This window comes from Mustela lutreola, chromosome 2 (genome assembly GCF_030435805.1).
Source record: "Mustela lutreola isolate mMusLut2 chromosome 2, mMusLut2.pri, whole genome shotgun sequence".
NCBI lineage: Eukaryota > Metazoa > Chordata > Mammalia > Carnivora > Mustelidae > Mustela > Mustela lutreola.
Window position 1 is genome coordinate 209935635 of NC_081291.1, and position 72089 is coordinate 210007723.

At 40.7% G+C, this 72089-nt stretch overlaps 1 protein-coding gene across 2 annotated transcripts; it reads left to right on the forward strand.

Annotated features, from left to right (window-relative positions):
* Positions 1 to 487: 487 nt before the first annotated feature.
* MAP3K7CL (MAP3K7 C-terminal like) lies at positions 488 to 38986 on the forward strand. Of its 2 annotated transcripts, XM_059164557.1 has the most exons (6): positions 488 to 806; positions 1319 to 1372; positions 2864 to 2972; positions 15832 to 15893; positions 27273 to 27388; positions 37826 to 38986. In XM_059164557.1, the coding sequence occupies exons 2-6, from the start codon at positions 1337 to 1339 to the stop codon at positions 38004 to 38006; spliced, it is 504 nt and encodes a 167-aa protein (XP_059020540.1). In that variant the 5' UTR covers positions 488 to 806; positions 1319 to 1336; the 3' UTR covers positions 38007 to 38986. The 2 variants fall into 2 exon arrangements, with proteins under 2 accessions (XP_059020540.1, XP_059020541.1); XM_059164558.1 differs by lacking the exon at positions 1319 to 1372 and having other exon boundaries at positions 508 to 806.
* The last annotated feature ends 33103 nt before the right edge of the window (positions 38987 to 72089 follow it).

The following is a 72089-nucleotide window of genomic DNA, read 5'->3' on the forward strand; positions in this document are numbered from 1 at the left end:
GTCTACGGCTTGTACTTGCTTATCTTTAATTATTCACCCTCACTCAACATCATGATCCAACTCTTAAACTAAAGCACCGGCAGGTTTATAGCTATTAAAGAGGATGAACAAGTGAAATGCTCCATTCCTTTTCACCATGGACTGGTTTTGCAGTCGGGAGTGTTTGTAGATGAGATGAAGTCATCGAGCCCATCCGCGTCCATCTCAAGCCCCACGTTCTTAGCCAGGATCCTTGCTGCTAGCATCTGAGAGTCAGCCTGCGGCTTGTCCGAGTTGGCCGGGTCTTGCTGAGCCGATTGGAGCTGCCGACATTTTTGCTGACTGGAGTCATGCTATCTTTGCCAGTTTGCTGGAATAGACACAGACACCGATTGGGTCACGCTGAAGACATTCCTGTCTTGTGAAGCAAGTCTGTTTGTATTTTAGGTTTGCCAGGACTAATGAATTAAAACATTTGGACTCTCCACAACTTGCTGTTTATCAATGCCTCTGACAGGAGGAGGGTTTTCTTTTGCACTTGCTTTTTCTAGAAGCATGACCACATCCTGGCTGGTGGCGAGGCAAGGAAAGGAGAGAGGGGTTGCGGAGGGAAGCGGAACAGGGAGGCCCGTGGGACGCGGGGTCTGGGGGAGAGCAGGTAGCAGTGACGTGCCCTGACAGCTGTCCTTGCTCCTCAGACTGCCCGTGACTGCTATGCAGCAGGTGCAGCCTGCTCTCTTACTAGGTCTTCACTCCACAAAGGCAACGACTGGCCAAGGCAGTGGCTGGCCCTGGATGACACAAGTGCAGACACTCAACTAAGTGAGGTAAGGCAACAGGTGTGGAAACCGAACTAAACGCTCGGGGCACCAGCAACTTAACCGAAGCCCTGGTACAGCCTAGAGGAGGAATCAGTGGTCCATTTCCCCAGGCGGTGTGATGAAAAGGCAAGTTGGTTGAGGGGCTCTCCTGGCTGACACCGTGAGGAACTCAAAATCCACCCCACTTGGCCGCTGTCATCCTTTGCAAGGCAGACAGATGTTCTCGGTTGTGTGGAGGGGAGGGGCTCTCACGAGCTGTGTTTATCAGTTTCATTTCCCCGCGCTGGAAACCTTGAGGCAAATTCCCACCTCTCGTGCTTTATTTCTTGGTGCAGGAAAGCATTGGGAGATTGAGCCAAAAGAGCAGAGCTTTTCATCCTTAGATGTTAGGATATGATGGGTTGGTGATGGTACAGTGTATAACAGTCAGACTTTTTCTCTTAGCTACAACTTTAAGGTTTTTTTTTTTTTTTATTGTTTGTTTTGTTAAATTTGAGACAGTCTGTTCTATTCCCTAGGAACAGGTGGCTAACAAGATGGTTGATTCTAAGCAGAGGAGACTACACAGAAATGTATGTCAGAGCTAAGATAAAACAAATCCAGAGTCAAGTAACAGCAATTTTATATTACCCTTTTCTTAAGTTGAATGTTTCATGTTATTATTTTTTTTTTCTAACTTAGAAGGACATGACTCGGAGTGCTTTATGGTTCATTGCTGTTTGTGGTTTTAAATGAATGGGCCAAATACGATTCTAACTGGGTGATAAACAGCTGCTGGTTTTTCTCCAAAGCTCTACTAGGTGTTTAGTATAAGCCTGTTCTCTTTCCATATACTGGGTAGGATGATTCCATATCTATGTATGTCTAAATATATGTGTGTATGTGTGTGTGTGTATGTATATATATGCATTTGAGTTTGCTCTATAAATATGTGTAAAAACAAATTCAGTGTTCTAGACACTATTTTTAGATACAAAAAAGTTATGGGAAAGAGTCGGAAACCTTGCTCTGAGAAAATGTCCTGCTAAACAGTTCCCAGAATCTTGCTGGGGATGGTTAAAGAGATGATTTATATTTTGCCATTTTTAGAGACGTTTTCCTAAAAATATTACTCAGAGCTTTTGCTTTATGGTCTACATGAGAAGGAAAGTAGAGAGTTTAGGGGAAGCAGGATTAAAAATAGAAAAGTTGCATATGTGTATTTAAATAATGAAGATATCATGTATTCATAACAATTTCTTTTCCTTAGTCCCACTGAACCAAAATTATCAAATATCTTGGTTAAAATGTATTTGGGCTAAATTCTATTATTATAACAAGGAAATATGCATGTATTTGTGCCCATCCCAACTCATCTGTAGGATGTTTTTCTATTCATTCGATCTGAGTTTATTAATGATAGTTTAGCAGGTACAGTGAAACATCTGTAGGATGTTTTTAAGTCCTTTTTTTTTTGCTTGCACAATGCATTGTTAAGATGTGCAACCTGATAAAAATTTGATAGATTTATAAGTAGTTAACTAGATATTTAAAGCACATAATATTCATATTACAACTGCAGGATATTTTAAAATGTCTTTGGATTTCTTGAAGTGGTCCTTGATATTCATTCTTTATCACTCAATAATTCAGATCAATAATTCAGGTCCAATTTAGGCTTTTGAGTGTGAGAAGCTAATTTAATATGAAGCCATCTGATGCCCTACTAGGACTTCTTTATCCTCCTCAATTAAAAATAAAACACTATATAAGAACTTGAAGGCCAGGGTTAGATCAGTCAGTGTGAAGAGATACTAAAAAAGTGAGGTGGGTGGAGATTTTGCTCTATGTTGTATATTTTATTCTAGATATCTATTTCCAAAACAATTTTTTTTATAAGCCAGAAAAAGAATTTTAAAAGGGGCAGGTGAATACTTTCCATGTAGGGAAAGAGAGCTAGGAACTGAGAGTATCTTCAAAATATGAATGCAGTGCTTACTAACTTTCCCTCCAATTCCCAAGATCCTCTGAGTATTTGAGGGATGACTTGGGTAAGTGACAACGGCTCTCCCTTGTCCTTACAGCTGGAAGACCCAGGGGAAGGCCAAGGCTCAGGTGCCCACATGATCAGCACAGCCAGGGTACCTGCGGATAAGCCAGTACGCATTGCTTTCAGCCTCGATAATGCCTCAGGTAAGCTCTGTTCCCCGGGGAGGGGGCCATCTCCCTGCCTGTCACTGCTTTGTGGTCATCCTTTCCTGCTCCACAGAGGATGTTTAAAAAATGCATGCCTGCCATGACCTAATGATGGGGTGTGTGATTTTTCATCAAGCATTATTGGAGCGTGGCTTCCAGAAATGCCTCTGGGGGTGCTTCCCCCACCCCCACCCCCATCCCCCGCCTCTGATGTCTGGTTGTTTTAGCACAACCAGAGGAGTTGTTTAGCACTTTTTGCTTTCCCTATTTAACTTTCTTTTAGCATAAAATTCCCAGAGCTATAACAATTTCTAACAATTCCACTGTGTGTCATCATTGAAACTGTGTGAGGAGACGTTTATTAAAGCTCTGGCAGTTGGTTAGGTGATGTAAAAATAATCCCTGTCCCAATTCCAGCAGCATTTCCTGGAGCCCGAGTTCCAAATGCTGGTTTCTCACTGCTGCTCCCACACTTCCGGCTGAGCAAACAGACTTCAGCCAAGAGTGATGAATGGGACAGGTGAGGCAGACCCTCTTGAAATAGTAAGGTCTGAGGTGAGGCTGCCACACTTAGAGCCCTTCAGTGACCTCTTAACACACATATTGGATTACACCACCTATGATGGGGACCTCAGGTGGTGTGAGGTCACAGACGCAAGGAAGGGAACGCTTGGATCTCTTTCGCTGGCATCAGCCTTGGCTGTCAGTCTGTCATCTGATAAAATCCATATCACACACTCAAACATTTCTCTTTCAACCTTGGGACTTTGGAGGACTGAGTCTATTTACCTATCTATCCGTCGATCAGTCATCTATTTTTCTTTGTATGCTGCCCCTCGATGGGTAATATTTTAAGAAGTAATAATTGAGAAGAAGCAAGTTTATCCCCCAAATAATGCAGAGTAAGGATCTGGGCTCTGTGAAGTCCGACATTACCCAGCCAATTCAGGTTTCACTAATACCAAGTGATTATGGTGACGGTACATCTGCCTCCATTTTCCTGGACCGTGCAGCCCCCCGCAGAGGATTTGTTCTAGAGAAAGAAGAGGTGAAGCCTTGACTCTCCGTCACCTGTTCTTTCAACCCTCTTCCCAATGGCCTGCTGTTGTCCTATATCTCTGCTCAGGGGTTGCCTTGAAATGCAGTGGTAACGGGAAATCCTCCCAAAAGGCAAACCACCCAACCCAACAAGGAAAGGATGACTAACATTAATTGCATTTCGCATTTCTCTTTTGTATTAGGCATTCATATGTATTATTTTAAATCTTCAAAATAACCATGCAATGTAGGGGCATGGGCCCTGGCTGGGTCAGTTGGTAGAACATGTGACTCTTGATCTCAGGGTCCTGAGTTCAAGCCTCACACTGGGTAGAGAGATTACTTAAATAAATAAGTAAATATTAACAAAAATAACCATGTAATATAGACATTAGTATTGCCAATTTGCAGACACAGAGCTTGAGGTCCAGAGACTACGCTGTTAGTAGGTAATAAAATTATGATTTAAGTGCAGGTCTCTAGACTTATGAATCTGAACTCTATTATTCTATATCACTTCTCTAAAAAGAAAAAGAGGAACCCCTCCTGCTTTCATGCATTTCATAAATGTAAGATTTTGAGGAATAGTTCATGCTTGAGTGGTTCGCTTTCAAGACAGATACATGTGAGCCCCCAAATCTAGGGACAGAGAAGTATAATTTACTTCCTTGTGATTATGTGCCATGTGAGCAGAACAAGTCTGGTCACAATCAGCAGTCTTACAAAGACAATTTCAGTACATAAAGGTTAGTTATTCCAAGCAGTGTTATTATATCATAATTTTGCGTGAGACAAATACGTATACTTTTTCTTCTTTGTTGTATTTATTTATTTATTAAGATTTTGTTTGTTTGTTTATTTATTTATTTGAGAGAGAGAGAGAGAGAGAGAGAGAGAAGGCGTATGAGCAGGGGGGAGGAACAGAGGGAGAAGCAGACTCCCCACTGAGCAGGGAGCCTGATGCGGGATTCGATTCCAGGACCCTGGGATCATGACTTGAGCCAAAGGCAGATGCTTAGCTGTATGAGCTACCCAGGCGCCCTCCTCATCTTTATATTAACATAATTTAGTTCATGTACAGAAAAGAGCCATGGAGAGGTGGATCTTGATCTTTGAGCTGCATAGACTTTTCCTTGAAATACAAGATACACAACTTGTCATTAATTTGCCACCATCCTTTGAATGGTATCAGCCCCTGACTAGGAGCTCTTGCATTTTTTTTTTTTTTTAATCAGTTAGTTTAGATTGATTCTTCCCAGTCTTTCAAACGTCCCAAGAATGCCCACTTTCAAAATTCATGTTTATTGATACGGGAGCTTCCAAAAGGGGTTGTTGTTTAAGTAATCCCTAATCTCTAGCTCCACAAAAAGATGCATGGGAAGATGTATAAATATACGGTTACAATTAAAAAAAATTTTTTTTCCCTGTGATCTGTGTGTCCTCACATCTCTAAAAAGGCATCTAACTTGAGAATCCAAGGCAGGAGTAGGTTTCTGTGTTTCTCAGCCTTTCTTAAAATAATGACCTGAGAGTACCCACCAAAAATACATGTTCCAAGGCCCCACTCTTGTATATTCTGGGACAGTAGGGACAGAAGGAGGCCCAGCAATCTGTATTTCTGTATGCATGTGAAGTCGTGAGTGCACAGAAAGATGCTTCGCAGATATTTGGAGACACTCCCTCTGAATTCTTGAGTAAGGAGCCTGGGCAGTGTCACACTGAGCGACACTTGCAGTCACGCACCCTGTGCATGCCTTTTGAATTCCAGCGCATTCTAGAGCACACATTTAGAGGGAAAACAAAGGCAAACATCCTAGATTCCCATGGTAAATAGGGAAACTAGATGGAATTTTGGGAAGTAATTCCATATTTATGGACTGATCATTGAGGGGTATGCAGAGTCCATGAGAAAAGAGAACTCTGCTTGTTAATATTAAATTTATTCATTTCTTATGAGTCTAATACAGTGCTCATTCCTTTAGTTATTTTAGAATTCTTTTTGCCTATTTTTCTGACATGATTTGGTGTAGAGGTTAAGGACATAGGGCTTTGGAATCCCCGAGACATGGTTTCTAGACCCATCTCTATCTATCACGATGTGTGTGATCTTGGGCAAGTCACTCAATTTTGCTGAACCTCAGTTTCCCACAAGATGTATATAGTGATAAGTCATGCAGTGGTTATAACAATTAAATATCGCTATATAGGGAAAGCATTTAGCATAGTGCTTGACACAGATTCAGGACTCAAATGGTCCTTGTACCTATGATAATCGGTTCTGGAGTATTAAGGAAAATATAGATGTCTTAAGCAGTTTTATGTCTCATCTACATCTTCCACATCCACTTAATGTCACGATGGAGATTATAGTACAACTGGCCTGAGATTATGTAGAGAGTGGTTATGCGATTGGTGGATTTTGGGTACCCCCGTCTTTCCTCTTATCAATGGGCTGAACTTAGTTTCTATGCTCTTGCACTCTGCCACAGGTGAGTGAGATGTGCAAATGCAAAGTATGCCATGATCCCTCCCATAGGTTTCATAAAGAGAGTTGGGGGAAAAATATCTGTGGCTTGAACAACTTCTTGGGAGATGTGATATTCAACCTGCTCTTGAAGAAGTGTGGGGTATTAAAAGGCAGTGTAGGAAAGGACCCATCTCTGGGTACCAGGTAAAAAAAAAGGGGGCTATATAACATTTATTTATTTATTTATTTATTTATTTATTTGACAGACAGAGATCACAAGTAGGCAGAGAGGCAGGCACAGAGAGAGGAGGAAACAGGCTCCCCTCGAGCAGAGAGCCCAATGAGGGGCTCGATCCCAGGACCCTGAGGTCATGACCCGAGCTGGAGGTAGCAGCTTTTACCCACTGAGCCACCCAGGAACCCCATGGGCTATATAACTTTTAAAAATTCTTCCTTTTCCTTCCAAACAGAAAGGCTGAGCAAAACCTAAAGGTCAGGAAGAGCATGATATATTCATGAGATAGTAAAATTCTCATCAGCTGGAGCAGAGGTCTGGGGGGTAGAAGAGTGGCGTATCATTTAATGAACCTGCTTTGAGTTTTACCTGGAATATCTGTGTATATAGCCATTGGCTAGGGTTAATAATATAATCCTAAAAGTTCAACAACAGGGTTTGGATTTGATCCGAAAAAATCGAGTGTCTACAGTTCTTGCGCAAGGGAGTGATAGGATGAAAATGGTAAATATTGGATTGGTTGAATAGTCTGGAATGGATAGAGAGGAGAGAATGGAAGAGGCTTTTTTTTTTTTTTTTTAATATTATTTATTTATTTGAGAGAGAGAGAGAAAGAGAGAGAGAATGAAAGTGAGCCCAAGCAGGTAGAAAAGCAGAAGGAGAGGGAGAAGCAGGCTTCCCGGTGAGAAGGGAGCCTGACTTGGGGCTCGATCCCAGGACACTGGGATCATGACCCCAGCCGAAGGCAGACGCTCAACCGACAGAGCCACCCAAGCGTTGCGGAAGAGGCTTTTTGTAATGGTACAGAGACCAAGTACTGAGTGCCTAGATCAGACGATGGAATGGGATGACTGAATTCAGAGTGCATTATGAAGGGAGGGTTGAAAGGACTTGTTGACAGCCTGGCTCTGGATGGGGCGTTGATCATAGTCTATTGATAGCAGAATGTGCCACAAACTCCAGATAGACTGTGGACCTCCAGGGGCTTAAATACAGGAAACAAGTTTTTAGCGGGGGAAGTGGGGTGGTGGTGGTGGTGTAGAAAAAGCTCTTTAAAATACAATCACCACTTCTAGCCCATCATCAGAACCTTTCATTAAGTAACACTTAGCTAACCACAGTTCCTGAAGGCATCAATGACTCTTTTTAATAAACTAATGATATGATTGGCATTACTTCTAACCTGAGAATTCCAAAGAGTTAACTTTCTAAATTAGGATATTTCTGGAGTTAGTTTTCCCAATAGAAAATATGCAGAATAGAAACATGAATCCCATCTCTTGGGTTATTAGAGAATCACTGGCTCTTCTCCAGTTGGAGAGAATTTGGAGTTGGATAGACATGAGGATTTCGTGTTCATTACTTGAGAGTTTCCTTTATTTCAGTCAAGCTATTAAATCTGCTACACTCATGTGTAAATTTAGACCTTGGCTTTGGGGCTCTTTTTGTTGTTGTTGTTAAGTTTTTAGGGTTGTTTATTATTATTATTATTATTATTATTATTATTATTATTTTAGGAGGAGTCAAGGATACTAGTATCAGCCCAAACCGGTAGCTTTCAACATTTTTGTTTTTATTGTATTTTGTTTTATTTTATTTTTAAACAGATTTTATTTATTTATTTGACAGACAGAGATCACAAGTAGTCAGAGGAGCAGGCAGAGAGAGAGAGAGAGAGAGAGAGAGAGAGGAAGGGAAGCAGGCCCCCTGCTGAGCAGAGAGCCCGATGTGGGGCTCGATCCCAGGACCCTCGGACCATGACCTGAGCGGAAGGCAGAACCCACTGAGCCACCCAGGTGCCCCTCAACATTTTGTTTTTTAAAAAATTCTTTCAGACAATTAGAATTTTTCATATCTGGCCATGAATTAATCATATGACACTTAGTTAAAAAAAAAAATCCAAGACCCATTCGGTCAATATCTCTTTGAAGTACTACTATTCTCCTCACATATCAGGGAGTTTGTGTGGCAGCGGGAATTGTGTCGAGCAGCTGAAGTAGTGAACGTTGAATCTAATTTCACTGGCCGTTGTGTGAATGTCGAGTGTGCACGTGCACAACTGGTTCTCAGCAGAATCGTGACGGCGCTGAAAGGTCTCTTGTCATCATTGTTTTCCTTCGACTTTTTCTACCTTTGGTAGCTTTGGCAATTATTTCCCTCTCCCTCCTCAGGACCCTAATGCTTTCTGTCTTCTTTGGCTCCATGGTCTCAATCCTTGTATCTCTGGAAAGACTGGAAAGCCTCATTCACACTAAGCATTAAGTGAATGAATATTGAGGTTTACTTTAAAAACAAACAAACAAACTCTCGGGGTATTTTCTCTCTCTCTCTCTCTCTCTCTCTCTATATATATATATATATATATTATTTTTTTCTTTATTTTTTAAATACCCACAGGGGAATTGGTAGGAAGTCAAGGTTTAAAGCTCCCCCTGGAATTTTACCAGCCAATGAAGGGTCAGGATGGTGTTTAGAAGAATAGGGGCTCAGGGAGCCGTTTGGGGCTCTTTCAAGTGACCTTTCCTAACTCTGACCCTGCCTCCAGAGCTATTTTAGCACTCTGTAACAACAAGCAGTCAAAAGCCCTCATATGTCCATCTGGGGGGAGTTGAGGGGGCAGGGATCTCCTATATTTACATCTTTTACAAAGCATGGAGTTGAGAACTGTAGTAGAAACATAATCGTCAAATACCATAAAATCAATAATATAATATCTGTAACCACTTTGAGTTTGTTATTCTGATATGGATGAAGTTTCTTTGAGATACAGCCAGATTTATGCATTTGTATCTGTTGCTTAAGGCCACAAAGGCTGGAAGGGAAGTCATTATTTGGGTACCGAGATGCTTTTACTCATATCATCTCATCCGTTTAGACTGGCAGCAGCTCTGTGGGAGGATGTCATTATACCCATTTCACAGATGCAGACCGTTGGCTAAGGGAGGTTAAGGAACTTACCTCAAATCAAGCTGTTAATAAGTAGTAGGAAGGGGTTCAAAGCTGGGCCCTTGGGGCTGATTTTGCTTGATTACCTGTTTGAAGGTTGGGACCGTGTAATTGAGAGAGAAGCATGATTGTTTCTGATAGCAAACAGCTTTCTCAGTAGTCATGGGAAGTGGTAGAGAAAGGTTAGTTGTGTTATATTTTTATAGAGCAGGAAAGAGGAAATGTAGAGATAAGTTTTATTTGGTGGTGTGCTGTGAAATAAATAGATCTCCAACTGGCTCTTTTCGAAGCAAATGTTTCTGGGAAAATATGTTGTAAGCTAAATAAGTAAAAATATTCTTACAAAAGAATAAACTGGTAAGATTCACAAACTCATAGCTACAATAATAGTGGCTAGATGAATGTTTTTAAGAAACATAAAACCTGTCTTTAAACTGAATCAGGTCTCTCTGTGTGGAGAAATTCAGTCTGTTTGATGTATGATCTTTTTTTTTTTTTTTTTAAAGATTTTATTTATTTATTTGTTAGAGAGAGAGTGTGCACAAGCGGGGGGGGGGTGGCAGGGAGAGGGGGAAGGAGTCTCCCTGCTGAGCAAGGTGCCTGATGAGGGTCTCAGTGGTAGGGTCCTAAGATCATAACCTGAGCTGGAAGCAGATGCTTAACTGACTGAGCCACCCAGGAATCCCTTAATGTATGATTTTATTTGTAGGTTACTGGCTGAGATGATATGATGATTACTATTAATTATAAAGAACTGGCATTCTGCTAGGTGTCATATGAAACTGATACCTGTATCCGTATCCATGTCTATACTTTTAATTTGATGGGCCCTGAAAATCCAGTGTGTATTGAAGGGTTCACATGTCCAATGTTTCACAGGCGGGAAGCAAAATTTCAAAAAGCTTTTGATGATGTGTTTCAAAATGACGTGATGTTCTAACAAGAACCAAGGTATACAGAGGTATACAGACATTTTTAAAAAGTTTTTTTTTTTGATATATTAGTATATGTGCTGCCGAAGTAAGCACTTTTTTCTGATATATTGGTAATGTGAGTTGAGAACCTTAGATCACTTATTTCTAAAAATAAAATATGAATCTTGATTTAGATTTAAAATGAAAGTTCTCAAAGACCTTTCATGTATAAATTAGAAGTTTTTAAAATAGTATTTCATACAGAAAGTGTTTGCTTTAATAAGGAAGTTAAAGGGAAACCCTTCCTAAATTCAGATTTAAATGAAGAGAAAACCCACGAGACCTGAGGTTGGGGCTGCACCAGGGAACTCTCTCTTAACCAGCATGGGGAGAGCTAAGCAGTCAGAAACAATGATTCTCATCCTGTCTCCTGTCTGTATTAATCAGGCGAGGAATAATACTTTCACCCCCAACCATCATACACACACTCTCATGTGCACACCTCCACACGCAGGTCCCTTGCCCCCCATTACCCCTTTGGTTGGGTTTATGCTGAAAAGGAATGGAAAGTGAGCTCAGTTATATTAAACATTCATTATTGTTCTAGATTATTTCCTAGGTATCAGGCTTTAGGCTGAATGAATTGACATGCATTCCTTTACTAATAAGTTTTTGAGAAAGGGGAGGAGAAACTAGGTCTCGAAGAGATTATGTTGCTTGTCCGCATTAAAAAGTGCCTGACCTGAGTCCTATAGAATGTGGATTGATCCACTGGGTCTCGAGTGGTTAGGAGTCTTCACAGTTCCAAGAACGTTTTTGCATGAGTCTTGGCACTGTAGCCATTGTCTAAACCATCTGCCTTCTAAGTGTGAGTCTGTCCCTGGTGCCTTGAAGGATGATCTCCAGGACACTAACTGGCAGGATAGCTACATAATTTGTGGAGGCACAGTACAAAAACCACCGGGCTACTCTCTAAGAATTTCAAGTCCTCTTGTTAGATCATTGTTAGAGCATTACACCAGGAGCAGGGCCCAGCTGGGGGAAGGTCTCTGTGAGTCTTCGTAGACACAGGCTCATGGGGCCAGGTCTGACTACAGAAAATGCAGTCAAATGGAGTGCATTCCGGGCAGGGCTGCCTCTTGAGTTTCTGGGTAGAGATTGGGATGGGGCATGTCCTCTGAGCATGGCTTGTCTCTGTTCTGAGGTCTACTCTGTGTGGAAACCAAAACTCTTCCTGCCAAGGATTTGCCCACAGTTAATGCCCAGGTTGGAGAGCCCAGTGGAAGGGGGAGATAATGGATCCCAAAGTCCAGTCAAGATGTTGCCCAGAACAGTGGTTCTCAACTGCTGCTTTGCAGACCTGGTCTGGCTTTGATGAAGTTTTCACTTCTTCGATGTACAACAGAAGAAACAAGAGCATGGCAGGGAGGTTTCCTTGGTGTGTGTTTGCTTTCGTCTCTAAATTTAAATTTATCCATTTATAATGGACACTCTTCTTTGATTACCTTTGTCTTAAGATTTGGGGGCTAAAATGTTCTTTCTGTCGTAAAGAGATCCTAACGACACATGGTAGGTGTTTTGAGTCATCTTCACCTGCTGAATAAAAAGTTGGACACTCTAAGGCATGATTCCCAATGTTTTGAGGAAAATGCACTGTCGTGAAATATAAAAAAGTCTGGAGCCAATGGACCAGAAAGTGAAGGAGAGTGGAGTCGTATAGTGGAGACCCTGGGCAAGGAGATACCCCTTCATCTTATGAGACTCTTTTTCTTCGTTGGGGCGCTTGTCCTTTGCTCTTCACTGACTCCTGGACCGGATGATGGCTTAGCCCTGTCCAGCTGCAGCATTCTCTGAAAACTCTAACCACATAGCTCTCATTGCTAAATAACATCGAGGGTTTGGATTACAGCCCCAGCGGTTCCCACTTATCTGATTCATGGAGAAACACAGAGAAGACAATTTAAAGAAATCTGAAACAGAATAACCACAAAAGTAACTCAACAGCTGCTCCATAGATGCTGGGACAAGCCCATCATAAAATGTACTATGGCATGTCTTAATGGTTGGGATACCAGTAAGAAAGTTCTATCTTAAGTACCATTGACTTAGTCATGTTGTGTTTTGCAAAACAGCAAATATCTGCTTATCCAAAAACAAACAAACAAACAAACAAACAACAACAAAAAACCCCAACAAAACAAAACAAAAAACCCCCCACAAAAAACCCCCAAAATCTTTAAATTATTTCCTTTATATTCTAATATTCAAAAATTCTGTAGGATACACTTTGCTTGGTCCATTAAAGCCCACAGGGGCATTTTGAATAATGAAGCTGATGAATCACTTTAAAAAATAATAATATATTAAAAAACATGATAAAGTGATTTGCCAATTTAGCAAGAGCCCGACTACTTGCCTGGTACGTCATAGGCATTCAATGACTATTTGGTAAATAAATATATTTCAATAAAAATGTACTTGCATTCTGATTTTGTCATATTATAACTGCTCTCCTTTAAAAAAAAAAAAAGCCAAATTTGCCCAAGAGAGGGTCTCTTGCATACCTACTGTACAATCCACTTTGTGCCTCTGAATTTTCAAAACAAATCTAACTGCTGTCAGGAACTCCGATCCAATGTCACTGTCAAAATGTTTTACAACGATTTGGCCAAATGTTGGTAGAACAGCTGTGCTCCTAGTCTGCTTGAATCATTTTCCTTCTTTCCTTTTGGCCCAATCCTATGATTCATCATTCTGCTTTTAGAATACTTGCCTATTTTTAAAACCAGTCAAAGAAGGCAGCCACTGTTTAAAAGTAAACATACCGCGCATCCACTCAGACCAGCTTTGTAAGCGGCTTCACAAGCCCTGAAATTTCTGGCGGTCAGGGGCGCCTGCTGAACCAGATGGCCTCGGGCAGTGAAGGCAGCCCTGGCTTCCAGACTCGGTCGTCTCCTTACATCTGTCTTTGGTTTTCTTATTTCCGCTGCCGTTTCCCGCTTGGATTAATCCAACGTGAACCATTCTTTAACCAAAGTCTTATCTTTATTTTGCTCAACATTATTACAACATCTGTTACATGTTTCTATGTCAGTGAGTTAGACTTTTTTTTTAAACTCAAGAAATCCAGTCTTAAGCCATGTCAAAATTATCAGCATACTTACATATAAGTGCCACGGTTTGATTAGATTTCTATAATGCACTGTATTAATTCCAGGTCATATCAGAATAGGCTACTTACTTTACTATAATAAAGCAATTGAATAACTTTCTTCGTTTTTATAACTAAGCAGGAAGGTATATGACTTCATAGACAGCAAGGTAGATTAAATCCCAGGAAGCCCTGAGCTCCCTTCCTGGCTGACTTTTAGGATTCTGGAAGGCATTATCTATTCTGGTACTTTACAGAAGTGGTTTCTCCTTCTAACGAGTGCCTGCTCATCTACGATTATTAGGGTTGGCGTGCCAACGTATAAGATGTTCCCATTGACCTGTGCCAAGTTGTTCTGGCCTTGAAGTCAATGAATTGACAAAATCATGATGTCAGGCTTATTGATATTTTATTGAAGTACATTTAAATCTGCCTTAGACCCAAGTTATTTTTACAAATGATAGGTTTCATCGCGACGGCTCAGTAGCAGCAAGTGAATATCTCTGCTTTCTGTCCAGCTCTTTGCCGATGAAGGGATGCACTTGAAAACCACAGTATGTGGCGGACGTTGTCGTTCCGAGTAGGAAGTGAGCACTCACAGGGCCCGGGGCTCAGATCTCCTTGGGTCCTCTTGATGCAGTCCTCCAGCCCGCAGCAAGGATCCTGGGGAGATTTCTCCATTTCTCCATGCTCTGTGAAGCAGAACAGTGTTAGTGAACCTGCGGGCATCTCTCGTCTGGCATAGGTACAGGGAAAAGGAGATTCAAATGTGGTGATGCATTATCATTGTCGTAGCCACTTTTAAACGGAAGTATTCTTATACGACTCTTGACTAAAATATACCAGAGGCTATTAACTGCGGTGACCCGTGCGGTGCTTGGCAGAGGCAAATACTGTTCTCCTCTGAATTCTCTTTCTGGTAATTATCTTTGATGCCTTCAAAGAATCTTACTGCCTTAGAAGCCAGGAGCTCCTTGCATGCTGTGTTTTATTCTGGACTCTGCTTTCAGCGAGTAGGGAGAGGAGACTTGTTTCTTCATTGGGTACGGCCCATAGTCGTGCTCTTGTTCAAATAGAACAGCACAGTTTTATAAACAGATTGGGTTATGAGAGTGAGAACATAAAAGCCACGAACTTTCTTTTCTTTTGTTACAATGTAAAAGGGATTCGGTTTTTAGACGATTCTTTAGCTTGTCTTTTGTCTTATTCTCAGAGTTGTCTGTCTCGGGGTAGGTGTTGCCAACACGGAGGGGACAGGAATGGATGGCCCGGGAGAGCCAGAGTCTACCTGGACATAGGAGGTTCTGCTGACAAGGGGCTGTCCTCTTGTAGCGCAGCTGGGTCCCAGTTTGTTCTTGAAGACATTTGGGGGTGATTTGAATATTTTAGGCCAAACTCCTCTCGGGTTTCCTTGGAGGCCTCTGAGAACGTCTTTGGATCCAGTAACACCTGCCCGTTGCCAGTCATCAGTGAGGGCGGTTGAGGTCAGAGTGCCCTCAACGCTCTTGGCTCTCCACATCAAGGCAGTGCATGGGGCCTCAGGTGGGGACTGCTGCCTCCTGCGCAGGGAAGAACCTCTCTGACTGGGTTGCTGCCTGGTGGTGGTGGTTTGTGGTAAGGACATCAAAGCTTGCCAACTTCGGAGTCACTCAGAGTCGAACTTCTATTTTTCACTAACACATTCTTCTGTCCCATTGAGGTTGCTCTGGTCACCTCATTAGCGCCTTGTTAAAGCACTTTCTTGCATACCAGGGAATCTGGTTTTGGCTACTGTGAGAATTTTGAAGGACAAGCAGTGCTTCTCAATTGTAGAGCCACCAGACTGAACTGTGGAGGATTCTGGTATTTGTTTGCAGAATTTTGGCTGGGTCATCTATGCTCTCCAGGCTTCTGTTTCTATCAAAAATGAACAAGATTTCTTTCTTTTTCTTTTTTTTTGTATTCTCTGTGGCCTCGCCTGAAGTGATGAGAATAATTAAAGCAGTATATATTGATGATTTAATTGTGTAAGTCCAAAGATGGTGAGAACGGGACCCCCCACCACCCCCCACCTCAAGAGAGAAAGAGCTCTATAGTGAAGAATCCTTTTATTTTTCTTATTTTAGATGATACACCTTCTGAAGACGCCATTCCTCTGGTCTTTCCAGAATTAGACCAGCAGCTACAGGTAAGGATATATTGAGAGTCTTTCCTTTTTCCTCCTTAGCTTCACGGATGTAGTGAATGGACACGTGGCCTCATTGAGAAAGGACGGACTTGGAAACAGAGCGGGGAGCTTCCAAGTCAAGTCATCCAGGCTTCTACTTTTAGAACTCCAAAGTCATGCAACTCGCATTTAACCTCCCTGTCTGGGTATCTGGCTATAGCACCAGAATATCAAGAATTTATAGTGTAAGCAAGCACCTACTTTTAAAAAAATTTCTTTTCAGTGTTCCAGAATTCATTGTTTATGCACCACACCCAGTGCTCCATGCAATACATGCCCTCCCTAATACCCACCACCAGGCTCACCCAACCCCCCACCTCTCTTCCCTCCAAAACCCTCAGATTGCTTCTCAGAGTCCACAGTCTTTTTTGGTTTGTCTCCCCCTCCAGTTTCCCCCAACTCACTTCTCTCCATCTCCCCATGTCCTCCATGCTATTTGTTATGCTCCACTAGTAAGTGAAACCATATGATAATTGACTCTCTCTGCTTGACTTATTTCACTCAGCATAATCTCTTCCAGTCCCATCCATGTTGCCACAAAAGTTGGGTATTCGTCCTTTCTGATGGAGGCATAATACTCCACAGTGAATATGGACCATATCTTCCTCATCCATTTGTCCGTTGAAGGGCATTTTGGTTCTTTCCAGTTTGGCGACTGTGGCCATTGCTGCTATGAACATGGGGGTACAGATGCCCCTTCTGTTCACTACATCTGTATATTTGAGGTAGATACCCAATAGGCAAGCACCTACTTTTAAGGAGTTCTGGAGCCTGGGAACAGGGCTGGTCCCTGCCTTCTTTCACTGAGAATGTCTCTGTACCATGGCACTGGTTGCCCATTTTGAATTAGTGACTAGGGGCAAACTGTATGGAGGTGACTTGTCATGGATGGGGGTAGGGGATGGATAGGAGCTTCAGAATAATCTTTCCCTCCTCCGCCTGCAGCCCCTCCCCAGTCCTCTGACAACTTTCTGTAGAATATAATTATTGTGAGTTAAACATTCTGAATGCTGTGTGGTTTTGGTCCACAGAAAAACTATTTTGTGTGCCTAGGTACGGATGCTCTTATCAAAAAGATCCCATTTTAGTACACCAGAATCCTTTGAAAGGGGCTGACTTATGACATTTCAGTTTTCTTTAGATGATATATGGTGATTCCAGGTGAAGATGGCTTTAGGAAGAGGCTCTGCCCAGAAGACGTGGATATTGGCTGTGGGTCAGACGAGCTCTTGAGCACCTCACTTTGCAGTCAAACTTAGACAAACTGAATAGGGGACTTGAATCTGGCACACAGATATTTACTCAGTCACTACTTTTTAATTTTCCCTCTAAGTATGGATTTTGAAAGCCTTTAGGAGGGATCTGCATCCTCTACTTCCTATCGGGCCTCATGTCCACCATTGTCTTACACCCCACAGCTTTTCCTATTTGCAGGTGTGACTGGTATCCTGACGTCATTCACATTCGTGACCCCCAGTCCTGAACAGTCCCCAATTGAGGTGGGAAGAACCAAAAATGAGCCCTGGTGCAACCCAAACAATGCCCTTTTTGATGGGTTCCAGTTCTGATTTCAGCACCCAGTGCACTGAGTTAAAAACCTAGAAGTAGCCAGGTCAGATCAGAAGAGCCTGTGTTCCAGTACTGGAAGGGTCTCTTAAAAAAAACAAACACAAACACAAACAAACAAACAACAACAACAAAAAAAACAAGAACCCAGCAAGACTCCAGCGTCACTAGGCTGCTTGGAGGAGAGTCCTCCTTCTTACGTCTGCCATGGTCCTGGGCATCGTCACAGCCCTCCAACAGAAAGTCCGCTGAACAGACCGGGATCCGTTATGCCGAGATTACTGGACAGCGCCGGAAGTGGGAGGGTTATGCTGATCACCACACAGTGGTCAGAGGACAGAGCTGTTCTCCTTGAAGATTTCTTCTGTGGCTATCAGCCACCTTATCTCCTCCTTCTCCTGCTCCCCATGCAGGGTCTTCAACCCAGCTCCCCTAGTTCCTGATAGCTAACATCGTTCCAGTATCGCTTTTTCTCACCACGGAGAACGATTCAGCTCTCAGGTTGCTTTGCTGCCCGATGTGTTCTATACACACAACTTTCCCCACTTTCATTCTGTCCTCACAAAACGGCTGTGCACGTGCTACTGGTGTTAGAGATTATAACATAAAACGAGATATTGCGGGCGCCTGGGTGGCTCAGTGGGTTAAGCCGCTGCCTTCGGCTCAGGTCATGATCTCGGGGTCTTGGGATCGAGTCCCGCTTCGGGCTCTCTGCTCAGCGGGGAGCCTGCTTCCCTCTCTCTCTCTCTCTGTGCCTGCCTCTCCATCTACTTGTGATTTCTCTCTGTCAATAAATAAATAAAATCTTAAAAACAAACAAACAAACAAAAAAACGAGATATTGCTCCTCCAAGTCCCAGTTTTTTTTTTTTTTCTTCTTGATTTTATTGTCACCTCAAGGTTATTTCATTAATTATCATGGCAGCTAGGTGAAAATAATGAGTATACATGTTTTGGAAATAAAACAAGAAAAACATGTTTAGTTATGGTCTCCATCCAACAATCGATCATTAATTCTGTTTTTTTTTTTAAAGATTTTATTTATTTATTTGATAGAGAGAGACACAGTAAAAGAGGGAACACAGACAGCAGGAGGGGGAGAGGGAGAAACAGGCTTCCTGCTGAGCAGGGAGCTGGATCCCAGGACCCTGGGATCATGACCCGAGCCAAAGGCAGACACTTAACAAGTGAGCCACCTAGGCGCCCCATTAATTCTACTTTTTTTGTATTGACAATTTTTTTTTTTTTTCCTTTGGGAACATTGATGGTCTTCCCTGTTTCACAGATTATTCTTTAAAAGATATTCATAGTGCCCTTGACAATTCTCTAGACATTTTTCTGTTAGAACATCTCGAGATCCATTTGGATTTTATGGTTTTAATTCTGTTTTATATATATATATATCTATATATATATATACACATTAGAAATTAGGTCTATTTAGTTATTTTAATCCAATGAGACTATTTCATCTTCATTGATCCTTAACAAGAGAAGCAGTTGAGATACTACTTTCTGACTCATGGGTTTTGAGCCCCCAATTCCCTACCCTTAAAATATGGTATTGTTTTACCTCTTCATGAATAGAGGGAACAATCCCAGCTTCACACCTAAAATCATCTAAGTAAGTGCTTGCTTCCTGAGTGAAGGATCTGATCCAGTTTGCTATAAACATCTGCCAGTTGTCCATGTCCTAACCATTTGGTTAGGGTCCCCTTTGCCTGGTGATAACATACTACCTTTATTCTATACTCCAGGGCATCAATGACTCAAAAACCAAATGGTGGGAATTGAGAGGGGGAAAGCTAAGACAAAAAAATCACATCTAAAACCAGATTCTTCTTTCCATGCTTTGCATAAGCGTATAAATTTAAGGCATTCAGCAGGAAGTCTCTGTACTGAAAGCAATGAAAATGCTTTATGTAGGAAAGGAGCAATCCATTCTGTGGAACAGACCATCTTCACAGTCAGTGTCATGGGCTTTCATCACACAGAGATGGCTCTTGGAATTTTTCCGACCATCATAATCCTCTATGGAAGAATAAAAGTTAGGTTACAAAGGCAGAGGAAGTGCCTTGTGGTTGTCACTATTTGCTCGAGGATAAACTGAGTCTTCATTATCTCTATAGGAGCCTTCAAAACATGCCAAATGAAAAATAAATGATGCCAGGTGATTACTGCCAGTGCTATTCTCTGCATAGCCTCAGATTTAAATCCCACCATGCATACAGAGTGTCGCTAGACAAGTGACGTTTCCCCACAGATAATCTCATGTGAGCCTTGCCATAATTGTGTAAGCTAGCTATTATGTCTCCACTTTAGAGATGAGAAACCCAGGGCCAGATTTTGACCTGAGTAAATTTGCTATTTCTGACTCCATCTGGAATTCTGCATCTTGGTAGCTTTGTTTCACTTATAGCTTTTGGGAAACCTGTGGACTGCTTAAATTACTTTGATAGGTAGAGGGGTTTTTTCGTTTGTTTGTTTCTGGTTTGTGAGGTGGCCCTGATGTGGTTATAGGACAACGTTGTCAAGTCGGTTCTGACTTTCTGATATCTCTTACGCATTCTTGTGTTGTTTATAAAATGGAGCTATAAAGTAGCTATTTGGTAGACACTCTCTCACCAGTTTGACCCCCTAGATTTTTCTGTTGCTTTGCCAAGAATGTGGACATGTTGGAGCATGTAATTCATGGTACTTCTATTTTCACAGAAGCCAAAAAAAGCCCTATGCAAGAATAGCCGTGACAAACATTTCTCTTGATGTCTCTATTAAAGCAAAAGGTTGGGCAAGAGACTTTGGGGTAAGGTAGGTGTTAAAAGGAGCATCTCTTTATAATGTTTGTTTGTGGGCCTTAGGCCTCAGCGAGGGGGCAATGGGTAGGTTGATTCTATTTTATGCAGATTCCTTTCCTAGAACTTGGTTTCTAAATTCTCTCTGGCTATTAGAGGCAGTAGTTGGGTAGAGCTGGTTTGGCACACAGTCCAAAGAAAGGAGGCTCAATTCTATGTCCACTTCTAAGAATGATTAAAAATCACTCTTTTTTCTTTAGGCTCCAGTTTCCTTCTATTGGAAAACAAGGGTATGCCCAACCTCCCTCTTTGTTCTGAAGGATGGTCTGAGTTGGCATCACGTTTGTTTTAAAATTTAACCATATTGTTGTGTTTTGGAGATTGTTATTTGACCTATAGATGACCCAAAGCTGAGCTGTAATCTGGTCTTAATTGCATTGCAGTGAAGAATATGCTTTCATAATCAGGTAGAGAATATTGTAACAAGTAAATTGTAACAAACTTCCTTAATGGGGAATTATAATGGTTGGAATAGGGACAGTGGCATTAGATTGCCCTGAATTTGGATCTCAGCTATGTACCATTTTCACAATTTGGGGCACAGTATTTACTTCTTCTAAACCTCACTTTTCTGAACTGCAAAGTGGAGACAATATTGATCTCACAATGTTGTGAGAATTAAATGTGGTAATGAGTAGATCTAGCACAGTGCTTGGCAAAATAATTGCTCACTTTATGTTAATTTCCTTCTTTAGTGAAATCTTTTTTTTAAAAAATGAAGTATTTAAGAACTAGTCATTTATTTTTGTATGTGTACACCGACAAGAGAATCACCTCTTTGGATATTTGAGTTAGGGATACAGGTTCTGATGCTCTCTTCTTTCCATTAAGCTAAGATACTTTGAAAATAATATGGCTTTATTTTTCAAGCCAAATTGAGCAAGAGCTTCAATCCTTCCTAACATCCTCTCCTCTAATCTGAGAAGACAGGGACAGGTGTCTCTGTGGTACACACTGAACTTGCCTTTTCTCAGACAGAGTCTAGTAAGTCCAGAAACTGATGTCACCTCCACAAATAAACAATTTCCTAGCTTCAGTTGTGTGCTGTAATATCTTGTTATCCGAACAGTCTCTCCAGAAATTTCTTTTAGGTCTTATTGTCAGTGTATTGCTTGATATCTTGGAAAGGAAAATGAGAGCGAATGGGGAAGTCTTAGTATTCTGGAATTCTGCTATGCTGGTCTTGAACATCCATCTGGAAACGCAATTAGGAAATAATCCCATAGAAAACACTGAAAATGTCTGCATTTTCTTCCCTATACGCATGTTGAAAAGTATTTTATCATTCATTGGCTGCTGTGACCACATGGAAAATATAGCCAGATACCTTGGAGCTTTACTATGGTATCTTACTTTTATTTATTTATTTATTTATTTGCTTGCTTATTTTGAGAAGCCTAATAGCCATCCAATAAGATGCTTTATTGGAAAGTTTGAGACACTCTTGAGTAATCTCTCCTTTTAATATTGCTTACGTTAATAAAAATGACTTAAATATCCGTCATTTCAATTCTATAGAAGATATGCAGTACAATGACTAGTGTTGACTCTGGCCATCAGGTAGATACTATAGAAGTGCCAATTCTTAAAACAGTTTCAGAAGTGTTTTAAATTCTAAGATAACAGAGTTTTCAAATATTGTGATTAGTCCTGATGATGTTTTTTTTCCTTTTAGTTTTAACAAATTGTACCTTTTCATTTGGGGACATTAAAATGCAACATAAATTCAAACCAGATACCTCCACCCCCCCCCCCCCCAATAAAGATAACACTGAGATTCAAGGAATAAATAAAAAGTCTGCTCAGCAACTGTAGAATATTTAGCTTCCTAAATATAATCTTCTGTGTGGGAAGCTGGGAGAGGAAAGTTAAATTTTTACATTTTTTGAAGTAGATGGGGCCAGTAGTATTTGAAGAAGCCAAGTAGAAAACGGAAGCACTCAAGTTGGCTTTGCCCCTTGCAGAGAGAGATGCTTGGCTTGGTTCTTTCCCACGGGGCGCTTTCCAGAGGACGGGAGTCCATTTCAGGAGGAGCTTGCTATAAACTCCCAGGCAGAGAGCAGAGAGGGATGGTGTGGCTCAAGCCAGCATTCTTGGAACAGGAGCCTGGGTTTCTCTCTTACTTCATCTTGTTAAATCTGTCCTGTTGATTGGGTGGATACCAGGGGTAGTAGCAATTCACTCACTGTGTGTGTAATTTAAAGCCCTTACAAGTTTCATCCTCAGGCAGCTGCGGGATGGGGTGGAGAGGAGAATAGGGGGTGAGTGTGGAGCAAGTGCCCCCTCCTGGGCTCTGACCTCATCCCAACCTCAATGTGGGTCTCGGAAAAATGTGCTTCAAAATTGGCTTGAGTTGCTATTAGGAGAATATCTTGATTTAACCTTCTTAGAACTGCTGTATTGTGATTAGGCTAGATACCAAAGCATTAAGGGGAATGAAGGGTCGTCTCTGTGATTCCACAGGACACGTGCTCTAGTGCATGAAGGATACCTTTACCTTTTCACTTTCAAATCAAGTATCTTTGGACTCCTTGTCTTTGGGATGCAGTAGTTCATCCTTTAGGCAGGAGTGTGGGAGAAATGTATCCAGAGTGTGGGAAGAGGTAGTAATTATGGATAAAACAAGGAAAATTTTTTTTCTCCTAATGTGAAAAGAAATTCCCTGTCAACATGAAGAGTTTATTTATTCTTTGCTTGTTCCCAGCGAATGACGACTACAAAAGCCTCTTGCACGGAATAGTCGAAACAAACAATGAGCAGTAAAGCAAAAATATGTGTTAATTTTTATCCCAAGAAACTAATAGAGGGGCGCCTGGGTGGCTCAGTGGGTTGGGGCCTCTGCCTTCGGCTCAGGTTGTGATCCCAGGGTTTTGGGATCGAGCCCCGCATTGGGCTTTCTCCTCGGCAGGGAGCCTGCTTCCCTTCCTCTCTGCCTGTCTCTCTGCCTACTTGTGATCTCTATCTCAAAACAAAACAAAACAAAATAAAAAAACCAAAACAAACAAAAAAATTTTCAAAAAAAAAATAGCTAATAGATTTTTTCATTTCGTTACCACCAGTATTGTCTTACATTATTTTTTAGTTTTCAGTGTGAACATGTGTTAAAATGCTATCTTTACCTATGCATGACTGATTAATTCATGAATGCCAGTGTTTCAAATATCACATGATATAAACCCATCGATAGCTCCATTTTTGCCCCAGAAACCCAATTCTTGTGTTTAAATTCTAAGAATCTGTTTCCTCAGGCAAACACTTTCATTTTATTCAATGAATGCTGGTGGTCATATGTCCTCTCTTATTTTGTGGGGTTATAAGAAGGTTAGAGAGAGTCACCCTCAGGGAGGACCTTGGGATGCTACACACACACAAACATGCAAACACAAGTGACAAGCAGTGACAGTGTTTTATATTGTACAGAACAAAATGTCATTACCTATAGCTATACTTTTTTGGGGGTGGTATAAAACCAAATATCTCTCTTTTTTGAAGATTTTATTTATTTATTTGACAGAGACAGAGAGAGAAGGAATATAAGCAGGGGGAGCAGGAGAGGGGGAAGCAGGCTTACTGTTGAGCAGGGAGCCCGATGTGGGGCTTGATCCCAGGACCCTGGGATCATGACCTAAGCCGAAGGCAGACGTTTAACAATTGAGCCACCCAGGCTCCCCTAAACCTAAATATCTTAATACTCTTCTTCATCAGAATTTGTGTTGGGATGGGAACCGTATGTATTTTAAAAATGCTCTGATGAGTTTCTTTGGCTGGAATAAACGTCCAATGCCTTCCAACGACAGTGCATCCTGCTGCCAGGGGTAATTTGTTTTGTCTAATGACATTTAGGGTTTGTGATGAATGACTGTAGACATAAAGGGATGAGAAACTTTAAGTTCCCTGGGGAGAAATTTGGGAAGGAGGGAGCATTAGGTTGCATATGAAGTGAGCCTCAGATAGCGAATCCTTGCCACAATTCTTAGAAGTGAATCTTTACAGCAATTCTTAGAAGATGAGTGGGGTGGCAGCTGCATGGCTCAGTGGGTTAAGCCTCTGCCTTTAGCTCAGGTCATGATCTCAGGGTCCGGGGATCGAGCCCTGCATTGGGCTCTCTGCTCAGCAGCAAACCTGCTTACCCCAATCTCTCTGCCTACTTGTGATCTCTCTCATTCTGTCAAATAAATAAATAATATCTTAAAAAAAAAAAAACAAAAACAGAAGAGTAGGGATAGTAGAAAGCTCTAAAGATAATTTTCTTTTTTTGCATTAACTTTTTAAATTTGTGGTGGAAACGCATAGCACATTTTCTTGGTGATTTTTTAAGTGTACAGTTGAGTAATGTTAAGTCTATTCACATTATTGTACAACTAACTTCCAGAACATTTTCATCTTGGAAAACTGAAACTCTATACCCATTAAATAGCTCCTCATTTCCCCCACTTCTCTCCCAGCCCCCGGCATCTAATGAAATGACTTTACAATGTTGTGGTGGGCTGTGCAATGTAACTTCCTTCCTTGCTTCAGAAAACCTACTCTATTGGTCTTTAATGCTTTCATACAAATTGAGAGAACTGAAAGTGGTGCTGAGTTACATGCCAGGTTGGGTGAAGTCAGAGCTTGTGGGAGCTGAAGGCTTGAAGTGACACCTGGCATTCTTTTTTTCCCTGAGATATGGAACACTAAGTATTTTTGGCTTTTCCTTTTTAAATTGGCACTACTTTTTAATTGTGGGAAATCTTGAAAATAGTGTTATGTGTAAGTAGCATGATTATCCTCTAAGAGCATATGAGGATACTGAATCTATTCTGAAATTGTCCTTATCCTCAATACCCTTAGCAGCACGATCACACTACCTATACGTAATATCTTCAAATTTCCCACAATTAAGAAGTGTCAGTAAATCAGAACAGACAAAAAAAATTCCCACTAGTAAAATGGATTGCAAAGTAGAAAGCTAAGGGGGGAAAAGCACTCTGTTCTTCAGAAAATTATATATGTAAATGTATATTCTCTTCTTAAGAGAATTATATATGTGAACTTAAAAAAATTATATATATAACTTTATGGCATAGTGTTGTATGTTCACACACAGACACACGTATATGTAACTTTCAGTTTTCCTTCTTGATCATAGCAGCCAAGGGCATTTCTTCCTGTACATGGCTACATTCATTTATTTCCTCTTAAGGACATGAACCCTTTGCACAGAATCCTAGAATCTTTTGGCTGTCACATAGGTGACTATGCTGATTTTGTGACTCAGGGACCTACAAGTGGTGGCAAGTTACGGAATGAGCTGAATATAGTCTACATGATGTTTGTAAGGACAGGAAATAGGATGCGAAGAGTCTTAGGGCTTTCAAGTGAGGACAGAGGATACAGATGATTTAATAGCAACTTGGCCAGGGTGCCCGGAGTAAATTGTTTTCATTCTCCTTACTGTTATACCTGGTAATCTGCCAGGGTAACAGGTGAAAATTGATGAGGGGGTGGTGATTTCTAGGACATAGACCAGAGGAGCCAAGAGTTCTGAATTCCTTTGGCAAGAGCTTTGTTTCATGGGGTGCATTATACTGTAATATTACTGGGCAGTACTTTTCAATTTATTTCTATAAAGAGAGATGATAATGGTTCCAACAGGCTGAGTTCATGTTGTAAATGTGTTCATGGGGCAGAAGGGAAAGATGCTCCATAATGCAATTATTATTAGATTTTCCGTGAATTTGGATATGAAATGTTCCACATGGAGGTAAATTCTATGCAAATTTATTTCAAATTTTATTTCCTTTAGAAGACCTCTAATCGGAGGCCTCATGATAAATAAGAAGGGTCATCTTATTTGTTGATCAGACTTTATAGGCTTTTATAGAACTTCATAGAATTTCTATTACATCCTGGGTGGGGTTGCTGAATACAATACCTGAAGAAATCTTTGTCCTCAAAGAATATAAAGAGAGGAGAAAACAGGAAGAAATGCATCACTTCCTAATTTCTGAATATAAAATTAGTGAAAATATTACTTAGTCAGACACATACTTAGATATATAGACTATAACAAGAAAAGGATTTAACCAGAGAGCCCACTCAGCAATGAAATTGTTATTTCTGAGACGTATATGCCATTTTCTGTGAATTATTGTGATTTAAACACTCTTTAAAAGACTATTAGCTAGTGTTTCTTAAGGTAATGTTTTTAATAATATGTTCCAAAGTAAAAATTAGAATTACAAACTCAAGGAAAGCTAGTTCTTTAAAAAATAACTTCTGGAAAGGAGTAGGATTTTCCACATGTTTAGGGTTTAAAGGCTTTCCCTCCTGGTCTTTATTTTCCTTGTGGATGAGAGAGGAAAAAAAAGACAAAAATCCACATTCTCTTTGGCCTCACATGTGACAAGCATTGTTTCACTTGAGGTTTGGGTCTTTCATGGGGTTTGTTAATCCTCTATTTCCAGCCCAGCAACATTTCTTCAGTTTGTTTGCATTTCTCAGAAGAGAACCTTTCTCGTAGGGCTACTCCATTGCCCAAGATGAGACTATGTCCCTGGGCTGCAGGTGTCGAAAGCAGGGGATGGTTAAAGCAGACCACTGAAATACTCCCCCCCACCACTGCCCTTCTCCAGGGCGGAGTTTAAGATTTCTGGGGAGAAGTAGGGAATTATTAGATGACCTATTTTTACAGGCCTGAGAAAGCCCATGAACGACACCGGAAGGTGACCGTGGGGAAACGTCAGGCCACCTCCCTATTTTCAGTCTAGTAGAATCAGCCAAACTCTGTCCAGTGTTGACCAACAATGCTATTCTTACGCAAAAAAAAAAAAAAAAAAAAAAAAAAAAAAATCCCTCTAAAGGACATCCGTGGAGCGAAATCATTGATAATACATTCTGATGCGAAGAAATGGACTGATTTCTGCTTCTTCTTGTTTGTGAAGCCTCTGCCGCCTTGCCATGACTCCGCGGAATCCATGCAGGTGTTCAAACAGCACTGCCAGATAGCGGAAGAATACAATGAGGTCAAAAAAGAAATCGCTCTGCTTGAGGAAAGGAAGTGAGTACTGCCCCCTCGGAGTGCTGTCTGCTGGTCCTGGCCCTGGGGGAGGCAGGGAAGGAACGGGCTGAGCTTGAGGGTGAGAGGGAGGGAGGGGGGCAAGGGGGTCAGAGGTTACTAGGCCACTTCTGTGGATATCATGCTTGATGACAGAAAAGATCCAAATGGGACTGCTGAAGACAAAATGCTTTACTTTATGGAGTACTGAGAAGAACAGTAGGAAGACTTCTGACCAGAAACTTAAATTAAAAAAAATTTTTAAAAAATTTTTTTCATACAGAAACTTAATTTTTTTTTTTTTAAAGATTTTATTCATTTATTTGACAGACCGAGAGAGAGATCACAAGTAGGCGGGGGTGGAGGGGTGGGGGGGTGGGGGGAACAGGCTCCCTGCTGAGCGGAAAGCCTGATGTGGGGCTTGATCTCAGGACCTTGAGATCATGACCTGAGCCAAAGGCAGAGACTTAACCCACTGAGCCACCCAGGTGCCCCCCGAAACTTAAATTTTTAATAAGCATTTTTAGTTCAAGAAATTAAAAATACCAGAATACCACCCAGAGTCACACTGTGCTCCCCGTGCATGTGCCCAAAGGCCCCAGAGCACTTTGGCTTGGAGGGAATTTTGATGATGCTTAATGGAGGAGTTCCCGCATCAAGTCAAGTAAGGAAGCCTGTAAGACAGATCTTTGGAATAATGTAAATATATGAGTCGACTAACTGCATTTTATAGTCCAGTAGCCCGAGGAGGTTTGTTTGTTTGTTTTAATCTGATAGCTTCCATTAGCATTCCAGTTCTGCTGTAGGGAATTATAGAATCCTAATAATTAAATTAATTAAAGCATTCTAATTTTAATCACACGTAGCTTTTTCTTGCAGAATTCTCCTCCTTTTAATTGCACTCGGTTCTACCAGTGTCTACCCCAGTGATCCCCATTCTTTCATGCTTTCAAAGCCTCAGAAATCTTGTCACCCCAGCACTGCTTAGCCCATCCTTATGTATTTATTAGTGAGATCTTTTGGCTAATATTTGCATCTCCGACTACATGGTAATTGCTAAGTGCTTTTGATCCCTGAATGCAGGGAGAGCCAGGTGATGCTCACCGTCGTACTTCTGAAGCCAAGCACAGTACGTGGGATGCAGATGCTGAATCAGGTTTTGCTGAGAGCCTGACGTTAATCAAAACACATTTTGATTCCTTAACTTTCTACTTTGTTTCCACTTTCTCTTCCTGAAGTGATACGTGGTATGCATTTATTACCTTGTTTTTAAATCAAAGCAAGTGAAATATGCTTTGAGAAATTTATAAAATTCTTGGGACTCTGTTAAGACCCTCCCTGAGCTCCCCTCCCCCATCTGCCTCCCCCAGAATGGTGGCTGGACAGAGTAACATGGTGGGGAGTGGTATGGGTTGTAGGGTTAGACCTTGCACTTACTCTAAGAGCTCTCCGTTAACAATCTTTTTCTTACTTCCTTTCTGTGTTGTGCTTCTAACATAAAATCACCCCTGGTCTTATGGCTAAAGGGATGAAAAGATGTTTATGAGGACATCAGAAAAACACAACTTCCCCTCATTTATCTGAGACTTTGGTTTTGATCTGAGAGTTCTCATAAATTGGTTGGAAAGCTCAGATTGCACATTTGCACACAATCTGAGTCCTAAAAAAGCCTCTTAGAGGAGCTGAAGAAGCTTATTAATAATACCCATGGGGAAGTCAAAGGAGGACTTGTATAATCAGTAGCCTATAAATGTATCTCCTCGTGTGTGTGTGTGTGTGTGTGTGTGTTTAGACAGAAAACTGTGAACTGTGCTGTTTAGACAGAAAAAACAGGTAATCATGTATCTATTTGTAAACTCTTCAGATTGAAAGTATTGGAGGACTTGGCCTATTTCAATTAATCCATGGATGGCTTTTTTTTTTTTTTTTTTTTTTTTTTTTTGGCAATGCCAAATTCACCCACTAAATTGTATGTTTCGTAAGTTTATATATTTGTGTGTTTCATTAAAAAATAGGATAAGATGTACTGGTGACTCATATGGTCTTTTATTGAAAACATATCCTTGCTGTTTCTGCATAACTAATCTTATGTTTCCCCTAAGCCTGTTCGAACTTCGGACTTTTCTTGAAACTGTGATGTTATCTCCTCCCCCTCTTCAACTTTCTTCTTAAATAATTGGCTAGATGTACAGCAAAGGCCAAATTCTTTTGTTATCTTTTTTTCCTTTCTTTCTTTTCTTTTTTTTTTTTTTTTAAATAAAGTCTCTTAAATTCTTTTTTCTCCACTCCTGATTCTGCTATTTGGGATTAGGACCTGCTGCTTCAAATCCTGGTCAACTGGTTTCCCTGCCTATGGTTTCACATTGCTGGAAAAGGACACCAAGTTCTTGGCCTGGCTTGTAAGCTCTAGCTCAGGATGGCCTTAGCACCCCTGTGGAATATTCTACCTCATCCTTAGTCTTCAGCTATGTTGGCCTATTCACTCTTCCTGCTCCTGTGCCCTGGCTCACACAACAAGCTCTAGGTCTGGAGCACTGGGTCCTTCCTTTTTGCCTGCCCAAACGCCACTCTCAAGGAGATCTTAGCCAATATCCCTGCCCAACCAGGGCACGGGGTTCATCTTTCTTACTGGGTGAAAGAAAACACTCCAGAATGGTTCTTTTTTTTCTTTTTTGAGATTTAATATTTATTTATTCGAGAGAGAGAGAGAGAAAGAGAGCAGGCATGTGCAAGCGAGCTGGGGGAGGGCCAGAAGGAGAAGGAGAGAGAGTCTTTCTGGAAGACTCCACACTGAGCACAGAGCCCAGGGTGGCGCTGGACCTCATGACCCTGAGGTCATAACCTGAGCCAAAATCAAGAGCTAGAAGCCCAACTAGTCGACTGAGCCACCCTGGAGCCGCTGGAATGATTTTTGGGGCATATTTGTGGGCTGGTGTTATCAGTAGTTATCTATTTAACTTTATGTCCTGACTTTCTGCCTGTGCAGAATTCCCTACAAATATGGTCACCTTTTAACATCTCGTTGTGTCCCAACCACCGAGCAGGGACACGTGCATAGAGTCAAACACGAGTGAGGGTGATTTCAAGTGACTAATTATAAGACATGGTAATACCCTCTATGTATACAAACACTGTAACAGATGTGTCATTTGTAATTTGTAGGGTCCATATTTAAAATACAGAGTCAATATCAGCAATAAGGAATTGCTAAGATAAATTGTTAAAAATAGGAAGGATGGTATATATTTTATTTAATAAATAAATAAGACTGGTTCTCCAGGCGTTCCTGGTGATCACTGTTTTCATGAACACTTTACTGAAGCAGAAATTCATTACATGACAGGTGTTTTCCTGGACATTCTTTGTGTTCAAGCAAGATAAATTAGGTCAAATGGATCTGAACCAATTCATTAGCTCTCTGTGTTTTGATGATTTGGATGTGAATTTATTTCCCTCATTTCATAAAGTGTGGGCAATTATGTTGTCTTTGGTGATTGGCTAGCATGAGCTAGACCAAGGAGAGGTGCTCACTCAGGTATTTTAAAAAGAGTTTTTCTTTGGTGGAACCATGTGGGGACAGGTGAAGCTGAACTTCTCTCTCATCTCCAGAGGGGGTCACCCTGGATCAAGTTTGGGAGACTTTGCAGAGGCGAGAGAAGAGTTGATTATAACCATTATTTTAAATCATGTCTATTAGATAGATAAAGAGAGTCAAACATTTTCTTGGACTATAAACTCAGCATGAGGTGAATTTAATTTAAAGAATCACTTCTGGCTCATTTGATGTATGAAAAGCTTGTTCTTACTTTTATTGGATTTTTTTTTCCTTCTCAATTGAAAAAAATGACGATTTTATTGAAGGCTTTAAAAACTTACCAAGAATTCTGACATCTGTCCAGAATTCCTACTATTATTTCTGCCTCTTTTTAGGCCTTTTGAATGTGAACCAGCAGTTTTGTAAAATTGCATATATAATAAAATGGAATGTGTACATGCTTTTCTCAGCTTTTAAAATATAACACAGTCTTTTTGTAGATGTAATGGGAAAAAGTGAGAGGGAGACATTTTATGACTTCTGGAATTTATCACCAATATTTTGACAGCAAGTTAAAGTATATGATTAAGCTACAATTAGATCTACAACCAGATTTACAATTAGTAAAGGTGGCTTTGCTCCAGATAGGGTATTTCATCTTGTTTAAAGGAGAAGCCATTTGTCTTCTGTATATGTGGAATGTGTGCCAGATGCTGGGGTATTTAAAAGATTGACTTAGAATGTCAGAAAGAGAGATAAACTCTTAGAAAAGTCAGGATGAAAAATGTTACATAATTAAAGATAACTCTGGGTTTCGGTATGTTCCCAGAATTGTGTTGCCACCCTGACAGTTTTAGAGCATTTTCATCACCAGGAAATAAACCTTGAACCCCTTTTTTCTCCCCAGCTCCAAGCCACTGGTCCACACTCATCTACCTTCTCTCTGTGGATTTGTCTATCCTGGATATGTCATATAAATGGAGTCATACAATATCCATTTTTTTTCGACTGGCTTCTTTCACTTGGCATGATGTTTTCAAGGTTCATCTATGTGGTAGTATGTAGCATAATTTTCATACTCAATATCCCATTGGACGGGCAGTCTGTATTTTATTTATCCACCCATCAGTTGATGGAAACTTGGATTGTTTGCCCTTTGGTTAAATAGGAACATCTGAGTACAAGTTTTTGTGTGGAGGTATGTTTTCAGTTCACGTCAGTATGTGCCCAAGACTAGAATGGCTGGGTCATGTGATAACTCAATGGGTAATCTTTGGAAGAACTGTCAGACTGTTTCTAAAGTGGCTATACCATTTTATAGTCCCACCAGAAAGGTATGAAGGTTTTGATTTCTCCATACCTTTGCTGACTCTTATTATGTCTCTTTGGTTATAGCCAGGCTAGTGGGTGCAGAATGACATCCCATTGTGTTTTTGACTGATGCTTCCCTGATAGCTGAACTTTGTTGAGCATCCTTTCATGGGCTTTTTGGCAATTTTTATGTCTTCTTGGAGAAATGTGCATTCAGATTCTTTGCCCATTTTCCAGTTGGGTTATTATGGAATTGAAAAAACTGTTATATAATTTTTTGTGGGTTCAGGCAAAACATAAAAATATGGGGGTAACATAAAAATATCAGACCTATATCTTTAGATCTCTTTTTAAAAAGATTTATTTACTTACTTCAGAGAGAGAAAAAGAGAGAGCTCGCACATGAATGGAGAGGGGGGGGTGCAGCGGAAGAAGAACAAGAGATTCCCCGCTCAGTGGGAATCCTGGCACAGGGCTCAATCCTGGGACTCTGAAACCAAGAGTCTGACACTTAACTGAGTCACCCAGGACCCCCTATCTTCAGATCTTTTAAAAATATCATAAAACGGTGATTGAAAGAGCAACATCTCATTGAGGGAAACATATCAGGATGGGGAAAAGGGAGCATATGTGATTGGTAACAGCATTGCCTGAAAATAGCCCTGTTAGGATTTGTTTTCCGTCATGACATTTAATTTGTTCTTTATTTTCCAATAGTGATAGATTTTTATGTTTAACCAGAAACAGTCATTTCTTTAGGACATCCCTGATGGTAGAGATGTTTAAGCTATGTTCTGGGGACCATTTCAAAGATTGGGAATAGAGCGGGTGTCACACAGGGAACTGTCCAAAGACCAACCAGAGAAAGTCCTATCTGGTCGGTTTTATTTGCTTCACTTCAGGGTGAAATTTTCCTTGAAAAATGGTATCACAGTTAGAAAACATTGAACACCAAACTTCACTTTTATATTCCAGGCACTTAAAAAAATTCTTTGAAAAAATTTACACAGCCTCCAGAAATTAGCAAATTTGTTGTCATAAAGCAATAGTAAATGGAACCCCGTCACCCAGTATCACCCAGTACCAGCGTATACCCTAGTCATAATGATTTGGCCTTTGATGCCACCTAATTATCTGATGTTCAGTCTTCTACCTAGAATCTCATTCCTCAGTATCTCTCCTTCTAATCTCTGCCTGGAACCATAATAAAAGGGACAGAATATTTACCACTTCTCAATGAGAGTGTCTTTTTAAGTAGATCTCCCTGGCTAAGGAAAGAGGCTCCAATCTTTGGGGGAGTAGAATGAGGAAAATTTTGCCTTTCATCCATTCCTATTCCAAGATTAACTCTCTCTCTCTCTCTTTTTTAAAGACTTTATTTATTTATTTGACACAGAGAGAAAGAGAGAGAGAGAGAGAGAGAACAAACAAGCAGGGGGAGCATTAGGCAGAAGGAGGGAGTAGGCTTCCACTGAGCAAGGAGCCTGATGTGGGCTTCGATCCCAGGACTCTGGGATCATGACCAGAGCTGAGGGCAGAGGCTTAACCCACTGAGCCACCCAGGCACCCCTCCAGGATTAACTCTTTGTGGGGTGATCAATAGGGGAAATCTCCATTTCCTTTGGGGTCGTGGTTCTTAACTAGACCAATTCCTCAGTTCCCGACCCCTGGTTATTGGCAATGTCTGGACACATTTTTGGTTGTAATCATCAGGGGTGGGGAAAGATGCTACCGGCATTTAGTGAATCGAGGCCAAAGATGATGCTAAACCTTCTGTGATGCCAGTGAATAGAGCAGCCTCCAATAACAAAGAGTTTTCCCGCCCAAAAGATTAATTGTGCCAAGAGAAACTCTAGAGCAAATCTCACTTCTTCCTGCAAGAAGTGTTGCCCTTTGGCTCCCAAATGATGTAATACATTTATTTCTTATGCATTATTCATTTGTAGGGCTTCAATTACCACAGTCTAGACTGTGCTTTGCAATTCCATTTCAATAACATTGATTGTTCCCCCACCCACATAAAATGAAGGTAGATTTTCACATCCTTTTTCACCATCTTGAGGCATCTGCTTCTTTTTTCCTGTGCATCAATGCTTGTACTAGAACACACATCTTTTAAGAACCACCAATAGTGCAGTCTAAATCACTATTTAGAATAAAATTCTTCCCATGATGAAGATAGTATTTTATCACATTATTATCCAGAACTCTTTAGCTCATTATAGCAAAAACATCTTAGATTTTGTCTTTTCCAAATAAATGTCTTAGTCATCTTTGAAAGTCCCAAGAACAATGGTAGTGGTCTTGCCAGAAACAGGTGAATTCATGTTTTAATTTTGGAGTTAGTTTCCACGAAGTTTCAAAGGTCTCTTCACTTGCACTTTCCCTTCCTCCATTTGTTGTAGTAAAAAAACAAAAACAAATGAACAAACAAAAACTTTTCCAGGCATACATGGCATAGGATGGGGATGGTTGATGATCTCTGATGGACCCAAGGTCAAGGTCTTTCCAAAGTTGAAGTACATCATGTTGGAAACTGTATTATAGGTTCTTGATTTCAGAAATAGGATTCCATGGAGCACCTGGGTGGCTCAGTGGGCTAAGCCTCTGCCTTCAGCTCAGGTCATGATCCCAGAGTCCTGGGATGGAACCCCACATCGGGCTCTCTGCTCAGCAGGGAGCCTGCTTCCTCCTCTCTCTGCCTGCCTCTCTGCCTGCTTGCGATCTCCCTCTCTCTGTCAAATAAATAAATAATATCTTTAAAAAAAAAGGAAATAATATTCCTGTAATGATGGCCTCCTACCCCCTTATCATATTACACTGAAAGGAGTGCTAGAAATGATAAACACACAGTCAAAGGCAGGGCCACATTTTAGCCAATTATAGATATTGATTTGTTCCTCAGATCATCTGTTTATAAGATTGTCTCCATAGCTTGATATGCAAGGTTTAATTATGATTTTCTAATGGATGAACATAAATATATCTATAGAGATATGTCTTGGACAGAAGACAACATACATTTTGACAGTATTCATTGAATATGTATATGTTTGCTTATCAGATACATCAAACTAGTTTATAAACCTATCATTTGAGCCCTCTTGATTCCAGTAAGGAAGAAATTATTACTGACTTTCTCCAACACAAGAAAACTGAACTAGAACATCATGATCATTCCTTTTAGTTGCAAATTCTGTGATTTTGTGATTTATCTTTTCTTATCAGTTAAAACTAATAACAGATGTCCTGAGGAGTTTTAAGCAAGGTCAGATATGGAGCCACAAACATCGCTGTTGTTATACCTGGTACTCCCAATTTCCAGACCATGATTTGAAAGCAAAACTCTATTTCGATGAGAATTATTTGTGTCACACAGTTCATTTGAGTTTTAAGTCTTATTAATTTCTCTAGGACAGTTACATAAGGAACTTTACTAATACTTAATTATTGACATTTCCTGCTTAAACTATGCTTAGAGGCAAAGAGCCATAAACATTTAATGAGAAGGATAGGTTTGATTTTTGGCTCTTTCTTATGAGTTAGGTGATTTTTTTCCAATAAGTTAAGCACTGTGCATTCCCATTTCCTCGTCTTTTAAAATACACGTGATTTGTCTCTGAAGTATCTTACTCTTTAATTATTCATTCAGCAAGTATTTATTAAGAGCCTTTATGTTCTAAATACCATGGAAAATTCAAAGAGCAATAAGAAACCTTTTGTATTTATATAGCAGTGTTCTAGCTTATCTTCCTTTTGTCCCCTTTGGGCACTTTCTTGCCAAGGCCTAGTTTTGATCAGTGGTCATCAAAGTCGGTGCACAAGGCAGTGCATGGGGTGAAGGACGAATATACAAGAACTTCAACTCTGATTTGTGTTTTGTCCGTTTCCTGGGTAACTTTTTATTTTGATACTTTCAAACTTACAGCAAAGTTGCAAAAATGATATAAAGAACTGACGTATATCCTTTGCTGGATTCACTAATTATTCAAAGCTTCTCCAGTTGTACTTTATTATATACTCAACATTGCATACTACTGGTGTTCTCTCTCTCTCCCTCTTTCAGTGAGATGAGATATTTATCTGTCTGCAGTCTATCTATCTAATCATGCCCCATTGCTCTAAATGCTTCAGTACTTCAGCATTTTCTAAGAATAAGGACATTCTCTCATTACCATAGTACCATAATTACAAATTAAGAATTTCAGCATTGATGCATTACTACTACTTAATCCATGTTTAAATTGCATCAATTTCTGAACAATGTCCTTCAAAGCAATTTTTTTCCAGTCCAGAATTGTACATTGCACTTAGTTGTCATTTTTCTTTAGTTTCCTTAAATACGGAACAGTTGAGGCTAGCAATTTGAAGACTACAGGCTAGCAATTTTGCAAAAATTTCCATCAATTTGAGGTTGTCTAGTGTATGCATTTTTGGCAAAAATACCAGAAAAAGGATGTGTCCTTGGTGCCGGCGGTATCTTATTTATCTCCTTACTGGTGAGGTCAAGGTTGGTCACTTGGTTAAGGCAGTCTTCCAGGTTTCTTACGCTTTTACCTATAGAGAAGGAAATCTTACACATGTTTATAGGCAAAGAATTTGGTTAGATCTAGTTCAGGATTAATTAACTCACATAAGGGGAGTGGACCTGTTTTGGGTCGTCATGTTTGATGAATCTAAACATAGAACGGGAATCTACAGCTCCTTATTATATGTATTTATATCAACGAATTATTTACACGCAATTACTGAGAACTGAATTTAAGAACTTATCACTACAAGTTCCTTCCGATAACCTTAGCCTACCTCCTGAATTCTAGAGTCAGGCCAGCATGAAACGTAGATACATTGTTTGTTAAATAGGGCTGCACAATACACATAAGCAGCAAGGAAGGAGATGGAAAATAATATTTGTAGGAAGGAGTTGGATTCTTTAGTTCAAAGAAGCTTAATAAAGATTTGTTAAGCTCTGAAGCAGAAAACAAAGGAAGACAGTATTTGAATTTGGAAGACAAAGACAAGGTAAGAGACAAACTATATTTCTACCCACAGGACAACAGATCCCATCTTAAATAAGAAACTCACTTTTGGTTTTTTTTCTGCCCTAAACTAGTTGCAATTTTTATGATCTGTTACATTCTTTAAAAAAAAAAATCACTTTTGTTTTGACCATTGAAGGACTCATTGAGCTTTTTTGGTCTCTCTTTAGTATTTTGGAGGTGTCTGTTTGAGGTTCTAGAGTAAAATAAGGTGGCTAAAAATCATGAAGTTGGAAAAGCTAAAAGGAAGTCACTGGAAGCCAGTAGAGATGGTGAAATTCAGGAAAGCCAAAGGAAACGTTCTGCTTCCATTATGCTGTCGCTGCACCCTTTAATTTGCTTGCATTAACTCTTGTGCTCTTCTACTGGGTATTTACCCCGAAGATACAGATGTAGTGAAAGGAAGGGCCATGCCAGGTGGTGGGTATTAAGGAGGGCATGAATTGCATGGAGCACTAGGTGTGGTGCAAAAACAATGAATTCTGTTATACTGAAAAGAAATTAAAAAAAAAAAATTCTTGTTCTCTTTTCCTCACCCATCCCCTGGATCTTCAGAAAGGAGCTCATCGCCAAGCTGGATCAGGCAGAGAAGGAGAAGGTGGATGCCGCTCAGCTGGCTCGGGAATTCGAGGTGCTGATGGAGGAGAACCGGACGTTGAAGTTGGCTCAGTCCCAATGTGTGGAACAGCTGGAGAAACTTAGAATACAGTATCAGAAGAGACAGGGCTCGTCCTAACTTTGAATGATTCAGTGTGAGCATAGAAGGTTGGTGACTGTTGTGTGCTGGCCAAAAGATTTTTATTTTCAAGGGCTAGTGTGTAAAATTTTATTGTTCCTTTTTATTACCCACGTGGCAAACGTCTATAATGAATTTAATGCTTGCCAAATCGAGTTTGACAGAAGGGATATTTTATTTGAAATAAGATGATTAAAGCAAACCTATGGCCATAATATGTTTTCAGAGATCAATTATTCATTTCCAAAGATTTTTTTTTTTTCCTTTAGGAAGATGTGATCACCCTGTACATCAGGGTACAAAATGAAGGAAAATAGAATATTGACTGACTCGTCTAAGAATCTTGAACAGATTTGAGCCATGAAACAAACCAGTGAGAGGCTTGCCACAGGTTCATAACCATGTATCTTTAAATTTCACGTCTTGACTCTTTCAACTGTGCTTGGACCTGAAGTCAGAAATGTCTGCACACATATTTATGTTCACCAGAGTTAGGTTTAATCCCTCAATGATTGATCGTACTAAGAATAAATGGTTGCCTATCATAAAAGCTTTCTCATGAAAATATTAGCAGAAAGCATGTTTGTGCCAAAAACACATCTGCCAGTGCTAACTTGCTGTTGGAATAAAATGCTGATAAGGCTGCATTTCTTTCACGCCACGTTACCAACCAGTAAACATCTCTGCCTTTGCTTGTGTGTGTTCTGGGGGCATGGGGGGGAATGGAAAAGTATGGTTTGGACATGACTTTGGTAAGTTCCCATGAAAACATCCACAAAACTGTAACTATGACTTTGTTTTGGATTTGAGGAGATATTTTGGATCAGGAATAACAAGTAGGATATATGAATAAATTCAGGAATAAAAGGATTTTTCCCTTGTTCCACCTTTCACCGTCTTTCCCCAAACTGATCTCTTTGTTTTGTGTCCATTTCTATTCATGTAAGTTCTTTTTCATTAAACATGAATCAAAATTGTCAGTCTGTGTTTTGTCTCTTTCTGAGCTTCTCTTAGGCTAAAAATTAGTTGGGTTTGGTTACCCCAAGTCAGGCTGTGTTCTTAGTTGTATCTGAATGTGTGAAATAAGCAGTGAAGTCCCTTTTCTTGGAAAGACTGTGGTTTCTCACAGGAATCATTCAGAGTTCTAATATTTAATATGATGCATCAACATCTTAAAGTATTTTCCAGAAAACATAAAAGAGAATAATTGATTATGCCAGTATGATGGTTTAGAAGAGACCAGCTATTATGGGACAGGGGAAGATTTTATCCCGGGGGGACATGTGGCAAAGTCTAGGGGCATTTTGTTGTGGTTGTCATGACCCGGTTAAAGGGTTGCTACTGGTCTCTAGAGACTAGAGGTCAGTGATGCAAGGACAACACCCCAACTACAGAGAATCATCTGGCCCAATGTACCCATGATGACAAAGTTGATACACCCAGGACCAGCCTAGTCACTGGGAAGACATTGCGGGGTCACAAGTTTCTTGCCATGTGCTGGGGAGTCCATGACGTCCTTCTATCTCCTGACTCTCAATTTCCTCATTTGTAAAATACAGCTTTTAGATAGATCTCAAAGTTTTCAATGTTACATGTGCCTATTCACCCTGAAGCTGGTTTAACATTTGACCAAAAATGAAAGTCTCTATTATCCTGGTAGAACCTCCTTCTTTAGTAACCCCAAGGCTCATAGATACTAATACAAAGGAGGGATTGTCCACTAAGTTTCTATAAATCCAGGATTAATGAACTGGGAGGAAGAAGAGTATGTTACCAACATTTACACACAAGAATTCGTTTTTGGTCATTGCCCGTCTGAAGATAGTTACATCTATTTGCAGAATTCAAGCAGTCATGGCCCCTTATAGATAATGGGGAGGAACAGGGAAATATAGTTCCAAAATATCTTTGGTCTATCAGAACGAAAATAATTTTGTTTGTCAAAATGTTTGAACACTACTGGTAATATATTAAGGAGACACTGAATAAATAGTTTTCATGTCTGTGCCAGTCTCAGCCTGAAAGTTTACTATGTGCTTCCAAAAGGTATCTATTCATGACTCAAAAGTAAGAATTTCCCTAGGTGTGTGTGTGTTATTCATTGAAAATATGAAAACATCATCTACTTTTGAAGCATTACCAGAGCAGTCCAAAGGTAAAATATTTTACATTGTCAGTCCCATATATTTCTTCATTTGACAGATTTCCCCCAATCTTACTTACTGCTGCATATTACCGATACCCAGAATAATTTAAGGATTTTCTATCTTCAAATACATTTACTGTATTCTTGCTACTAGCAATAATGAAAATGTTACAGAGCATTAAAAATGAGCATAGAGGTCCTATTAATATCAAGGTGAAAATACTTGCATTGGAGCTAGAATTAAAGGAAAATGTAACCTGTATTACATCCTGCAATTGCTCTACGAAAGAGTCGCTGTTTGCAGGTCCTTTAGTTTATGTAGATGTGAAAAGAACATGGTCCTGTGTGGCTAGACGTCAAATCTCTCATCATCGGTACGGGCAGACCATGTTGCTCTATCTTATTCTGGTACTGGGCTGGGATGTATCATTAAGGTGGTACAAATAAGGAAATAAAAACCATCTAGAATCCAAACTCAATTCAACAGAAGTTTATTATACTCTTTCCTGGTGCAGGGCAGAGGAACTACAATAGAGGATGTAAGAATGAGTGGCATAGTCCCAGCTTCGATGTGTTTCCAATTTAGTAACAGAAATAGCACACACTCTAGTTCCTGGAACCCATGAATAAACACAAATGCAATAAGATAAATTGGGTTTATAGTAGGCGCTCAAAGAAGAAAAGAATGGCATAAGCAGAAGGACAGTGGTTGGGAAGCACAGAGCAAGGGCTACACATCTGTGGGCAGTAAGTCGTCTTCTTGGAGAGTGTGCATGGGGGGTCGTGGAAAATTAAGTTGGGCAATTCCACTGGGCTCTGGTTGTGGGGGGGTAGTTTGGACAAAAACGATTTGAAATGCGGAAAGTTTAAAGATCTTTCACGTGGTTGCGGAACATGGGATGGGTCACACAAAACAGATACCAGAAGGACGAGGAATTGTCAGGAGGGCATAGGAAGCAGGGAGCAAGACAGAGAATGGTAGCAATGGAAGTGGAGTCACAGTCTGGGAGTGATGGAGGGATGCGAGAAGCAGAGTCCGTGTGGCCTGGGGAGTCTGCTTATGTCATTGAAACAAAGAAGATGAGAAGTAATATTTAATGAGCCCCATTCTGTGCCAGATGGTGCTGGGTGCTTTATATAGGCTGTATTGTTTAATTCTTACAATAGCCTGAGAGGTAGCTGGAATTAAACCCAATATCCAAAACCAGTGACTGATATTAGAAAATTTGTCCAGAGTTCCCTAACACTGGGATTGAAATACAAAGGTTCATTCCTTTATCATTTAATTCATTCTTTTAACGATTTCCTGAATGCTGTACTTTGCCAGGCATTCCAGAAGGTGCCAGGGATACAACAGTGAACAAGAGAAACATGGGTCCTATTCTCAAGATACCCTTGGTCTAGTAAGGGAGGTAGACATTTACCCAAAAGTAGTCTTGGGTTAGTCTTAAAATATATCCAAAAATCCCTTCCAAATGTGGAGCTTAATTTCCCGGCCCTTCACTGTGAGCTGGACTTGAAGACTTCTTTCTCACAAACAGAATGGAGGAGTAGAGTATGTGACTTCTAAGACCAGGTTATAAAAGACCTAGGGCTTCTTTCTCTTCTGTTTTCTTGGATCACTTGCTCTGGGATGAGCCGGCTTCCATTGTTCTGAAAAGATTCAGGCAAGTCCTGGAGAGGCCCCCATGGTAAGGAAAACTGAGGCCATACTAGTGAACCTGGAAGCAGTCCCTCCATCTCCAGGCAGGACTTCAAATGACTATAGTGGGCCGACATCATCTTTTCTCTCTCTCTCTTTCTTTCTTTCCTTTTTTTTTTTTTTTTTTTTAAATTGTTATTTTTTTTAAGAGAGGAAAGTGGGAAGGGGCAGAGGGAGAGAGAGAATCTTAATCAGTGTCCACACCCAGTGTGGAGTCCAATGAGGGTCTCCATCTCACAATCCTGAGATCACAATCTGAGCTGAAATCAAGAGTCAGATGCTTAATTGATTGAGTCACCCAGGCACCCCCTGGCTGACGTCTTGATGCAATGTAACGAGACTCTGAGCCAGAACCACCCAACCCGGCTGCTCCTAGATCCTGATTAATAGGAACCAAGAGATAATAAATGTTTGTTGTATGAAGCCACTAAATTTCAAGAGGATTTGTTATGCAGCAATAGATAACAGATATACCATAGAAATGAGGTAAGTAAATGCCAAGCAGAAAAGAAACATACTTTATGAATGCACATATGAAAGAGAATCTAACTGAGATAAGGAATCTGGAATGATTTCCTAAAGGTGATAAGTACTGAGCGAAGATCTGGTGGATGAATAAGAGCTTAAGACACAAGTGGAGGCAGGTGGAGGAAGGCATCTAGACAGAATGAAAATGTGCAAAGGCCCTGTGGCATATTCAAAGCCTTGAAGAAAGACTAATGTGGCTGATTATGAAGATGTTGGGAGAGTGTGATTTGGGATGAGTTTGTAGAATAAAGCAGAAACTTGAAGATTACATTAAAAATTTTGGCCTTAATCCCCAAAGCATTAGGAAGTCATTGAATTTTAAGCACAGGGAGTAACCTGTGAACACATTATCTTCTACAGTGACATGTTTTAAGAGTTTTTCTTTTTAAAGTTACCTTACCTTCCATTGTTGGAAATGCTATAGAGGGTATTTATGTTGTATGTATTTGGCTAGCTGGCCAGAAAGTCTGAAGATGGGGTTAGTTACATAGGTTATTGCATACATTTTACTTGATAATTCATTTCAATGAATATTTTTCTCCTTAGAGAATAATAAACCCTCAGTAGTATTGTGTGTCCTGACAGAATAAAAGACAGACTGAGTCTACCTTCACAGTCACCATTAATATGTTTAATTTGATGACAAATATTCCTGCTTTTCCATGACTATTTCTACCCGCCACCTTTTAAAAAATGTTTAATAAACATTTCAAAGTTTCCAAGCCTAGAATGGGCAAGAGAATCCTCTGAAGCAATTCGAACTTCTAAGACAATGTTTTCACCCCTCTTGTTATTTTAAAGAACCATAACAATCAGAGCCGGAGTGAAATTCAATCACACGTGAACGTAGAAACTCAAAATGCACATAATCCGAGGTGAAGTAACCATGATGTTGATAGCATGAACCATTCGATTCCTTGAATTCCCTTCCAGTTCTGACTGTCCATATTACATCATTGGGTGAATAGATTATTTCTCACGGCTACCAACAAATGCTCCCTCAAAGAGAGAGATCTTATACTCAAAAAGGTTTTAGGTTACAGTGTTAAAATCATATGTTTCATTTTGCTCTTGGAAACCTTGGAAACATCCCTTCCTAGTCAGTCCTTGTGTGTGGGTGGCTTTGCAAGTGTAGATAATACGATAACGATGGGGAGGCAATGGCCTGAGTCACACCAGCCAGAACACACAGTTGTTCCCTCTGGAGTCTGTCTTCTAAAAACTCGTTATTGGCTGCTTTTGGACTCAGGCGTTCAGGACAAGAATTCTGAGCCGAAGCACCGAGCCAGTGGGAATGGAATAAAGGAGGAACCAAGGTTTTCAACAGCGGAATGAGAGGAAGAATTCACATTAGCAATCGGCTTCTCTGACCCAATTTTGTCTGTCACGGAACATGTCCGGGCAGTGGCTGTTCTCTCAGATCGGACTCTTGGAAAGGGAAAGATAAAGAGATAGCAGGACCAGGTAAAATTATGTGTGAAAGAGACTGTCCTCCCCGGCCCCTGCCCCCAGCTTCTGGTCGGCTCATTTCTCAAAAATGGAGTGAGTACTGAACATGCTGACTTTCCCCATCGTTCCTGTAAATAAGGCTATGACTCACAAGCCCTGCAATCTTTAGAATGCCATAGATACTATGGTCATTTGATCATTTAAAAAATAGCTGGGAAAAAGCAAGAAATCGGCCATGGCTAAGTTGGGAGGGTTTCTTTCTTTCTTCCTTTTTTTTTTTTTTTCTCCCCACTTTTGTTTTTGTTTTTCATTTAACTTGCAATTGTGTCAGGCCCCAAGGATCCTGACAACATCTGGTTTACCAGTCACATTTTAGGGTTTTCTGGGAACTAACACGGTGAACACAGTGATCAGATCCTAGGCAAGAAGCAAGACTCAAGACTTTCCAGGAGTCACTGTGGTCTACAGGCATATCTCTATCTGATTATATGTTCTTCTTTTCACAGAGAGAAATGAGTGTTGCAGCATTTGAATACACTGGCCTGCACCCCCAAACTGTTGCACAACCATTGCAACATTATAAATACAGATATTTAGGGTGCTAACTACAATAATAGCGGTTGAAATAACAGTAACTATAAACACCTACTGATCGGGGCGCCTGGGTGGCTCAGTTGTTAAAGGTCTGCCTTCAGCTCAGGTCAAGATCCCAGTGTTCTGGGATTGAGCTCGTATTGGTCTCCCTGCTGGGCAGGAAGCCTGCTTCTCCGTTGCCCACTCCCCCCGCTTGTGTTCCCTCTCTTGCTGTGTTTCTCTCTGTCAAATAAATAAAATCTTAAAACAAACCAAAACCAAAACCAAAAACCTACTGATTGGCATTCACTGATTTTTAGCTAGCTGATCCAGAAATGGGAAGTCAGGAACCTCTTTATTAGTGGTGCTAAAATCCCCAAAGCAAGACTTTCTGCAAACCTCGTTTCAGTTTGAGATTTAGGATTAAGGTACAGGTGAGGAATTTCCCAAATCTCAGTCTTACCTTGAATAATCAATGTCCTGGTGGGGAACAGGAGCACATTCAAAAGGGGCCAATAGGGGCACCTGGGTGGCTCAGTGGGTTAAGCCGCTGCCTTCGGCTCAGGTCATGATCTCAGGGTCCTGGGATCGAGTCCCACATCGGGCTCTCTGCTCAGCAGGGAGCCTGCTTCCTCCTCTCTCTCTGCCTGCCTCTCTGCCTACTTGTGTTCTGTCAAATAAATAAAAAAAAATCTTTAAAATATAAAAAAAAAAAATTAAAAAAAAAAAAAAAAAAAACAAAAAAAACAAAAGGGGCCAATAGAAGAGACCTAACAAAGGGAATATTGACAAAGCTGGGGGAGAGTTAAGGGAAACCGGGAGGGTTGGTGAAGCCCTGGGGACTGGCAGCCTCGGGAAAGTCTCTCTTAAGCTTCCGAAGATGAAGGGGAGAAGAAGCAGGACTAGGACCTGGCAGAGACTGTGTCTGGAGGGGAGGTTTCTCCCCATCACATCCTCAAGAACTTGTGCTTTGGTGGGAATGGGAGGCCACAGGGCTCCCAGGGCTTAGCAGGGAGAGGCCTGAGCTTAGCAGGGAGAGGCCTGGGCAATAAATACTTGTCCTTCCCTCTTCTGCTGGTGGCTCCCAGGGTGCAAACCCAATCACAAGTCAACTTTGTGGCTTTAGTTCAGATAGGCAGTCCCCTGGGGGAACATAGCAGGAGGGAAAGGCAGGGACAGGGGATCAGCAGGGGCGCACGGAGGGTGTTTAGCACAGATGACCAACAAGCTAAACAAGGTAAAAATAGCTCAGAAGTGCATAAGAAAAGTAGGATAGCCACGCTTGTGATTTTAACCCAGCATCCTTTCTACTTTGTAAAACCCCATTAAATGTCCAGAAACACAAACCAAGAGGGCCCTCAGCTCCTCCTCCCTGAGGAGGGATTAGGGGCAGGAATGCCAAACAAATACGAGATGCCCAGTTAAAACTGAATTTCAAAAATCAGATAAACAATGAATAGATATATAAATATATATAGTATTAGTATGTCCCAAACACTACGTTTAAAAAAAAAAAAAAAAAAAGCTGCTTATCTGCTGTTCAGTTTTAACTGAGAACTCTGGTATTTTTAATTGGATAAATCTATCAATCCTAATTAGGGAGGTTGGTGTGGAGATGGCTCTGTGGATGTATCCTGCCCTGTCTCAACCTCGACCTTAACTGCCATTTGTTTAGAAGAAAGTGCTCTGGAAGTAGAAAGTGGTATAGGATTTCTGAAACCATGCTCTTGCAACATCAGTGTTTGACGTGTGAAGCATTTAAAAAAAAAAAAAAAGGAGAAGAAAACACTGTTTCATGATCAAATAAGTTAGAGTAACACAGGGTTAAAGTTAAAGAGCTCTCCCAGCTTTAGGCTTTCTCCTGAACTTTTCATTTATTTATTTATAGATTCTATTTTATTTTTATTTATTTATTTTTAAAGCTCTTATTTATTTATTTGTCAGAGTGAGAGAGAGAGAGAGAGTACAAGCAGGAGGAGCAGCAGGCAGAGAGAGAAGCAGGCTCCCTGCTGAGCAAGGAGCCCGATGATGCAATTCGAGACTCCATCCCAGGACCCTGAAATCATGACCTCAGTTGAAGACAGATATTTAACTGACTGAGCCACCCAGGCATCCCATAGATTTTACTTTTAAGTAATCTCTACACCCAACATAGGGCTTGAACTCACAGGCCCGACATCAAGAGTCGCATGCTCCATTGACTGAACCAGCCAGGCCCCCCTCTCCTGGCCTTTAATGCCACTATGCACTGTGACACCAACAATGGGGCTTTCTGGCTTTATTGAAAACTCAGTACAGCCAACAAATGACAGGCCCAAGATTCTTTTGTTCCACAGTGACCAGAGGGTTCCATTGAAATGCAATTTAAATTTAGCAGTCATTTTGATGTCCATCATGTTAAAACAGAATTTTGCCAGTACCTCAGAATCTTGCTTTAAGGCTTAATCTGCATTTATAAAGAGGTTTTTAAAGCTCCCCATAAATGTTTGTAAACTGATAGCGATCTATTGAATAAGATATTAGATTGTTCGCTTGATACCGCATGGTTTTGCTTAGCTTAAAATGAGGAATCATTTAGGGCGCCTGGGTGGCTCAGTGTGTTAAGCCGCTGCCTTCGGCTCAGGGAGTCTGCTTCCTCCTCTCTCTCTCTGCCTGCCTCTCTGCCTACTTGTGATCTCTCTCTCTGTCAAATAAATAAATAAATCTTTTTAAAAAAAATGAGGAATCATTTAAAACCAAATTATCATCCAAGCAGGAGCGATGCTGGATTTTTCAGAGAGAAAAACGAGGACAAAAATATAAGCTTTCTCTGCTTCGCAAGGTTCTTTTTGGAAAGAAATGGGATGTTGTGAAAGACACACAAAAGATTACTGTGTTGAATGAAGTTTTCTTCTTACCCTCACTGTACTGTTGGTGGGCTATGCAGGTCTTACGGTTTTCCTTCTTTCCAGTCCTAAGTATTTTAGCTAACTTACTGTCCAATTCGTAACCTTATTCTGTAATGTGCAATGGGAGAAAAAGGGAGGCACATCAGGTTAGGATTAGAATCTGCCGTGAAATAAGTCGGTCGGAGAAAGACAAATACCATTCGATTCCACTCATATGTGGATTTTTTTTTTTTTTTTTTTGACAGAGATAACAAGTAGGCAGAGAGAAAGGAAGGGAAGCAGGCTCCCGTCTGAGCAGAGAGCTCGATGTGGGGCTCGATCCCAGGACCCTGGGATCATGACCTGAGCCGAAGGCAGAGGCTTTAACCCACTGAGCCACCCAGGTGCCCCTCATATGTGGAATTTAAGAAATAAAACTGACCAATATAGGGGAAGGGAAGGAAAAATAAGGTGAAATCAAAGAGGGCGGTAAACTATAAGACACTCTTAACTCCAGGAAACACTGAGGGCTGCTGGAGGGGGTAACTGGGTGATGGCATGAAGGAGGCACTTGATGGGATGAGCACTGGGTGTTGTATGGAACGAAGAAATCATTAAACTCTACCTCTGAAACTAATAATACACTATATGTTCATTAACTGATTTAAATAAAAAAAGAATCAGGGGCATCTGGGTGGCTTAGTGTGTTAAAGCCTCTGCCTTTGGCTCAGGTCATGATTCTAGGGTTCTGGGATGGAGCCCCACATCAGGCTCTCTGCTCAGCAGGGAGCCTGTTTCCCTCTCTCTCTCTCTCTGCCTGCCTCTTCGCCTGTGATCTCTGTCAAACAAATAAATAAAATCTTAAAAAAAAAAAAAAAGAATCAGCTTCGAAGGGCAGATTGCATGCTTGCCCCCTACCCTCTGTCACCACATCAAGTAACAGTGGAAAGATGTTTTTTTCTATGATATGAAAAACTGGAGATGTAGATCCCTGGGTTGAGTTGGAGGTTCCGCTCCATAAAAATCTTGGAAGCCTCAAATTTCTCTGTCATTATTGAGGGATCTCCCTCATTATTAATGTCCAAGATGGCAGCAGCTCATTGTTGTGGTTTAAGATGGCTACGTGAGGAAAGGACATAGAAGAAGAGCGGCTGACTGGGGTGGTCTGGCTATCCTGGGAGGTGCCGCAAGATGCTTCTGGGCCATGGGGTGCTCAATATTTGCTCAAACGTGATTCTGGGTGTGTGAGAATGTTTTTGCATGAGATTTGCTTTTAAATGAGTGAACTGAATAAAGCAGATTGTCCTCCCGATTGTGGGAAGATTTTTTTCTTAAGATTTTATTTATTTATTTATTTATTTATTTATTTATTTATTTATTTATTTTTCAGAGAGAGAGAGAGAGAGAGAGAGAGAACATAAGTAGGCAGAGTGGAGGCAGAGGCAGAGTGAGAAACAGGCTCCCTACTGAGGAAGGAGTCCTATGTGGGACTCGATCCCAGGACTCTGGGATCATGACCTGAGCTAAAGGCAGTGGCTTAACCGACTGAGCCACCCAGGCGTCCCTGTGGGAAAATTTCATTTGATCAGTTGAATAGAACATAAAGGCTCTGAGTAAGAGGGAAATCCTTCTCCTGCCTGCCTGCCTACCTTGAGTTAGGATGTTGGCTCTTTCCTGCCTTCAGACGAGGACAGAAACATTGGCTCTTTCTGGCTCTCAAGCTGCTGGCTTTCAGAGGAGAATGACACCATTGCTTGCCTGGGACTCTAGCTTTCAGATGACAAATCTGGAGACTTGTCAGCCTCCATAAACACATGAGCCAATTCCTTATCATAAATCCCCCTCTCCTTCTGTATCTCTTGTTGGTTCTCTTTCTCTGGGGGAATGCTTACTCATACAATCTTATTGTCTGGAACTTAGTATGGAAGAAAAAGAGCAAGTATGTGGAGTGAACTGTGTTGGGGGGGTGCAAGCAGAAGATTCTGCCACAGGAAGGAAATGCAAACCCTTCAGGCTATGTGTGAGTCAGCAGGGGTGCAGCCTTTCACTGGGGGAGCTGACCAAGAGCACAGTCATATCAGCAGGTCAGGCTCTCCATTTATCTATTTGGACAGCAGTGTCTTCCTTTGTCCTACCAGTTCAAAGTTCTTGGAAAATATTAATCATATCCACATTCCTTCATTTTCAATATCTATCCAGAGTATGTTAATACAAATATCTCTACAAATAGAAAGCTCTGTCACTTTGTGCAGTGATGCATGTTGGTATTGATACGAATATATGTGTATAAAACATGCAAATAGGATATTTGGTCTGTTTTAATGACTGAAATGGAAGTAAGGGTGATTACTTTTGTGTACCAAGTAATAGACCCCCAGCTTCTTGGCATTTTCTTTTTCTTACACCGGGTAACTGTCAAGGGTGAAAGATGGATGACAAAAAGTTTTGACAATGGTGAGAAATTTTTCAGTTCCTAGACTGGGGATTTTTTTTATTATTATTATTAGTTTTAAGGGTAGAATTCAGTGATTCATCAGTTGCATGTAACACCCAGTGCTCATTCCATCAAGTGCCTCCTTCATGCTCATCACCCAGTTACCTCATCCCCCATCCCCTTTCCAGCAACCCTCAGGTTGTTTCTTAGAGTTAAGAGTCTCTTTTTTTTTTTTTTTAAGATTTTATTTATTTATTTGACAGAGAGAGATCACAAGTAGGCAGAGAGGCAGGCAGAGAGAGAGAGAGAGAGGAAGGGAAGCAGGCTCCCTGCTGAGCAGAGAGCCCAATGCGGGACTCGATCCCAGGACCCTGAGATCATGACCTGAGCAGAAGGCAGAGGCTTTAACCCACTGAGCCACCCAGGTGCCCGAGTTAAGAGTCTCTTATGGTTTGCTACCTTCTCAATTTTCATCTTATTTTATTTTTCCTTCCCTTCCCCTATGTTCATCTGTTTTGTTTCTTAAATTCCACATATGAGTGAAATCATATGGTGTTTGTTTTTCTCTGACTGACTTGTTTCACTTAGGATAATACCCTCTAGTTCCATCCATGTCATTGCAAATAGCAAGATTTCATTCTTTTTTGATGGCTGCACTATATCTGTATCTATATCTATATCTATATCTATCTATCTATTTATCTATGTATATCTATATCTCCCACCACTTCTTTATCTACTCATCAGTCAATGGATATCTGGGCTCTTTCCATAGTTTGTCTATTGTGGACGTTGATTCTGTAAACATTGGGGTGCATGTGCCCCTTTGAATCACTATGTTTGTATCCTTTGGCTAAATACCTAGTAGTGTAATTGCTGGGTCTTAGGTCGGGGATTTTGAAGCCACTTCACTGGCTGGATGCAGATGTTACCCCACTATTAGAGGTCTAGTTCTTGATTTTCAGAGCAGTGATCCAAGCTCTTGTAAGAACTGCTGAGAGTAGCCTACATCTCTTTCCAAGCTTTGTACAAAGATCAATTGTACACAACTCCTGATTGTTTTTGCTCAAAGTCTTTTCTTGTTTTTTCTTCTTTCCATCTGTGGGAAGGGCATGGGAGTATGAGATCTGTTTGGTTTACTATTTTTAGATCCTAGTATAAAGCCATCAAAATGATCAGCTGGTGGAATGTTGAATAAATGCTTACACTTAATTTGTAATTGGTTTCCAAACTTGAAGTGTTATGTAGCATCAGAACTAATCACATAATTTGTGTGAAATTTCACACCAAGTGTGAAATGAAAATTTGGGGCCCCTTGGTTCAAAACTGAGAATCTCAAGATGCTGATGTAGAGCATTTAAAACCGAGCAGAGCCCTTCTGAGTGCGGATCCTGGGCAACTGCGCAGGTGGCACACCTATGAAGCCAACCCCTCTTAGTATTGTATCATTGTCACTTTGATGTCCTTGAAGGCTCCACAAAACTCCCACTATACCCCTCACTCTGTGCCCTCAAATCTTCTCTTTCTTCCCAAATCTTTACTTTGCATAACATCATAGGAGATAAGAGGATCTAAAGAGAAAACATTAATTGGTCTTAGATTTTTTTCCTCTTTCCTGAATATTAGAACTCACAGATATTTCCCTGTCTTCTGACTGCCTCTAAGATGAGGCAGTACCCTGAGTTGCTTCCTTGTCATGTATGCACACGTGGAGAACACTCATGAGGCTATATGTATGAAGGGGACTGAGTCCTTCTAAATAAACTAGGAATATTTGTCAAAGTACCTTGACCTATAAGAATCACATTGCCCATGTGTAGTGAAGAGTGAACTCATTTCCCAGGAAGACGGGATACACCTGGATCGTGAAAGATTTATAAGACAAATCAAAAGCACACATTCTTTTTTTTTTTTTTTTTTTAAGGTTTTATTTATTTATTTGACAGAGAGAGAGATCACACATAGGCAGAGAGGCAGGCAGAGAGAGAGGGAGGAAGAAGCAGGCTCCCTGCCAAGCAGAGAGCTCCATGTGGGGCTCAATCCCAGGACCCTGAGATCATAACCTGAGCTGAAGGCAGAGGTTTTAACCCACTGAGCCACCCAGGCACACCGAAAAGCACATATTCTTTTTTTTAAATTTAATTTTAATTTTTTATAAACATAAAAATATATTTTTATCCCCAGGGGTACAGGTCTGTGAATTGCCAGGTTTACACACTTCACAGCACTCACCATAGCACATACCCTCCCCAATGTCCATAACCCCACCCCCCTTCTCCCAACCCCCCTCCCCCCAGCAACCCTCAGTTTGTTTTGTGAGATTAAGAGTCACTTATGGTTTGTCTCCCTCCCAATCCCATCTCGTGAAAAGCACATATTCTAATCAAAATAGCTTCTGATTGCTTTGTTTCCTGTGCTACTGTATTTGTTAGGGCTCTCCAGAGAAGCAAAACCAGTACAAGGAACTGGCTCATGCAGTTACCAAGGTGGGCAAGTTCCCAAATCTCCAGGGTGAGTCAGTAAGCTGGAGGCTCCGGAGAGCATCCGGAGAGCGGTACGTATCCAATCTGAGTCCGAAGGCCTGAGAACCAGGGCAGCCAGTGGTGTGGCTCCTGTCTGAAGGCAGGCCCTTGGAGACCTAGGAGGAGCTGGCTTTCAGGAAGAAAGAATTCCCTTCCGTTTGGGAGGGGGTCTGCCATTCTGTTCCATTCAAGCCTCGCGTGTGCGGCGTGAAGCACGCCCACTTTGGAAGGTGCAGTGTGCTTTATTCTAACACTTTAACGGCTAATCTCATCCCCAAACACCCCTATAGAAACACCCAAGCTAATGTCTGACCCAATATCTGGGCCTTCTGGGGCCCAGGCAAGTTGTCACATAAAGTTAACGATTACAGATACCCTGTTGTCACCAACTTCGCCTGGCTCTTAAAATTCCTGGCTTCCCACGTGGTAAAGAAAACAAGCTACTGTTTATGCCATTTGTTTAGGTCTGTCACCCGCCGTAATGGAAGAGCTAATGAGAACAAAAGGTGAATTCCTGGGCAGAAGATATGAACAGACACTTCTCCAATAAAGACATACAAATGGCTATCAGACACATGAAAAAATGTTCATCATCACTAGCCATCAGGGAGATTCAAGTTCAAACTACATTGAGATATCACCTTACACCAGTTAGAATGGCCAAAATTAGCAAGACAGGAAACAACATGTTTTGGAGGGGATGTGGAGAAAGGGGAACCCTCTTACACTGTTGGTGGGAATGCAAGTTGGTGCAGCCTCTTTGGAGAACAGTGTGGAGATTCCTCAAGAAATTAAAGATAGAGCTTCCCTATGACCCTGCTATTGCACTACTGGGTATCTACCCCAAAGATACAGATATAGTGAAAAGAAGGGCCATTTGTACCCCAATGTTTATAGTAGCAATGGCCACGGTCACCAAACTGTGGGAAGTGCCAAGATGCCCTTCAACGGACAAATGGATAAGGAAGATGTGGTCCATATACACTATGGAGTATTATGTCTCCATCAGAAAGGACGAATACCCAACTTTTGTAGCAACATGGACCGGACTGGAAGAGATGATGCTGAGTGAAATAAGTCAAGCAGAGAGAGTCAATTATCATATGGTTTCACTTATTTGTGGAGCATAACAAATAGCATGGAGGACATGGGGAGTTAGAGAGAAGGGGGTTGGGGTAAATTGGAAGGGGAGGTGAACCATGAGAGACTATGGACTCTGAAAAACAATCTGAGGGTTTTGAAGGGGCGGGGGGTGGGAGGTCGGGGTACCAGGTGGTGGATATTATAGAGGGCACGACTGCATGGAGCACTGGGTGTGGTGCAAAAATAATGATACTGTTATGCTGAAAATAAATAAATTAAAAAAATTTATTAAAAAAAAAAAGGTGAATTCCTACATCAAAGTTTACTGAGTGTGAAGCACAAGCCAGGGAGGAGAAACTAAGCAACAATAGTTGATTTCTACAAAGAATACTGGTGACGACGCAGCTTTATTCAAGTGGGTGTTACCTACCAATTTCCCTCTTTCACCTGTCAGCCCTCTTGCCAGGGTCGTGACTTTGTTTTCTCTCGTGTTTGCCATTTTAGGGCTGGAACTGAGCGAGGGTCCTCTCTGCTGCTGTACGGACGAGGCTGGGTTAGGTAGGACGTACAGAATGAGGGTGCATCGTGGAAAGCGGGTGAGCTGTGGGTGCCGGCACCCATCACCGCGGGGCAAGGAGAGTTGGAAGGAGTAAGCTGAGGAGAGGATAGGGAACAATGTTGGAAGGAGCAGAGAGGGGAAGGCTGGACGGCGTGACGTGAGCCCGGGTGAGCTGGCCACGGTCAGCTCTACATTCTTTTAATTTGATTTTTTAAAAAATATTTTATTTATGTATTTGAGAGAGCAGGGGGGGAGAGGCGAGGGAGAAGGAGAAGCAGGCTCCCCGCTGAGCAGGGAGCCCATTGGGAACTCAGTCCCAGGACCCTGGGATCAAGACCTGAGTTGAAGGCAGACGAGACGCTTCCCCAGCTGAGCCACCCAGGCTCCCCCCAGCTTTACATTCTTAAAGAAGATGCACAGATTACAGCAGGAGAGAGAAACCAGCCTGGAGCTTGGAGAAGACTCAGGTAATAGGAGAGGAAAAAGAGCGGTCATCACTGAAGTCCTTGAGGAAAAAAAACACAGAAAACTATTAAGAAGCAGCTTAAAAGACAGTGGCATCCATGGGTCAAACAAGCTTGAACTAAAGGACAGATTTGATTCAATAGTGAAGCATGAATGTCATGGTCTTACTTACCTTAGGGCTTTGTTCAGGTTGTTCTCTCTGCTGGGACCTGGAGTGCCTTCCCTCTCTGACGCCCTCTGGTTCATGCCTGTTAATTATTAGGTCTCCACCTAGCAACTTTTCTGCCCAGAAGACCCCTCTGACTCCTGAAGACTGGGTTTCGTGCCTTCCTCCCGTGTGCTCAACTCACCGTGTTTTGGAACTTATTGTACTGATTGAGATTGCTTTCTGCCACGTCTGTTTTCCTGAAGGAGCTGGAAGCTCCTTTATGATAAGGGTTGTGTCTTGTTTAAACTTGCATCTCCAGAATATCCTTCAGTGCCTGGCGCTGTATAGGCGTTGAATAGGTATTTGCTACCTGTAGGAATCAAAGAATGCAGGAGGACCCTACTCTTGTCCTCCCAGTGGTCTTTAAGGCACCGTGCTGGGCATTTGGTGATGGAGCGTTAGGAAGACTGAGGTAGAATTGAGGGTGAGACAAGGCAGTTGGACACTCAGCTTGGCCTTCGAGAGCCTGGTCACAGCTGTGACTCATGGTGTAACTTAAGGCAAGTGAAATGATACAATATAGGACAGCAGGAGTGCCCTATTTAAGTCAATAAAAATATACGGTGTCCAGTTAAATTTGAGTTTCAGATAAACAGCCCATAGTACACACACGTCTCATGGAATCTTGAGGGCATACTAATGCTGATAATTATGCATTATTTATTAAAATAAAGGTTTGACTTGACCTTCTTTAGTTTATTACCCTAAAAGAGAGGAACATGGCCTATAAGAGATGATATGACCTCTGTCTTTTAGGTGGTGATATAGAGATCTAAGAGAAAGACAATACAGAAAAAATTTTTTAGGCAAAATGGGAACTGAATTGGGTTGCAAAAGATGCAAGCCAAAACATGGAAGAAATGCAGTTGAGGCAGGAGACATCTTGGGTGGAAAGTCCTTGGCAGCTTTAGACACTGGCTGCCATCTGGTTTGGCCAGTGTGAGGAGGTGTGAAATGGGTGGTGAGAAATCCAGCTAGGTGGTGGGCCAGGTCTGGTGACTCCCCATGTGTCAGAGCCTCAGCACCCCCCAGTATCCCCACCCCTAGGAACAGGCGGGGCAGGATCTTTCTGTCTGGGCCAGCGTTTCATCTCTATCCAGCTGAGCAGTGCTGGACATTCGTTTCTCCTTGTCAATGATGAAGAAGAAGCACCAGGGACATTTTGCAAGGGTCAGAAATTGCTCAGTCATTTGCATTTTTTTCAAACACTGGTGTCAAAACAGCATCTCTAGCCAAGTCGAGGAGAAAGTACTAATAATGACTTACCAAAACAAGATGGGAAATACTAACAACTTTGAAGGCATTCATAATTCACTCTTTTCCACTTTTCTCTTACAACATTTATTTAGCATTATATGTAAATATATAATGAAATTGATAAAATAGCTTACTTAGCATCCAGGTAAGAGGTGGAAACGTTTATATAATCTTTATTAAGCATCGGCTATGCTCCAGGATGCAACATACCCAATTTCCCCTAGTCTTTTTTTTTTCTTAGATTTTATTTTTTTAAGTAATCTCCATATCCAACATGGGGCTCGAACTCACAACCCCAGGATCAAAAGTTGCATGTTCCATGGACTGACAACCAGGCACCTGGCAATTTTCCTGTCTTAGTCACAATACTACTGTAATGCTATAGTACATACATAAGCATACGTATAACATTATAACACTACTGCGCATATAAGCATATACAATAATACTAAAATGGTTATGTACCTCTTGCTGAAGTTCATGTTTATTTGCTCATCTGTGATCATTCAAGCAGCAATTTAGTTAATTTGGAATTCAAATCTGATTTGACTCTAACATCTATATTATTTCCATTATATCATATCTATAGATATAGACTGATGGTAAATAACAATTATTTAGCCTTTCAGCATACACCCTACGGAACTAGAAAGGAAAGAACATTTAATTCTGTCTTATGGGCATCAAGCGTGGCTTCATAGAGAAGGTGACACTTGAATTGTGATTGACAAAATTTTCTCATCTTCTAGTCAAAACAATTATAGTCAATGTGTGGAGGATACTGGCAATAAAAGAATTATTACTAGTTTCAAAAACATACTGTATTAATTCAAAAAAGCTCTCATTAGTTTTTTGTGATCTTTTATTAAATGTTCCACATTGGTGACACATCCTTAAATTCTCATACTTGCTTCTTTTTTTATTACACACCCACTAATATAATTAGTCATATTCATTAGATGGTCATTATTTATAATCTTCAGTTATTATATGATTATAGTTTGATACCACTTTTGTTAGAAACCCTACACATTCACATAGAAATATGTTTTAAATGTCTTTATAATTCTATAACCTACATGATGGTTACATAGTTGGGTTGACTAGATTCCTCCCACATAATTATTTCAATTATATAAAATGTTACTTACATAAGTGGAATGGTATTATAGTAGTAAAATATTCAATTCTGTAATTATGTAAGATTAAAGTAAGAAGAAAGCCCTGAAATTTTAGCAACATACTTCCTAGAGAAAATCTGAACGGTTCTATTCCTAGGTTTTATTTTATTTTATTTTTAAAGTTTATTTATTTAAGTAATCTCTACACCCAACGTGGGACTGGAACGCATGATCCCGACATCAAGAGTTGCACGCCTTTCCAACTGAGCCAGCCAGTCCCTCTATTCTTGTATTTTAAGCACCTATAATGATAAAATATGAAAACAAAATGCTTTTCAATGATTTGCTTTCTCATAAGACATTAGCCAAATTTTAGTTTAAAACCTCAAAGAGTGTTAGTTTTGAATACATTCTTTTAAGTTGAATCCTCTTTGAACCCAAATCTGGCTTCCAAATTTTCTCTCCAGGAAGCTCTCTAGAGGGATCTTACTTCCCTGAGGTTAATACTTATTTTTACCATACCCCCCCCCCCCCCCGCCGGGCAACTCATTGTAATATTGCAGGCTTTTCTTGTATAGAAAAAGCTATTTAAAAATGCCCGGGACACTAGTCTTCCCTTGGTAAGCTTCGACAGCCATCTTTGACTGACTGACTTTCTGACGATGACTGTCCAGAAGCCACAGGAAGAAGGGCTAATTCTGGCCTTGACTAGAACGTTTCCGGGGAAGGTTCAATGCTTGAATTTCAGATGTGTTTCTCAGGAAGTCATATAAACTGGATGCTTATGCTTATTAAAGGAGAGATTTTAAATGATGATAAAATTATGACTTCCATACAATATAAAATGAAACACGTATCAAAGGTTTTTGTTAACTCAGGAATTAATGAGGGACCAACAGACGTTCTCGCTCCTTTAAAAAGAGAACCACAAGTTTATAGTCAGGTAAAGAATGTGACATGAATTCTCAAATACATGAAAAACTGGTAAAACTGGTCAATAGCCACAGGAATACAATTTGCATTTTTATGGACAGGAATTGTTTGCATTACAATAAATTTTCCACAAGTTAACTTTTGTATCTTAAAGGTGGTGAAATGGCCTCCTTGGAGGCAAACAAACACATAGATAACCCAGGGGATGAGCTAGAAGATGCTTAGCAAATTTCAAAGTTTGCCCCATTATTTATTTATTTTTTTATCATGTAGTCTTTCTTTAAAGGGTGCTCTTGTGGGGGTGCCTGGGTGGCTCAGTCAGTTAAGCCGCTGCCTTAGGCTCAGGTCATGATTCCAGGGCCCTGGGATTGAGCCCCAAGTCAGGGTCCCTGTTCAGAGGGGAGTCTGCTTCTCCCTCCCCCTCCCTAACCTCTGCTTTTACTCTCTCTCTCTCTCAAATAAATAAATTAATTAATAAAATCTTTTAAAAAAGTATTTGGGGGCATATGACATCTTTATAATGATAAATAACTAAAGATTTAGAAATTAACCGGTGAATAAATTAGCTATTGGGGTCTAAGACTCACACACAGGAATTTGGCCCTGAAGTTCATTTTGGACAATAGCATGAAAATTAAGGATTCTTTTGAGAATCTGGCACTAATTATATGTTGATGTAAAAACTGAAATATTATTTTATTTTCTGTACATGTCCGTGAAATACAATATAAGCATTCTGAATAATTTGAATCAGTTCTCTAACTAACAGAAACATCCCTGTCACTCACAGATCGACCTCCATAATAATGGCCAAGCTAATTCCAGCAATAATAATTAAAAGTACGGCAGCCAAGTCTTACTGATTCCTTTTTAAAAAAATTTTTTTTAAAGATTTTATTTATTTATTTGACAGACAGAAGTCAAAAGTAGGGAGAGACACAGGCAGAGAGTGTGGGGGAGGAGGCTCCCTGTGGAGCAGAGAGTTGGATGCGGGGCTCGATCCCAAGACCCTGGGATCATGACCAGAGCTGAAGGCAGAGGCTTTAACCCACTGAGCCACCCAGGCACCCCATTACTGATTCCTTAATACATGCCAGACACTGTGTTAGGTCTTTTACCTATAAATTTTTAAATTTGATTTTCATACCGCCATATACAGTGGGGTATATTTATACCTGTTTCATGGAGTAGCAGTTCATGCCTTCCTTACTCAAGTCCTTCTTTTTTAATAAAGAAAAGGAAATTTTAAGCAAACAAGTTTCATTGAACGATCTGAATTATAGTATTTCAAAAGCAGCATGGTTCAGTGAACTAAATAGCAATCCTTTTTTGGCTCTGGTTTCCTCAACGACTTGGCTTCTTTCCCCTCAGTTTTAAGTGATGAATAGCTTTACATAATTGCTGATGCTTAATCTCTATGCAATGCTTCGAGAAATCTCTTAAGGTATAAAACCCTCAATTATTCCTCTTTATGAGTGAATTGGAAAGGACCTGAGTGCTTTGCTTCCACAGACAGAAGTCTGAGACTGTTGACTTCTAGCCATTCAGAGAGAAAACATCTCAAAGAGGAATGCAATGAAATTACAAAACAGAGTTTGGGGAACTGAGATCCTATCTGGACTACCCACGCTGGAAAACTATGTTCACACTTACCTCCCTCCTTTACACTTCTTTCTCCTCCTCTTCATCACCTCTGTTCTCTTTATTGGCTTTGTATGCTTCAAGAGTCATTTAGTACCTGACCACACAAACAAAGAAATGTGCTGAGTCTGACTTTCTTGGTGGCGTACATTCAGGAGTTCATTTTAATGTATGTTGCATTTATTTTACGGATGACTCTTTCTTGTCGTCCTATAGTTATGGTTCTAAACTCTATCTTCCTCTGAACTTTTATTTCCTTGCTTTGCCTTGTGGCAAAAGGAAAACAAAAAACAATCCCGACAGCAAGGACACCCTCTCAGTCAAGATGGTTTCCCCCAGGCCTGCCTGGGAGCTTTCTCCACCCCGCTCGTAGAAAGGGTTAGAATAAGGAAGTAGCGTGAGTCATTACGATTGCCACACTTTCAGGAAAACCCCTGTTCTGTCTTCCTCTCTACCCTGGGTAACAGGAGGTAAAATTTCAGAACATATGTTCAGGAGTTTTCTGTAGGAATGCAGTGTCGATTTGATTAAAAACAACAGAAAGGACACAAGTAAAACAATCTTTGAAGAGCAGAAGAATGGATCTGATCTAAATTTGTTCATAAGCTAGTTGTTTGGATGTGGGAATGCAGTTGCCATTTCTTACACATCTTCTAAAATTGCTCCTAGCTTAGTTCAACCAAGCATATCCCACCCCGCTGTGGCTGGCATACATGTAGTATGTATATCACATACATTTGACACATTTGGCTTTCCAGTTTGAGTACCAGAGACATGTTCAACAAAGTGAAAAGACGGCCTGCAGAATGGGAGATAATATTTGTAAACCATATAGTTAATTTTATGAAGTAGAGGGTTTAATTTTATTCTTTCACATTGGTTGTTCCAGCACTGTATGTTGAAAAGATTATTGTTGTTGTTTTGTGTATGTGTGTGTTAAAGTATACTCTCCATTTTCTTTTTTTTTTTTTTTTCCCAGAGAACAGTTTTTCTTCAGTCCTAAAGATTTAGCTCTTTACATGGGTTTTTGTGGAAGTTGTCGGGTAGTACCCTTGGGTCTAAATCAAGGTTGTGTGTGTGTGTGTGGGGGGTGGTCCTTCCAGGTTTCATGAGTGCAATTCCTGACTCCCTTGCTGTCAATGTCACAGCTCACACAGTGATGTAGTTTCACACAGAGCTTGGGAAGCATATAGGCATCGAAGACACTTGCTTTGGCAATGTCCCTGATGACAGTGGCCTCTACTATGTTCTGAATAATGAACTTCTTAATGGCCTTGCCCTTGGGCACACAACTAGCAGAGCTGGTGAAGCAAACACCAGCTGCACTTGGTCAGAACCCTTTCTGGCACCACCATTATTCCTTCTTGTCTTGGTTATCTTGGAAGTGAGGACCCAAGAGAGTGAAAAGATTATTACTTATCCATTGACTTATGTCATTACCAAATTGTCTCTACTACTTTACTACTGCAGCTTTGTAATAAATAATTTTGAAACTGGGAGGTCTAAATTCTGTAAGTTTCGGGATGCCTTGGTTGTTCAGTCAGTTGAGCATCTGACTCCTGATTTTGGCTCAGGTCATGATCTCAGGGTTACGAGATGGAGCCCTGTGTTGGACACTAGGCATGGAGTCTGCTTAAGATTCTCTTGCTGCCCATTTCCCACCTCCCCACCTCCTCTGAGGTGTGCATACTTGCACACTCTCTCTCAAACAAACAAACAAACAAAAACAAAACAAAACCCCCCTGCAAGTTCCTTAATCTTTTTGAAGATTGCTTTGGATAGTCTGTTTCCATATAAATTTTACAATCAACCTGTCAAATTCTGGAAAAAAAAAAAAGCAGCTTGCACTTTGAGAGGGATTAGTTTGAATGCATAGATCAATTTGTGGAATATTGCCATCTTAACAGTAATAGTGCCTTCTGACCCATGAGTATGGGATGTTTTCCATTTATTTAGATATTCTTTAATTTCTTTCACTGACATTTTATAGATTTCCAGTATATAAATCTTGTGCTTCAAAAAATTTATTTCTAATTTCTTTTCTTTTGTAAATAGAGTTGTTTTCTTGATTGTGTTTTTGAGTTATTCTCACACTTTCCCTTAATTCTTTAAATGTAGTCTCCTTTACTTCATTAGGTGATTTAAAGTCTTCGTTTAAGAAGTCCGAAGTCTGGACTTTGTTAGGGAGAACTGACTGGTTGTTTTCTTTTGCATGGGCTCTAAGTTCCCGTTTCTTTAAGTGTCTCATATTTTTTCTGTTTTAAACAATATATTGGGGCAACACTGGAAATCAGATGCTTTCCCCAGGGTTTGTTGTTGTTGCTGTTTTTTTGTTTTTGTTCTAGTGTGCTGTTTTTTTATTCATTTGTTTAGGGACTTGCCTGCGTTTTTTGTCATGTGTTAGTTACCATTGAAGTCTCTACCTGGTTAGCTTAGTGGTCAGCTAAAGATTAGACAACTGAGATTTCCATAAATGCTTTGAACCAGTAACTCTCCCAACCTTTATAACATATATCTTCAGGGCACCTGGGTGATTCAGTGGGTTAAGCCTCTGCCTTCGGCTCAGGTCATGATCTCAGGGTCCTGGGATCGAGTCCTGCTTCAGGCTCTCTGTTCTGCAGGGATCCTGCTTTCTCTCTCTCTCTCTCTCTCTCTCTCTCTCTCTCTCTGCCTCCCTCTCTGCCTACTTGTGATCTCTGTCTGTCAAATAAATAAATAAAATCTGTTTAAAAAAAACATATATCTTCAGTGATCTTGCTGGCAGTTTACAATTCTGCCTTAGCTTGTGCAGAGTCTCCATGCAACCTAGAGATGAGAGATTAGAGCCTTATGTCTTTTCTGTGTATGCACACAATCCTGAACATGTTCTTCTAGATTTCCAAGAAAGCATGTGAGCTTTTCAAAGTCCCTTCTGGACCTTGCCTTCCTCTGTTCATTTTAGGTGTTTTGATTAGCCTCAATAAGTAACATCATCTTAGGCAGCTGCAATGTTAAAACAATTGTCACTGATTTTTTTTTTTTTTCCTCTTTCAAATTCCCTAGAATCAAGGATGTTGGTACAGAGCATGTTCTGAGTCAAGTCAAATAAAGACTCATCCTGGGAATGGGGATTTTCGGTAAGCTTGCCATAAGCTGGTCAAATGTTGACAATTCTGCGGCTTTTGGAAAGTTCCAAACCCATCCTATTCTCTACAGTTAGAATCCTGGCTTGATGATTGTCACAGTTATGAAGCTTTTGGTCCTGAAGGCTACCATGAAGCTGATAGGGAAAGATTGTTCTCACCAAGATGCAGTCGTTTTTCTTGATAAACACGACTTGGAATTTTGTAATTCTTTAGTTAATGTCCAGAATATGGAAAAAGTTGATTTTGACTTTTGCCCGAGTTTTATTGCAGATTTTTGTGGGTCTTTATTCTGTCATTCAAAAAGCACTCTTTTCTTTTTTTCACAAGGTTAAAAGATAATTTTTTGAAAAGGCAAAATCATGATACCCAAATCAATACCAATATTATATAAACCCATGCCAAGGAGTTTTATTTTATTTAACTCATTACTTAATGTGGGGCCCAGGAAGATGCTACAGATTCAAGAGGGTATGGAAGGGACACATGCACGTGCACACACACATGCACAGGCAAAGAGGATGCTGTCTGATTTGACATATGATGCATATTTAGTTAGTGCTGACAGCCACCAGCCAGTTGTATTTCGCAGATCCCAATACACTTGCATTTCTTCAGAAAATAATCATTAGCATTGCGATTAGTTTTCTATCACTTTCAGAGTTGTAAAATACCTGAAGGTTAGTGAAAACAAAAATACATTATTAGAAGGGTAGATGGACAGGACACATGGTCATCGTTTTTGTCCACATCAAAGTCTTTCCCAATTTTATGATATAAATATTAGTATATTTAGTATAAATTATAAATGTATTAGTATAAATATTAGTATAGTATAAGTAGCAATGGCGAGGAGAGCATGGGAATGGCCCACAGACATGTGGTCAAAGGGGTTATTTATGACCCCATCTTTGGGGATAGTTTCTTTTACGTGCCCCAGACTCTTCATCTGTGAGGGAAAGGGGATGGCCCAACTGATCACTGAGTCTCCTTCCATTCCAGCCGTGTTCTTTAAAGTGAGGATCTCAGGCTGCCAACGCAGCATCACCTGAAAAGTTCTTAGAAATGCAAATCATCAGGCTCCATCCCAGTCCGACTGAATGAGACACTCCAGGCTGGGTCCCAAGAACCCATGTTTTTAACAAACTCTCCAGGCGATTCAGATACAATTACATATTGAGGACCATTACATCCCAGGTTCGTGATATGGCTCTTTGATATCAGGGAGATTCGGTTGTCCTAAGAGTCTATTTGCTACCTCCTCTTGAAGTTGGAAAGCATGCAGTTCCACATTTGTATAAAAGAGAAAGTCATTTTGGTAGAAGCTGCTTTGCTCTAGGGAAAACTGCAATCTACTATTTATTTCAACATAACCAGTTTCAAGAGGTCTCGGAGAAGTATTTCTTGAAGCTTTGGGTTTCCCATATTTTACACCGTTAGACGATCTCTCCCAGTTGTCATGTCAAGCAGAGATGAGATAAGTCTTTCCAGATCTTACACCGGAAAACATTTCCACTTGCTCCTTCTGCAAAAGCGATGATCACAGGGAACTATATGGCATCATTGGAAAACTTCTCCTTAAACTGTGGCCCAGGGTGGGGGCACTTCTGCTCTTACATATGATGAACTATTCTGTGTCTGTTCATACACAGAGGATTAGTCTGTCCTGTTTGCCATTGTCCTTTCTTTAAAGGTTACAACCATGCTGAGCCATATGAAGTGGTAGTTTTCAAACATCCTAATTCTATAACATACCTTCTGTATATTATCAGTATTGTGCTCTTCCTAGTGTTTCCTACACTAGTATTCTCTGCTTTGCTCCATCCGATTGGGTTTCTAACCTGTTGCCTTGACCATCTATGAAAACTCTTTTATCCGTGACTTACCCTTAAGAATGGGTTACTAATTACAGTGACCAAAGTAGTACCCATGAACTTAAGAACCACTGCGACTTCAGAACTTGTCAATAACCACTATTCACCCTGTAGGCAAGTTTCTCCAGGAGGTATTACTAGGTTAGCTAGGAAGAAAGCATTACATGTAGTCAATTCCCTATCTTGAAGATTCATAACATACATCGTGTTAAAGGCTCTGAGAGTCTTACCATAGAGAAACTTACCTGTGTTTGACTCAACGTTTTCCAAACTTTGAGCATGGAACGTTTGTATTACTGACATATCTAATGCCATCCAGCTTGGGAGGGACAGGTGTAGAAGGTTTGAGTTGATGTATTAGAGCAGATATTTCACAGAATCCTATTTCATTCATTTATGATCAAATGAGGGAAAGTATTTGAGGGCCAATCTTAGATAACTTAGTAGTTGAGTCTACCGCGGCTTTGTTACTCAAAACTTGGGAGCCTTTTAGAAATATAGAATCTTGGGTGCCTAGGTGGCTCAGTGGGTTAAAACCTCTGCCTTGGGCTCAGGTCATGATCTCAGGGTCCTGGGATTGAGCCCCGCATCGGGCTCTCTACTCATCGGGGAGCCTGCTTCCTCCCCTCTCTCTGCCTGCCTCTCTGCCTACTTGTGATCTCCGTCAAATAAATAAATAAAATATTAAAAAAAAAAAAAAGAAATACAGTCTCGGGTCTTCATCTAGATTTATTTCATCAAAAGCTTCATTTGGGTGACATGTGATTCCCACACGTTTTAAAGTCTGAAAAGCATCGATTACAGCATTTCCCCTGGAATTTCCTTTATTCACTCCCTACTCCATCTAGAATTCCTTGGGATGCTTCCCTTCCTGGATATTTAAAATCTTTGCCATTATTATTATTATTTTTTAAAGATTCCATTCATTTATTTGACAGAAAGAGAGGGCGATTATAAGTAGGCAGAGAGGCAGGCAGAGAGGGGGGAAGCAGGCTCCCCACTGAGCAGAGAGCCCGATGTGGGGCTCGATTCCCAGGACCCTGGGATCATGACCTGAGCTGAAGGCAGAGGCTTTAACCCACTGAGCCACCCAGGTGCCCCGCCATTATTTTTATGCAAACTTTTGTTTCTCTTTCCCTTCTCTGAATTCCAGTATCTTATGAGGTTTGTTTTATACCAACATTATGGCTGGGTCTGGGAAAATTCTACGAAGATCACAGTAAACTTTTGAAAATTAGTAACATTCTTTAGATTGTTGGACACTTTTAATTAGTTTTCTGAAGTTGGTCTCTCTAAGTCTTTCTTTAATTGTAGGAAAGAGTGGGGTTGTGTATTAATGATCTCCTTCCATTTAAAAAAGTTCCTAAGTGTTAAAAACATAAATTCTGCATGTATTAAAAATAACATTTTTTTAAAAAAAGATTTTATTCATTTATTTGACAGAGAGAGATCACAAGCAGGCAGAGAGGCAGACAGAGAGGAGGAAGCAGGCTCCCTGCTGAGCAGAGAGCCGGATGCGGGCCTGGATCCCAGGACCCTGAGATCATGACCTGAGCCAAAGGCAGCGGCTTAACCCACTGAGCCACCCAGGTGCCCCCAAAATAACATTCTTAATCACAATAATTTATATTCACATGTCTGACTATCAGAACCATGCAGTGGTAACCACAATAAACTTTATATAGGGGCTCCTGGGCAGTTCAGTCAGGGAAGCCACTGACTCTTGATTTCAGTTCTGGTCATGTTCTCAGGATCCTTGGATGAGTCCCGTGTCAGGGTCCCCACTCCACCTAGAGTCTGCTTGAGTTTCTTTCTCTCTCTTCTCTGCTCCTCTTGCCCTATGTACACACACACTTTCCCTAAAATAAATAAATAAATAAATAAATAAATAAAAAGCCACAGTGAGACTCTATAGGTTAAATATCGACTTTTTCCCACTGAAGACAGATTAAATAAAAAATTGGGGCTAGACCTTAATTAAAATGTCTGATATTTGACCATGTTTTCAATAGACAATGAATGTAGGTTTTGATGACCCCAGCCTCCAGGTATTTCCAGAAGAAGCAGTGAGAGGAAAATTTAAATTCTGACAAAGATTTACCCCATTTGTTCTTTTATGGGGAAGAAGAGCTGTATACTGAAATCTAAAGCATTAAAAACTTATAACTGTTCTTGTCCCAAGCAGATGTTTGGTCTCTAGTTTTATTAGCCGATAAGATCATAGAATTCCAGAAATATTCCTGAAAGTTCTATTTTCTTCAACCCTTGTGCTCATATTTATTTATGTCAGTGAAGAAAGTAGCCTTAATATTTGAAAACATGTATCATGTAAAGAGGAAGTGAGAATTGCAAATATGGGAAAAGAATGTGATACAAAGAAGGGCATTCTGCTCAGCAGAGAAAGGATGAAAGCTTCGGAGAACCAGCTGAACGTATGAGATCACTAACTCAACATTTTAAATTCCCCCGTGCTGAACTTTAATGATTTGCAAGAAATCTGAAAGGCATTAAGTTTCTAGGAAAAACTGTTGCAACTCTGGATTTTTGCCTGTCCTTTGACATGAGTAAGACTGTTTAAAAATAAAGTTATCAAGGGAACTTGATCTATCTCTAAAATGAAGAATAAAATTCTGTTCTTACAAGCTTCTGATACCACATACCTTCACACTTTAAAAAAGCTCAAATTCACTGGGGATTAAAATATTAAGAATCTATTCATGCGGAGAAAACAAGAGTTGTTTTCTCAGTGTCAAGAAATGATTGGCTCTGAAACTCTAGAATAGCATTGTCCAATACTGCTTTCCATAATGATGACTGTGCTTCATATTTACAGTTAAATATGGTAGCCACTAGCTACATGTAGCTTTTGAACATTTGGAACATGGCGAATATGATGGAGAAACGGAATATTTATTTATTTTGATTTTGATTTAAATTTAAAGAGCTATAGTGGTGGACACCTGGGTGGCTCTGTCAGTTAAGCTTCAGACTCTTGATTTCAACTCAGGTCATGATCTCAAGGTCGTGAGATCCAGCCCTGCATGGGGCTCTGCACTCAACAGGGAGTCAACTTGGGACTCTCTTTCCTTCTCCCTCTGTCACTTCGCCCCCCACCCCCAGCACACTCACTCATTCTCTTTCTAAAATAAATAAATAAATCTTAAAAAAAAAAAAAAGCAGTTACAGTGGTCAGTGACTACTGTGTTAGACAATTCAGCTCTAAGAATATTTTCTTTCCATTGTGAATTAAAATTTACAGCATTTTTATTTCTTAACATTATTTTCTAGTTTACAGATTTAGGGGAAAAAACATTTTGTACCTCAGATGAGAACAAATTTTATAATATTTGTAAAGCCATTGCTTATGGATATTTTCTTGAAAATAACAACAATAAGTTGTCCACTGGACAATGTTATATAAGTGATAGAAATGCTTGACATGAAGTCCAAGATACCCTTACATCTGTAGTCTACAGGGAAGGCTTAACTGAAAACTACCAAGGGAAACCTGAGCACAACAAAGAGAGATCACTGCTGGAGCTGTATGTCTGTCATTTTCTCTTTTTATTTTTATTACATTAAAAAAAGATTTATTTATTTATTTGAGAGAGAGAGAGAGACAAACAGAGACAGAGATAAAGAGTGTACACATGCATGTCCAAGTCTGGGAAGGGGCAGAGGGAGAGAGTCTTCAAGCGGACTCTCTACTGAGTGTGGAGCCCGAGACAGGGGTCCATTGCACTACTCATGAGATCACAACCTGAGCTAAAGACCAAAAGCTGGACAGTGGGGCCAACTGAGTCACTCAGGCACCTCTATTTCTACCAATGCTGAGTGACTTTATCAAGTCCTTTGATTTATTTTATCCTTTTCTGACTGGCATTTGAAATTTGAGACTAGGCTAATTAAAGGATGCAGTTTTTAGATGTGTACACTGCCTACCTGCCGCCACCACCCGGGAAGATCGGAGGTGATGGACCAGCATGAGTTGTGGCCTGCAAAGAAGCCCCCCATGAGCTCTTCCTTATTTTAAATGTAATGTAAATGGTATTTCTTGAAACATCATCTTTTCGTTGGGTCTCTCCTTCAGGACTGGATTATAGACCACATAGGAAAACCAGTTTCATGACTTGATAATTATGCACAGACTGGGCACATACGAGGCAGCAAGCTAGAAAACAATCCTCTTTCAAGCTCTCTGTCCTCTCTCTCTCTTTCCCTGCACATTCGTCTCACAGATCTTGTTTGCAGGTACTGGAAAGTTTAGCCCACGTGTGCGCCAGCCCCTGTTGTGGTTCTTTTGAAGAGCAATTTGGCCTGTGCTGTGTAGTAAATGTGCCTCCCCCATATTCAAATGTTGACGCCCCAACCCCCAGCATGATGGTACTAAGAGGTAGGACCTTTGGGAGGTGATTATAGGCGAGAACTGGCCTGTGATGACAAACCCAAGAAGAAAGCTTTCCTCAGGAGCTGAATTGGCTGGCAACTTGATCTTGGACTTCACAGCCTGCAAAGCTGTGAGAAATCAATGTCTGTTGTTTAAACCACCCAGTCTATGATATTTTTGTAACAGCAGCCTGAGCTAAGACAGCTTGAGGAAAGGAGAGAAGCCCTCCTCCCACTCTCCCTTGGAATGCAAAACTAACATACAAAGGCATCCTTAATAATCTTCCTCTAATGGTATAGAAGCTGCAGGGAGGTGGTGTAGGTGAGTTTTGAGTTGCCCCTTAGAGAACCATGCACAGATGTTCTAATGCTTCCCTTTAGGACCGGAGATACAGTGGACCATGATAACCTCACCGAGCTGAGAGAATTAATTGGCATCTGGTGGAAGCAATCTCAAAATTAGGAGGCACAAGATTTATAAAAGCAAAGAATATAAATATGTTAAAAAAAAGCCTTTTTCTAACCCTCAGGGGATGATGCTTAAAATGGAAAAATACCAATATTCATCTCCTGTTACCCACAAAACACCTCCGAACAGTTCACACGGTATATATAATATGTGGAAAGACCTTCACAAGGCTTTGCATGTATTTACACTTTGCCTATAGAATTAAGATACATTTTTTAAAAAGATTTTATTTATTTATTTGACAGACAGAGATCACAAGTAGGCAGAGAGGCAGGCAGAGAGAGAGAGAGACACGGGGGAAGCAAAACTACCCACCGAGCAGAGAGCCTTATGTGGGGCTCCATCCCAGGACCCCAAGATCATGACCTGAGCTGAAGGCAGAGGCTTGACCCACTAAGCCACCCAGGCGCCCCAGAATTAAGATAATTTTTAAAAATGCCTAAGCAAAATTCGAATGTGGGAACGTTTACTTCTGACAACCTCTGCCTACCTGTTCTTTTTTACTACCCTGCCTTTCTTCCTTCTGAAAGGCCTGCCCCTGCCAAACATAGACACACAAATATACCAACACAGACACACATTCACAGAACCTACATATGGTAAAACAAGTCTTCAATCTTTATACTTCCTGTTTGTTCTCTGTACTAACCACCCCCTCCGCTTTTTTTGAAAGATTTATTTATTTGAGAGAAATTGTGTGTGTGTGTGTGTGTGTGTGTGTGTGTATGCGTGTGCCTGTGGGGTGGGAGGGGTTGGGGGGTCTAGGGAGAGAAGGAGAGAATCTTTCAAGCAGACTCCATGCTGAGTGCAGAGCTCCATACAGGACCCAATCCCCTGAACCTGAGATCATGAACAGAACCAAAACCAAGATGACAACACTTAACTGACTGAGCCACCCAGGCATCCCTCTAGCCCTCTTTTGGTAATGTATAATCCATTTAAATCTTCCAGTGCAGTGTCTTATGCTCAGAATCTTTCCTTCCCTCCTAAACCCTGACAAGATTTGTGGTCTTTTGTCCTAGGCCCTTAGGCCCTTAGGTTTTACTTTTTAGTGAATGGTCAGAAAAAAATAATTCCCGCTAGACTTCTCACTTAAAAGGACAGATGTGAATGTATGATAGCTTTCAGATATCAGATGTACACTCCTGAACAGTACATGGGCTTTGGAAATTAACTATGTGACCCACATAGAGGCACATAGAAGCACATAGAGGCATGCCTCAAAGGGCTGCAACTGAAGGTAGGTTGGGGGTCGGTAGAAGAGATACTGCTGGAGCGTAGGACCTTTTCTGTTCTCTTTAATTCACACCATCTAGATAGTTTTACAAAGAATTTTTTTTTCTAGGGGATTATTTGTCACTCCTTGAATTGGTTTTGGGGGAGCAGCCAAAAATGAGGCCGAAAAAGCTTTCTTTTATCACCTACTGCATAGTGGTGATTCCCCAGGTTTTTATAGGTTAAAAAAAGTTTATATTTTTTGCAAGTAGAATTATTTATCACTAAGTCCTAAGGGGCTTTAAAAAATAGGACTAGAATTTCATGGAGACAAAAACTTCATTTGACACAGGTTTAATAGTAAAGCTTTTCACTGTTTCCTTCATTAGTCTTGAAGTTGCAAGTTCTTGTGAAGTGAACTATGGAAACTCTGTAACATTCCAGACACCCCTGTCTCCTGGCCTGGGGTGTGCATTATCTCCACGAAGATTGCGACAGCAGAAACGCAACGAGAAAGAGCCAAATGTTGGCTTTGGACTGCCAGAGCAGTCTCTGAAGTCCTCTGGTTTCCTTTTAGTCCTTCCCATTGGCTAGCTGCTACTTGTTCTTTGTCACTTGGCTGTAGTCCGAAGTCTCCAGAATGCCTTCTCCAGTTTCCGGTATGTTCTCCTATTTTGGCTTCATGGTGTCAGAGCGCACTTTTATCTCAGTATTTAACACACCTTGAAATTACTCATGTTACCCCTTTCTTGGCAGGAGCCTTGTCTTATTCATCTTTGTACTTCCCCCCCAATCCCGCCCCCTCAGAGTGTCTGCTTTGGGGCCTACCACATGGTAAGTTGCTCAATAAATGTTTATCAGACAGAGGGAACTAGGTAGGATTGGGATGAATTCTGAATCACATTTTGTATTAACAGAACTAAGAGTAACAGGGAGTTGGCAAACTCTTGGTAGAAGGCCAGACAGTAAATATTTTACACTTTGCACGCCATCCTGTCTGTTTCACAACTTCTCAAGTCTGCCATTCTAGCAGGAAAGTAGATAATACACAAATGATTGGGTGTGGCTATGCTCCAATGCAACTTAATTTACAACAACAAGTAGCACACAGATTTGGCCTCAGGGATCTAGTTTGCCAGCTCTCATGCTGTAAACTAGGAGTGGTTTACTGACCTCATGTAGTTCCATACTTAAGAGTTTATTTGTACAGGGCTGTTCTTCCCCAGAACTCTAAGTATTTTTGCATATTTGAATGAGACTGTATTATGGTAGAATAGTAATCTACTCAGTGGTTTGCTGGTGGCCTAAAGATTTAATGTCCAAGCAAAGATGTATAATTTACAACCAAGAAAAAGGTTCCTCACTAAGAGAAAGCAATTTAAGTCCCACTAGGTCTAATGTACTTCTGAGTGGGAAAAAACAATTAATATCGGCTGTTCAAGCAAACAGTATTCTTAAGAACAATCTGTTCTAGTGTCTCCCAGGTCATCAAGACAATGAACTTCTTAACAGATGGGAATTATGAGCTT

Excerpts from the sequence above, each read along its gene's own strand:
- MAP3K7CL (XM_059164557.1), top strand. The coding sequence starts at position 1,337 with ATGGTTGATTCTAAGCAGAGGAGACTACACAGAAAT. Across the intron at positions 1,373-2,863 it reads AGAGGAGACTACACAGAAAT|CTGGAAGACCCAGGGGAAGG; the intron begins GTATGTCAGAGC and ends TTGTCCTTACAG. Across the intron at positions 15,894-27,272 it reads AATTAGACCAGCAGCTACAG|CCTCTGCCGCCTTGCCATGA; the intron begins GTAAGGATATAT and ends TTGTTTGTGAAG.